The 72,089-nt window shown below is 40.3% G+C and overlaps 3 protein-coding genes across 3 annotated transcripts; 1 reads left to right on the top strand and 2 right to left on the bottom strand.

The window, feature by feature from the left end:
- Positions 1-7,259: 7,259 nt before the first annotated feature.
- On the bottom strand, positions 7,260-15,790 carry insig1 (insulin induced gene 1). Its single transcript, XM_080050213.1, has 6 exons — positions 15,616-15,790; positions 15,080-15,431; positions 13,615-13,739; positions 13,161-13,327; positions 12,495-12,594; positions 7,260-9,920 (listed from the first exon to the last, which is right to left on the bottom strand). The coding sequence occupies exons 2-6, from the start codon at positions 15,414-15,416 to the stop codon at positions 9,891-9,893; spliced, it is 759 nt and encodes a 252-aa protein (XP_079906339.1). The 5' UTR covers positions 15,417-15,431; positions 15,616-15,790; the 3' UTR covers positions 7,260-9,890.
- A 28,155-nt stretch (positions 15,791-43,945) lies between these two features.
- htr5ab (5-hydroxytryptamine (serotonin) receptor 5A-b) lies at positions 43,946-56,517 on the bottom strand (the record flags this gene model as incomplete). The annotated part of the gene is made up of 3 exons (XM_080050208.1): positions 56,463-56,517; positions 50,240-51,017; positions 43,946-44,278 (listed from the first exon to the last, which is right to left on the bottom strand). Exons 2-3 carry the CDS (start codon positions 50,945-50,947, stop codon positions 43,946-43,948), a joined length of 1,041 nt encoding a protein of 346 aa, XP_079906334.1. The 5' UTR covers positions 50,948-51,017; positions 56,463-56,517.
- Positions 56,518-57,832: 1,315 nt separating this feature from the next.
- LOC307268038 (uncharacterized protein) lies at positions 57,833-63,013 on the top strand. Its single transcript, XM_080050551.1, has 3 exons — positions 57,833-57,941; positions 58,738-58,806; positions 62,099-63,013. The coding sequence occupies exons 2-3, from the start codon at positions 58,774-58,776 to the stop codon at positions 62,396-62,398; spliced, it is 333 nt and encodes a 110-aa protein (XP_079906677.1). The 5' UTR covers positions 57,833-57,941; positions 58,738-58,773; the 3' UTR covers positions 62,399-63,013.
- The last annotated feature ends 9,076 nt before the right edge of the window (positions 63,014-72,089 follow it).

Genomic DNA, 72,089 nt, shown 5'->3' with positions numbered 1-72,089 from the left:
TCAAAACCTGAAAGCACGTCTCTCCTATGTGATGATCCTGTATGATTTTTTTTGTTGCGCTTTTGTGTGCCTGGAAGCTCGTTGCCCTTTTTTTCCCTCGGGTCAGCCCCGAAAGCATGGCAGTCGAATTAGGAAAGATTAGACGCGGGGCCCTAATTGCGTGACAAAGACAAAAGTCTACACTACAAAAAGTCAACAAGTTTGGAAAATAAAACGTATCTTCAAGTACATTTTCAGATTTTGGTGAGGGAGTTCCGCCTCAGCTTCTCAGCTTTTTATATTATATAGGCTATATATAATGTTGTTGATATATTTTGTTTTGTTTTAGTGAAAACAAATTAGATGGTGCTTCTCAAAGTCTTTTTGCCTGATTCATTTATTTTTGTTTCTATCATTAAATCGCCGCGTAGGCTATTGGCTATTCATTATACCTAACTTTGTAGGCTAGATGATATCTAAATAGTTTAGTGTTGTCGATGTGTTAGCAGACAAATCCTCCGGACTGTAGTATAGGCCTCATGAATCTCCCGGACCGGTCTCAGCCCTTTATAGGTTTTAATAACTCTTAATCCGTCTGATCGCTCTGGCGTAGATAAATCTCATTTGAATTGGGATTGTTCTTAAGGAGCGGCTTGCATTTCTCCACAGCAGTCTCAAACAGAAGCTTAGCAACACACAACTGCACCACCCCGAGCGCAATTAAGGCTTCAGCTAAATTAGACAGACGGTTAATTGAATGCAACTCAGTAAACTCTTGAATGATTCACTAACATGAGAACAACGATGCATGGGCGGATAGTTGATTTAAGGGGGAGGGGGGGGACGTTTTAAAAAGTAAATATTGCTTAATGTGTCCAAAAAAGTCCTTACGTCCGAATTTAGGCTACATCAGAAGAAAAAATAAATAGCCTACATTAAAATGAGAGTTTCTAACTGTGGTTTAATGACTTGTTTTGGATACAGATCGAGTGATAGGAAACTTGTATAAAACTCACTGAAAATAATAGTTTATACTGTTGCAAGTTAAATGAGAGAGAATGCGGATGTTGCCCAAGTCTCGCAGTGGAAAATACAGTTTGAACAAAGCATGGCAGAAAACCAGACGAAGAATGAGAGGAGTTTGTTCATTTTCTCAATATTTTATTGACAAATCAGGAAGTCTAAATTGAACTCCAAGGATTGACCAGGCTAAAAAAAAGTTGGCATAATAAAAAATTAAATAATACTAGCTTACATAAACAAACCTACTCAAACATAATTAGTAAAAAGTAGCCTAAGCCCAGCAAGCAGTAAACGAAACGCAAGGAAAAAAAGTTGGGAAAGAGAATTAAATAAAAGGTGACAGCTCTGGTAATACATTAGAAATGTTGTGGCAAACGTGGATTGCTAAAATTTAAATTGAATATCACTGTCGAACATATTCCTCTTATTTTGAAAGTATTTAAAGGCACGGGAGAAACTAGTTTTTTGAATCAGCCCATTCTTCTTTGACGTTAGTATAGCCAAGACAAAGGAAATATAAGGTTGAAAAAATTACGTATTTTCATATGTTCACTCTCTGACTATAATGTAGCCTACTTTTGCAAAACTTCAAAACGTGTTTTACGACGATTATTATTCATTGTTATTATTTATCTTTTAATCACTATTAAAAGTCATTGGGATTTGTTTTCTCACTGCATCAGAGTCCACTGCATCAGGTAGATAGGCCTACAGTTTTATCTGAGTCCACAGTAGGCTACACTAGGCCTAGCGTTCTTCATGTAGCCGAGGCTATAGTTTTCCAGCTGGACTTATAACATGTCGGGACGTCTTACTTGTGACAGCAAAGAATTAGCTACATGAGGTGGCTATTTCCGTGAGGTTAATGGGTTTACATTCTTAGTCATCATACAGAACAAATAGGCTACCATGCAACTGGGGGTTTGGGGGGCTGAACACATCTCAAAGAAAAGCCAATGTAATGTAAAACGAGCACCAAAGCAGCAGCAGCAGCGGGTCTACCTGATGTTCAATGACCCCCACCCACTATACTCTAAAGTGTTTAGGTCATCGATGCTCCCGTGCGCCCAGGATGCTTTACGAGCTTTGGATCGTCCACATGCCTCGCGCACCTGTCCTACGTTTACGAGGAGGGAGGAACAAGTGGCAGAGAGACAGGTGGAAAGCACCTGCTGCAGAATGAACTCTTTTTGATTTGTTCTCTGATAGCAGGTTCACCATACAAGAATGTAGACCATAAGACTTTTTAAATGTTTTTGTTTTATTTGTTTTTCAGTAAAACCTTAACATAGCCTATATATCCTGCAAATCAAAAGAGAAGTTTGCCAAGGAGAGGTTAGGTGCAGCAATGCACACATGCACTTTTTCCCCAAATGGTGTTCATCTTCAGTTTAAGCGAATAAATTCAAGCTGCAACCGAAACCTTTTTGTACATGTCTGCACAGTTAAAAAGGCCAAAACCAACAAGCCAAATGTGATCGTAAACCAGAGTGGACTTTTGAAGTTACACGCTTAAGGCAAGTGTTCACAAAAAAAACAGCATGCATGATTTTTTTTTATTTCGGCTTTCAGATAGAAGTCCATTGTAAACGGGAGAAACAATTCGTGTTATGTCTTGCTACTTTAATTATGGAAGGAGGTCAGTCATACGCGGTCATTCGACCCCTCTCCTTGTGTGGCATTGCGCCCTGTGCTCTCTAACTCGCCAAAATAGTGCTGGACTCCCCTGAAAGCACCATGTGCGACGGAGCTCCTTTCACCCCTTGCGCACCTGAGTTGTTTTTATCCCCCAGCCGCGGATATGTTGTGAATTTGTCACTTATCAGGGGGCGGGCTGTCGGAGGCCATTTTGGGCGCAATAACTTTCCCAGATGGATTTAGCCTGCCAACTTTGTGCATCTCTCAGCACTGCCAGATGAATAGGCCGCATGCCTGTTGCTTCCTAGAAAATGCCTCTTTCGCCTACTAATGAAGACTAATTAAAACATGACAAACATCGACCTTTAGTGCATTCTAAACAGGGCTTCAAGCATGATTTGGATTATGCAAATTAAGCCTCCATCCTCTAACGATGTTCGAGTTGGTGACATCATATGGAACATTTTCCTTCATATCTGCGTCCATAATCTGATATGTTAGTCTCAATTTCATTTCTGCCACACAACAGGTGTCTGGGCTTTCCATATAGGAAACTGAATGATTGAACAGCTGATTTTCATGTTTAATATTTTAATACATTTGTCATCCTCACAATCCACAATCCCATATACCCAGGCCAACAAACAAGGCATTTGTTGAATCCAGACTGATAGAGCATCACCTCTTATTTCATTATTCCATTATTTATACCAAAACTAGAGAGTGCTTATGGCTACTGACCTGTGGTGTAAAGATGTAGCCACAAGCATGCAGAGATTTTTGCTGTCTGCCTCCTCGAATAGATCATGCAATGGAAAAAGGCTGTCCTTGATTTATTCCATTACCTCAGTTATTATTGTTATCATTATTATTATTATTACCCAGCACGGTTTGCAGAGTCTGATCTGGGCTGTGAGATGCACTGGGTGTGTTTAATTTACACTGGGAGGAGGATTTGTTTGGATGGTGTGCATAATGTGCCATCACCTGAGGTCTTACTGTCATTTTTTATGATTGTCTTGCGGATGGAAGAAGGGGATTCAACAGGAATGGCACACAAGGCTGAGCAGCATGGTGACTGAACTGATAAACCCCAGCCAGACGTGAACTGTTGTTTACAGCGTTGCAGATGAGGCTGCATAGTCTTTATGTTTTTGTGTGTGTTGATGCTTTACTTTTATTAATTTTCTGATCCTGTAATCTAACCAAAAAGAACCAGAGGAATGACTACACACACAAACACACATACACATAAACCTAAATAATAATAATAATGAGTTAACAAATGAAAAAGGTGTGATTATTTCCAACCCAGACAGGGATACTTAAAGGGGGCCAGTGAGCAGCCTCACACTGCCATTTGAATGGGATCTGAGACGTAATTTGAGCTAAAATGGAGTCCACTTCTGAGCCACTCACTCAGCCCCCCATGGCATCCACTGTAATTCATTATTCCTGGCCAGCAGTGGGAGAGGCAATGAGAGAGGGCAGAGGACAGTGTCCGTGTGTGTGTGTGTGTGTGTGTGTGTGTGTGTGTGTGTGTGTGTGTGTGTGCGCGCACCCAGCTCTGGTGTAATGAAGACTCAGTAGACCTAAACGACCCACACACATACACACACACACACACACACACACACACACAATCTTTCATTATATATCAGAGAGAGCAGGACATTAATGCCACAGAAGACCTTTTGGCAGAGAAAATAAGAGTGTGCAATGATATTTTTTTTTCTCCACACTCAAATCCATTTCATTGACCTTTTCTATCATGCATGCTCTGCCCCGCTCACTGCAGTGTGAGATAAATATTCCAAGAATAATATTCCAGCCACTGTTTAATGCATTATCTTTTCTGAATCTGATTTTTTTTTATGTTTATCAGTGAGTTTGAGAGGCTTTAAGGAAAAAATATATATCTATATATATTTTTTAACATTTACTGATGGTATTTTCTCAAGTATTCTGACTCCTTATTGATGCAAAATGTACACAAAGGGCCATTCACAGAGCGTGTTATCTCAGCTGAATCAAATACACTCCATCTGTGCTTTGCATAAAGGCTCAAGTCATATGTGCTCGATTAAAATGTATGTCTGTCTTCCTAAAAGTAAGTTGGCTTAATAGTATTGTGATATCAGGCCCCTGCAAGACACGGTTGTTCCCTCTCCCTCCACTAGAGGTCCACAGATGTCATGGCAGTGATGTCCAGACAAGCTGAGAGGATAAATACTGTCATCTGGTGGAAAACAAAAGCAATCACTTTTTGAGTAGACAGCACTGTAATCTCACGGTTTACCTACTTCAGAATATGTTGCCTCTTAATATCCTCCCGTTCCTCTGCTTGCCAACATGTCTTTTTTTACCACCTTGATGCACGCCTTTACTTTTTAAAAAGAAGAGCATGAGGCAAAGCAAAGTACTTGTCAAGATGACTATATGAGAGCACATGAGAGGACTTTACATGTGTGTGTGTGTGCAGGTAGGATGAGGTTTACAGCTGAGACTTACTTCTGTTCAGAGGGAGTGAGGCCACCTGTATCCTAAGGGTCTCGGTGAGAAGAGACCGAAGGCCAGAAGAAAATTATCATCCAAAAGTCAAGTTTATAAGCTCATATGAATGTATGTTAATGGTCTGGTCCATTTTATTTGTTATTTCTGAATGTGGGGCATTCAAGGTGATGTGATTTTATTATTTTACCCAAATCACTGAATTTGTATGTATCTTTTTTTTCATACATGATTTATTCTTACACAAAATAAAGCTTTCCTACGTCTGTGCAGAAATACTGATTTTGTATTGATGACATGATGTTTTGAGTGATTGTCGACCCAGCTAATCAATAATTTGAAAAAAGCTGAAATCCACGTACTCCAAGAAAAAAATTGTAAAATGTGTCTACAAGTAGCACACACACATATCCAGACACTCCCTTCACTAAAGGTATATAACATCAGAACTAATATTTCACATTTTCTGTACCCTCAAATTGAAATATCAATTGTATACACATTTCCCCTAAATTAACCCTGACAAATATGGTACTTTTGTCTTTGTTGTACAAGAATATCACATTATATGTCAGATTTGAACAAAATTGTGCTGCACAGCCTGAGTTTGTAGCCTACTGACTGACCCACTGATTTAAGTGACTTTCATAGTGGGTTGCTATACTGTATACCATGTTTGTTAAATGGTAACATCCCTGCCTTCATGTGCTGGCAGCTGACTTGCTGCAGCAAATTATAGAGTGCCCAATAACAGGCATTTCAACGACGCAATCCAAACACAAAGGAGCTGCGAGGAGATGAGATTGAACAGTCCAGCAGGAGAACTTATATACACGGCCTCAAATCAATAGATCAGATGGACCATGGGGCCTGTCTCCTCCGCCTTGTGGAAGGCAAGGACAAACAGCATGAGTGAGAGATAGAGGAAGAGAGCGAAGGAGGGAGGGGGGGTTCTTTTGGCAATAAGGAGGCCCTCTAATGGAGTCTTTCAGTTTGCTGTGGCTGGAAATGAAAGGAGGTTGAAGCTCGGCCAATTATTCTGCCCGAAAGGAGGAGGGGACTGGAGGAGGAGGGAGAGAGAAAAGTGGCGTGTGGCGCTGGATCGTTGGCCCGATGGATGGATGTATGTATGTATAGATAGATAGATAGATAGATAGATAGATAGATAGATAGATAGATAGATAGATAGATAGATAGATAGATAGATGGAAAAAATGTACAATAAAGCTGAATTTGACATGGATGGATTGATGGATGGTGGAGATAGATAGATAGATAGATAGATAGATAGATAGATAGATAGATAGATAGAGTAGCCTACAGATACAACATAGATGTATAGAGAGCCTCCCAGAACGAGGGGTTCATTCAGAATAGCCCACAGAAATTGGCCCCACTCCCAGAAATATCCTCCCCAGTGCAAAAGGTTAACTGTCAGTCCCCCGCTAGGTATAAATAGAAGTCTGCCCTCCAGAAAGGCGTGTTCAGAGAGGGGGTAGACAGAGGAGGGAGGGGGGGGGGGGGGGGGGGGGGCAGTTCCTCCTGATCCCAGTGACACACAGGGGGTGCGTAGGGGGTAGTTTCTGAGGGGGTTTTTTCTACAGGGGAGAGAGAGGGAAGATGCAGCCGAAGACATTTTATAATGGCTCCGGAGACTGACAGCGACCCCCGGACAAAAGGGCGTCCTCATCTATTCAACTTGGCCGTGACAGCAGACACAACAAATGCCACCATTGGCATCCCCCCCTCGCCCCCACCTACTCACCCACCCCTCCCAAAAAAGGAAAAAAAAATCTGGTGCAATTGAGCTGCGGCTGCACTTGACACCCAAAAAACAAAATCAGAAGGGCTATTGTATTACTGAGGCTGTTGAGACGTGTTACTAAAGGGCGAGTGTCTATAATCAAAGGCAGAATGGACAGCTGCCTGACGCTTAGTTGTATTATGTATTTTCGTATCAGGTGAGTAATGAAGCTAGATTTTTGTTTTGTTTTTCTTTCTGCTTTTAAAGGATAGTTTTAATGTGTCACGATCACACTAGTTTTGTATCCCCTTTAACCACTATAGGGTATAGTGAAGATTTTAAGCACAAAAATATCCTTGGTCAGGTGTTTATTTTTTTCACTTAAATTCATGGTAGCAAAAATTATACACAGCTGAAATATCAGACACACAAGGGTACTCTAATAACACGTCAAAAACAAAAGGTGCTTCACCACCTCAGAAAAATAAAGCTTTCTTGTCAGTGTAGCACACCTGAATGTTGGCAGACTCAACCCGAAATGATCTGCGATAAAGTATCAAAACAAAAACCATTATCAGGTTTCCTTCCATAATGCTACCAAATGAGATTTTTTTTTTCTTTTACAAAATGTTTGACACAATAGTTTTTTTCTCTCTGGTGAGATTCATTGGTATTGACTCTAAAGGCATGTAGTCTCTGATGAAAATATTGTTCACAAAAACAAAAAACAAAGCTGTTATTGCTTTTTTTTTTTTTTTTTAAGTATCAACACTGCATATACTTACAAATTTTTTTTTAAGCCAGTCAAAAATAATAATAATAAATAAAGGAAGAATAATCGGCTCATGTATACTCTGATTGCACTTAATCCTCTAGACCCCCAAACACTAACATACTTTCGGTCTAGTAAGGTAATAATACCAGTCTGATTACATAGACAAGCCATTTAACATACAAGCAGTAATGTCATTATGTTTGTACAAATGATAAAAACTTAACTGTTATAGTGACAAAAGCACTACATTCTATAATACACAGGCAATCACAGATTGCAAATCTTAATAAGTCATAATGTCCTGCCCTCTCCTTCCACAGGTGTATGTTCCCAAAACTGCTATAGCTGGTTTGGAGATACAATTTGAAGTGGGAAACGTGTTTGATCACACGGTCAAATGTTTGGTCTTGATGGGAATCACTGGGCCGTTCTAATAAGACATTTAACACATGGCCACAGAGTGGAGAGAAAAATAAATCACTGTCTTAACTGTAACCACATATGCTGGTTAAAGTAATTGCAGTTATACCTCAGGTACATTCATTCCAAACACGTTACACCTTGGGGTCGTTCCTCTGTCTGCTAATAAAAAAATAAAATAAAAATCGCCTTGGCATTTCTTTTACTCCCGACTACGTTTCGATGCCTTACTTTCTCCTTCCTCGCTAAAACAATCCTCTGTCTGTCTGTCTGTCTGTCTGTCTGAAACAAAGCACTGAAGGTCTCAAGAGTATGTCTTCTAAAAAAATCATATGTACTGAAAGAGATGTGTGAATATGATACTATTCACAGGTAAATACCAGGGTAATTTTCATTGATGAAGTTTGCATTTCTGTTTTTAAATACACACATAAATGAATATCAGCCAGTAAAAACTACTTGGCACTCCAGTAAATATCCTTATTTCCTGTCCATCTGCTATCCTTTAAACATATGTTTCATAGGATTAGTTTAACTTAGAAGATCAAGCCACTTTCTGTACCTTAAATGTAGCTAGACCCAGCAGCTGCTCAACTTAGCCTTTTAAGTTGAAATGAAATAAACACAAGGCTTAACATAACCATTAGCTAGATAGAAAAGTGCTGGTACATGGGTTTTGTTAACCTCAGCAGAGGCTATGTGCTAAGTTAAGCTAAACGAGCCGCTGAATCTAGACACATAATTTCAGTTCACACAATAAATACTATCAAACTTCTTTTTCATAGCCACTGGAATAGTTCGACTTAAGATGAAAAGATTGATACAACTTTCATGCCTGTAAAGTGAAGATGTAGCAAGCACCAGCAGCCAGTTAGATTAGCTTTTAAAAGTTAGACTATTAACTAACATGATATAACGTGTTGAGCTTTAGAGATGCTGGTAGTTTGATTTTTTTTACCCTCAGCAGAGCCAGGCTAGCCGTTTCAGTCTTTGCACTACAAGCTACACATTTACCGTACAGACATGAGTTCTCACATCCAACCCTCATCAAGAAAGCAATTTCTCAACCTATTTCCCAATGTTCAAACAATTCCTTTCAAAATGGGAAGCATCATTCATTATGATACAGTACATTTGGTATGGGGTCATTCAAAAGGTACTAAATAAATACTTAATTTGGTTTTGACTGGGAACATACATCCCACCCTGTGCCTCGGTGAAGCAACTGAGGCCGCTGAAAATATCTCTATTCAGGAGTTAAGACATTTTTTCTTTTCACCCACTCATACAACATTTCCCTTTTTATGATCATATAATATTGAGGCTATGAAAAAAGAAACATTAGAGAAACCCCTCTCATGTCACGTCTCCTCTGGACACATCCACTCTAAAAGCACACACACACGCGCGCGCGCACACACACACACACACACACACGATTCCACTCCATAAACTAGGGAAGATACGCACTTCCGGCATGAAAATAAAAGTAGAAGTTCACTTCAAAAAAATAAAAGGCCAACACTGTCCTCCCATGTCTTTTAAAAAAGGAAGTCTTAATGCTATTGGAGTTCAACAGAAGTGGAAGGGAAAGCTGGTTTGGCCACAAGGAGGTGCAGAGGACATGGCACGTTAGATGAGGGGCTTTTCCTGACCCGCACTTTGTTATGAGAACAAAGGATGACGTAGAAACAAATGAGTCTATTTTTCTCCTGTTATTGTTCCTGTTCTTCACATAACATGTCCTTTTTTTTTTAAACCTCTGCTATCCTTCGCATGGTTTTCCTGCGTTGCTGCTTCTCAGTCCATGTGAGGTTTCTCGGCACCACCCTGAGGGGAGACAGAAGAATCCAGGTGTTAACAACATATATCGATCAACCGATAATGGAGTTTAAAAAAAAAAAAACTGTTGGAAAATGTAAGTTATAAAGTCACAGTAGCTGTATAGTGCCTTGGGTGGTGTCTTAAATACCGTAATTTTCGGACTATAAGCCACGCCTTTTTCGACCCTGCGGCTTATGTAACGGTGCGGCTAATAATATAATAATTACACAGCACAGTATATGTTCTGTAGCTAGTCTACTATTGCACTAAATGGTAACACTTGAATACGTTGTGCAAATATGCAACTTGTTTGTTGAAATGTTAATAAATGGGAGCTTCCTCAAGCAGCCATCTCTTTTCCGACAATCCCCTCTGTGCACAAACTCTTACATATGGTAATTAAACATTAAAACACCTGCGGTTTATAGTCCAGTGCGGCTTATAGTGCGAAAAATGCGGTACATTTTATGTAAGAACTTAAGTAATTATGTGATCCTTACAATAAGGGAAGTCATTTAGGGAAATGTATCTGATGAATGGCTCAATCCATTTATGTTCTGATGACTATGAAAAAAACTTTTTACAGCCTAAGGTGACTCATTTTCAGGACATGACTCCCACAAGAACACAGTTTCAGTTTCCTGTAACCTAAGACCTCCAAACTGCAGCTGACACTGTGTGTGGACAATTTTTTTTAATGTAGGACTACTTCTAGAGTCAAGGTTATGTTTAACGAATGTAACATTTGTCTCTCAGTTCCCATTTTTTTGTGGGAAGATTTGTTTTTCAAAAGGGTAACTGAACATTTTGTACGATAAGGGAAGAGAGTACTGCTTGCTCAGCACGGCAAAACTGCTTACAGCTTGTTCTCATTGACATGAAAAGTTAAACAGTTCGTGTAGTTGGGAATATTTATACTCTCGGATTAAGATAATATTAACCTCACTGTAATTTTAAATGAGCGAGTAGAATTATCAGCTATGAAGCAAGAGCTGGATAGAGAAAAGCTTTTTTTTTATGATTATTCTGCATGCTAAATGCTGCCAACAGATTTGTTTCACTGTACCCATATTTAATCAAAGACTAAATGAAAAAACAACAACAAAAACAAGAGTCTCATGTTCTCCCTGATCCTCCTCATAAACCATTCACTGGAGCGAAAGGGAGGGAGAGAAAGACAAACAACAAAACGCCGAGTGCGGACTTGTGCCAACATTCCTCCGGCCCCATCGCAAAACAAAAAACAACAAGTAGCAAATGACCCTCTGGTCAGCCGAGTCCTGACTGGGCTCTGTGTCTCGGCACGACTGTGAAAAACAACAGCCCTTAATCTGCTTTCACGCTCTCACTGAGTCAAACTGAGGGAGTGACGGGGACTCCTTACTTTACAGACAGAATGAGGTGAGGCTTCTGGGCACATGCTTAATGAAGACATCAAAGCCCACTTGATGGGATAATTATGAAGGAAAGGAGTGCAGAAGGGGGGCGTCCGAAGCACTTTGAGCGACTTAAAAACCATTTGACAGTGTTATCGGCTGCTGGGGTTTTCGTCTTAATACTTGAGGACAAAAGCATGTACGCTGCAGAGTGGTCATCTGAAGTCATCATTTTCACATTACACAGAGAAGTTTGATATGTGCAGATATTGAACCGTCGGATGCAGATGAATGTGTAGGGATATTTTGCATGAATATACGACGGGCCAAACATTTTCAAGACATCACAGAATTGCTGATATTTTACCCCTTTCACTATTATCTTGTCAATTTGAAAAAAAGAGGCCTCTGGATCAAGATCACAAGTATCATGTGGCTGTAAAATGCCCCACTGAAACTTAAAGCAGTTTTTAGGAACAGGTCACATGTAAATGAAGTGAAGATACCAAAAAGAGACTGGAATTTTTTACATGGAGGGCGACACCATTTTGAACCATAAGGTCTGTCAAACTTTGTGTCTTGTTAAATATAAGACAAGTGCTATTCATGACTTTCAGATGTCTTAGTTATTGTTAAACCCGCAGACCCAAAAGCCAGAGTGTTGTCTTTAGAACACGTGGGCTGTGCTGCATTAATCATTCCTCAACTTTGTTCCCATTCTTGGAACTGACGGCAAACTGCTTCTGGTTATTTCTGTTGTTCTTGAGAATCACATTTACTCACAAAGTAGACCAATGATGCAAGTGTCTGAGGTCGACTATACACTAAAGCCTGACACAAACTGGATACTGGACAACATTTTCTTTGTAAGGAACTCCTAAAATGTGGTTATAAAGGTCACTTTGTGACAAAGATAGGCACAAAGTGAGAAATTTACAGTTGAAAAATGAAATTGTCTTTAAGGTTTTTGTTGGAAAAACTATGTAATAGAGACACTGTGTGACAATTTATTGGTTACTTACTTAATTTTTAGGGTTATTCATTTAATGCAGGGTGAGTCAAGATTTATTTTAAGGTTACAGAAATATTACTGAAGCCGATTTCTGTTTTTGTACTCGGAGGAATGGAATCAGCTGTATGTTAATATATATCTTTGACTCCTAAAGTTATAGGATGACATGTTATAAATGATTGCAGATTTTACCATGGCAAGTTGTCTTCCGATGTTTCCCACAGTGACACCGCCTGAGAAGAATATACACGGGAGCCAGGAGCGTACATACAAGAAGTCTGGAGACGTATACCTGAAAGAAGGGAAAAGAAAATAATCTCATTACATAATGTTTCATAATGCAGAGCGGGTTGAGTGATGCTGTTCTGACTCTTAAAAGTCAACGCCGAACACAAATGTCAGATACAACATACTAAAACCTGTCATGCCAGAGACTATAATCCTCCCCCCCTCTGTTCCCACCTTATAAAGTCAGCATGAGCTCCAGTCCCTTTTCTCAGCTGTGTGTTTTTGATGATGTGCCACTGAAGCCGGTAGGGGGGCCAGTTAATTGGGCTCCCAGAGACAAGGGGACTTCCCAAAATATAACTCTGCACTTCAAGCATCTTTTTTTTTTATTGGAATCATTCAGGTGGGAGTACTTCCACATACTTTAGTCACACCAGATCGGGGTTTTTCTCTCTCATCGCTATTTAATAATCAGAAGCAACATGGCATTTGCTGCGGGTGTAATATGAAACCATAGCCATTAATCATCGTAGACAGCATCGTCGGTTTTGTTTCCTCCAAACTTTAAAAAACCTGGCCCAACTTTTGACGAAGTGTTATGAAAGAAAACGAGAGGCTAATTAAACTTACTGGTAGACACCGTTGTAGACCAGCAGCTGTGTGAACACAGTAGCTAGGAAGGCAGTGGTGATTCCCAGACCGAAGCCGCTCCTGGACCGGTCGAACGTCCACCACAGGCCCAAGGACAGGGCGGCCAGTGTTAGGGAGAGCTGCACGTTGTTGTCGAAGTCTAGTTTCTGTGTTACAAGCCAGTTAAGGAAACAGTCAAACAGTGGGATGGCTGGCATGGGATTAACTCGCCTCTTACTCAAATATTTGTACAACCTAACCTTACAAGCAGCTGGTTCCATAACATCTTAAGGGTAAAGAAGGACACCCGGTGGCTTTATTACTGTCCAAACAGGAGATGGAAGAGTGTATTTCCCTCAAATGTTCACTATAACAAACCAGCTTAAAATGAAAAAAAAAAAACACAGAAAAAATCTTTGTGGATCTAAAAAGCAGGCTCTATGTGAAAGGATACAACGCTGGCGTGGTTGATGCCGACGAACACAGCGATGCACCTCATGACGCTGGCCCACTCCCTCTTGAACTTGTGCGGCTCTCCCAGGTGGCTGTCGAGGCAGGGGTAGAGCAGGCCTACAACAGCTGTGGAAAATAAAAAGAGGGAACAAACAGTTAGCAGAAATACCTCAAGATGCCAGAGGGCATATCCGGCCTCAGAGCTGATCTGTTTTTTGTTTTGTTTTTTAAAGTATTTTAAAAGGATATTCTTTCATAATTAGTGATGCGTTCAGACACCTGTGCATATCCTTAAACAAGGCCTAACATATATTTCATTAAATGTGGGCTCTTGTTTGCATTTGACTGTTCTTTTGATGTAGCATGGTTTAATGTAGTGTTGATTTGCTGATTTTGTACACTCTCTTCTATATTGACAAATAAAATAATAAAAAGCACCTGTCACAATTTCCTTAGGCGCCAGTTGATGTTTCGTTCAACCACCAATCCAAAACCCAAATATATTCAGTTTACCATCAGGACAACGTCACCAAGCAAGACATCCTCACAAATTAAAAACCGGGGCTATGTATTCTGACGATCAACCATTTGAATATTGACTGAAGTTGTTCATAACATGCCAAATAAATGACATTAAGTCCACTGCACAATAGGCATAAAGCACTTAGATCACATAGTTTACACTATGAATACCTTAAACAAGATAATGAGCGAAATTAACATCAACAGATTAATGTCAACAGACAGTTCAGGCATGAAGCTACAACTCTCCTTTCATTTGTTTTCTGCCCTGCAGGCTGCAGCACATGGGAGGACGAGGAAGCTATTTTTTATTATTTATTTTTTTCCCTCCTTCTCCCGCTTCCTGGTTCCTGGCCGCAAAGGTACCGCCCCCATCAGCTCACCCGTTATGACACTAACCAATGAGCGCGCAGCTCACCTCCTGTTCGGCTGTTGCGGCCAATCACAGCTCGAGAAGGCACTGAGTCAGTCTTTTTTCCTTTTTTATAATTTGAACGCCAGACAAAACCCATGAACACTAGTGTACACCAGTGAGGAAGGCTTGCATAACAGCTAACATAAACACAGCAGAATAATGATTCATAATCACCTGATGCTACAGTTGCTGAGAGCAAAGGCAATAAAAGAACATGATGGTTTTTCTGCTGAAAATAGTTTAAAATTGCACTCTTTCACTGGTGTAAACCAAGCTAAATGCGATTTCCAGACTAAAGGCGCCCACATATGATTGGAAATGTGATCTTTAATGGCTTTCTCCCCCCCCCCTCCATCAATCTGTCTTTATAAGGAAAAGACACATGCACTGTAACCCCTCCCCTTGCTCTCTGCATTCCTTTGTCCCAAACTTGGCAGGAAACTACCGATAACCTGCGTCCAAACTGCTCTAAACAACTATTTATAAACACACACACACACACACACACGCCAGATTGCTGTCTACTCACCGGCCCCAGTGCCGCAGCATGGTGGGATCCACCAGGCGGACGAGAACAAAGTTGTCATCACCTCCTCGGGAAACAGAGTGACGTTTCTTTGTATCTGCAGCAAGTTGAGCACCAGGGCGAGGAACGCTCCCACGGTGAAGAGCACGAGACCCCGGCGGATCAGGTTGGCCGTCCGGATGTCGTGCAGCGAGCCGTACGCATTGCTGAGCACCGTGGTGATGATTGACATCATTTCTTCGGCTTTAGATGCCAACCAGTTTGCCCCGGATGAGTGTTTGTTGGTCTCGACCCTTGATGCACACGAGCAGCTCCAGCAGTGGTTCTCTAGTCTGGGCATTTGGCACTGTTGGGGCTGGAGGAGGCGGAAATAGGATTGTCATACAAATGGACAAAATAGGCTGGCGACATATCTTACATGGTTGCAAGATGAAAGATAGGCTACATTCAGTAGGCTAATTGCTTCCCCCGATTCTGCCACAAGTGAATAAGTTAGGACAAGACAAGAGTGAGAAAGGAATGAGCTCAATGGTCCTTACCTTGATCCACAGACTTCTCCAGTGTCTGCTGTTCCAACAATAAAAGAACTAGGCTACTCCTCTTTCTTTCTTGTCTTTCGCGCCTTGGAAGAAAAAACGATACGAGGACTGCAATCAAGCTGTAAGTTCACATTGTCGTTAGCAGACACACGGTGCTGCTCAATTCCACTGCACAGAGCTCATACCGGGGGCTAGAGAGCTTCCTCTGCAGAAAACAATCACAGCTGTGTCGGGTGAGAATCGGCAGCCAATCAGAGCGCGGCGGCTGATATGACGTAGCGGCCACCCCACACGCCCCCTCGTCCGGAACAGACGTGCAGAGAAACCAGGCGGGCTGAAGAGAACTGAAGTGAAAGTGGAAACAGGGAACTCATTTAAATGGCAGCAAAAAAAACACCATTCTATTTTTATGCATTTGAAGAGCTGCAGTTTAACGAGCACGGATACAGCCTATGTTGCAGGCTACAAGGTTGTTATAAGAGCAAGCATGATATGCAGATGTGCAAAATACAACAAAAGTGGACAAACAAGTCACTATAATCAAATGTAATATGTGTTTACCAGGTTGAAAGCAGCACTTGAGCGTGATTCGTCTTTTATAAATGCTAAAACCTTTACAGATCTTGTCCAAAAAAGCAAACTCTCCCTCTCTTGCACCTCCTCTGTTATGGTTCCAACTAGCTCATGCACAAATGCCTATATAGGCCAGCGGGTACATGATAGGAACAGTAGCATACTACTGTTGTTGTTGAAAGTTGCTGAACTTCAGGTCAGGAAAGAAGGCGTGGCTTTGTGAGGAGGTGTGTTCAGAGAAGGCATGTAGGCCTCCTGCACGTCAGTCCCAGATAATGTGAATGGTAAAGGTTCAGTGCCCAGATTACATAGTCCTTCAAGGACCAACAACAACATGGGAACATGTTTTGCAAGAGCCAGCGTGACCAAGCTGATGGGGCGTATGTAGGGCAATGTGATAAACAGCCGCCCACCATCCTATGCATATTATGCAGTAAAATAACAGACATCTATCAGTGATTCTTGAGAAGTGGGACAAAACAGGGTGCAATGTTGAAAAACTACAAACCATATGTTTCAGCAAATTAAATTACATGTATGTATCCAACATCCAACATATACTAAGCTACTGAGCTAAGCTTTGACACAACCTCCCAGCTTTTTTTTTTTTTTTGGCCTATCACCACCGTCAGATGTCAACTCCATCAGATTTCCTGTCTGACGGTGTTGACATATTTTACGTTTCTTAAACATAACAAATGGAATTTATCTAGTAGCCATTTGGTTTTTCTGTTGATGTTAGGTGTTAGTATGTACTACTTCAGGAAAATAAAATGATCAAAAAAGTTCAAATAACCTCTTCAGAAATTGTAAGTCAGTGTTGACACAGGACTTTCAAGATTCGGAATGTAAAATATTCTAAAACTACAACACTTATCAGAGCCTGTCTGACTCTAATGTACTCTGCAGAGGTAGAATTTGACAAGAGGTCCTTCAAAGTGGCAGCTGCCCCTTATGTCGCCTGTTTTTAATACATTTTACATAATGAAATGTCTGACGGTGTTGACTTACAGTAAAGTGGTCCCACCACTTAGAATCCTAAAACATGAATGTGTTGTAGAAAAACAGTTTTTATTGATATGAGAGATTATTTAGTGTTGCTATTGATGATTTTTAATCATTATACCTAGGGGGCAAAGTGATTTTATGGACATGGAGCGTTGTAAAAGGTTGTTCACCAAAAATGACATCTAGGACCTTCCACGATCACAACCTGGGTGGACAACCTTGTCGACAAGCTGCTGGAAAGCTACAGCGGGCCGACATAGCAAATCAGAACCACTGTTTAAGTGAATGGGGGTGAATGGGGATGGGCTAATGGGGAATTTTTTGAACTTATAGAAATCATTATGAAACTTTGCCAGTTGATTACTGACATTAAAACAAAAACTTTTTGTATTACAGTATTTTCGAAAATGTTTAAATAAATATGAAAAACCATCAATATCTTACTAATGATGCGTACATTTGCATATCTGCAAAGCCCCAAAATCTAGATGTTGGAAGAAAACAAAGTCATTTTGTTTTTAAATTTTGAAAACAAAACAAGTGTCCAACTGCCTGAAGCCTTTCCTAATCACAGTTCAAATTTGATCAAGATATTGATGATTTTTCATATTTATTCAAACTTTTTGGAAAATGCTGTAATACAAAAAGTTGTTGTTTTAATGTCAGTAATCAACTTGCAAAGTTTCATAATGATATCTATAAGTTTAAAACATTCTTTATTAGCCCATCCCCATTCACTTAAACAGTGGTTCTGATTTGCTCTATGTCAGCCCCCTGTAGCTTTCCAGCAGCTAGTTGACCAGGTTGTCCACCCAGGTTGGGATCCTGGAAGGTCCTGGATATCATTTCTGGTGAACAACCTTTTACAACGCTCCATGTCTGTTTTTCCAAAAAAAGGGGTTTTGCCCTATAGGTATTATAGTACATTTTTAATAGGTTTTATTGCATATGAAAGATTGAAACCTTCTCTGAGGACACACTGTTTTGGACATTGTGAGAAGATAACAAGTGTCATATATTTGACATAATAATGATGAAATTAAATTTAAGGAGACAATTGTGCTCCATACATTCTATTCTTAATCCCTAATAACATCTAAAATTTTAAATATTTTTAGTTTTAAATATAACAGCAGTTACATATGCAAGACGGCCTTTTGTCCCGGTTCTCAAGAATCACTGCTATAGGTTCTTGTAATGCTTTTTCCCTTTGCCTGAGGACATGCATTGGGAAACACATTAGAAAACATCAATCCAGCCTATTGAGGAAAATATGCACTTATTTCAAATGAACTGTCGCAAAGTAAGTCGGATCCACTTAATTGTTGCTGCTGGCACTGTAGAAAATAATAATACCATGGGTGAATCATTTTTCCATGCAAATTGTCTTGCGAAATTGAGCGATGCTTCATGACCAACAGCAAATTTGGTAAACAAAAACCGAGAGCATATCAATCAGATAGCATTTCTTTTCAATGAAGTTTAATTAAAATGTTTTTTTTTTGTCGTAATTGGCTGTGGCACTGATGGAGTCTTGGCATTGAATTTATTTTTGTGATAATTATGCGTTGCTAAAATCCAGAACCAAAAAATTATAATAATAATTTTGCACCAAATGAGGGTGTGATGCAAGGACTGGTTTCCGGTTTGGCAGCTTCAAGCCTGAACCCATCTACTGATTTTTTTTTGAACATCTCTTCTTTTATGAATGATTTGCTTTGCCATGTGGAGGAAAACAATGACCCAATTACTGTGAATATTGAAATGAAAAAACATCCAAAAACTATATTTATGAAAAAAGACATGTAAGCCCGTACAGGTGCTCCGAGGAACTTTCAGTTTTTGTTCATTCTTGCACCCCCTTTAGTCAAAAGGGGTAGTGTTTTTACTACGCAAGCTGTAGTTGCTGGGTGAGCATAGCATACCCATGACAAAGGCATCTAGAAAAACTATATTAAAATAGCATTCTTTGCACTGATAGTTTTGTTTGCTGTTACATGTAATTTATGATCATCAGAGGAAAAATTTGACTGTTTCAGAAATATTTAAAATTAGCACCTTTAAGATGGCAATGTCAGTGTAGGCCTACTGTCGGTCCACCACTTTTGTCCGGACTGGAATGTCTCAACTATTTGTTGGCTTGAGATTACATTTTTTAAAGACATTCAAGTTCCCCAGAGGATGAGTTTTGATGACTTTGGGCGATCCCCTGACTTTTCTTCTATTACCACAAGCAGGCCAAAGGTTACATTTCGATTATCTAGTGAAATATCTAATTTTTGACCGAGTTAATTGGCACAAAGGTTTGCAATGTTATTTATAGTCCACATGATCTCCCCTCATGACTTTAAAGTTTGGTAAACACATTACTAGAATTGTGAACAAAATCATTATACCTGCTTAACATTAGCATGTTAGCATTTTCATTCTGAGCACATTCTCTCGAAGCACTGCTCTGTCTATGCAGTCTGACAGAGCCAGCGGCATGCCTTTAGCCTTGTATACCTACAAACAGAGATTGCAAATGCAGTGGATTATTCGAACGCCTTTCATATCATAAGCTACTGACCATGTCATCACACAATTTCAAGGTTAAAAAAAAATAGTGTTTTCTCGGTCCCACTAGAGCAACTCCAGAATGAGTTTTTGAATGTTGGTCTTACAAATGGATATACAATAAGTCATCTTGTAGGTATTACAGTTTCCAGACTACAGATTCAAATTGACAGAGTTCAAATTGGTTCCGCAAGAACAGAATGGGAAAATGCCATGTCTAAAATGGCAGGGATAACTGAATGGTTTAATAAAAATGTCACAGCTGCACTCCACTGGAGCTGTTTCACTATTTTGTACCAAACAAGTTGAGCATGAAAGTAAATTGAGGGCTGTTGTGAAGTTTGCATGTGCACCCCCCCCCACACACACACACACACACACACACTCCTCATTTCTGAGCGCTAAGAGCTAGTTGTGCTGGTCTACACGGAAGGCTTGAACAAATACAGCATGTCTTATCGGATGAGAAGACTAATAAAAAGGAAACTAAGCTTTTATTGTAACCACCAGAACAGGTTTTTACTTTATTTCCTTCTTCAGCACTCATTTCATAGCTTCTTTAAAGAACACATTGATAAAATGGCACGCATCCTCGCTTGTGACCTTTCAACAAAAAAGGCAGTCATTCACTCTGCTGCAATCCATAGATAATGCCATCAGTCACATTTAGTCCATCCTAATTTCAGTGGGCAATGTGGTAAACACTGATAAATCGCCATGAGCCTCACAGTATCAAAAAAGGGGAGGGAGGTGGTCATATCGAAAAAGGGTGCACCTACAGCGATTTTCCCAAGGCCTCAAACTTACTACACCAACTTATTTATCCAGCAATAGTATTCTTCACTGCCTCAGGACCAAGTGTAAAGCAGGTACGGTGACGCCTTTACCTGGGAAGGAGTGTGTGCACGTTCCCCAAATAAATACGTTTATCTGTGTATAATTCTCAGCAATCTAGGTGCCCGGAGGATAAAAGCCTGTAGCAGTGTGTGTAAATCTCTGTCTTTCCTTGAGTGTGAAGGCTATGGGTATAAGGAAAAGTGTATAGATGGAAAAATGTGACCTAAGATGGCTACCCACACATTAAGACAACATTCAATATCTTTAATTATATCTTTAAAAGAAGGAAAACTAGTTTAATGGCGAAATTATAGTAAGATCCAGTGAGAATTGAGAGCATATTTAGCTTCCACTGCTTATACTGACAGTAACACGTGTATTAATGTGGAGGCTGAAATCACAAGTCTTAATAACCATGAAAATTACATATAGCAAATAGCTCCTAGCAACCCAGCAGAGCGAGCGCTGGCGTCGAGGAGGTCTCAGCCACATCAGAAGATAAAGCAGGATGCTACGACACTTCAAATGAATAGCAGATCAAGCGTGTCATAGATTATGCTGTTAGCCTGGGAGGGATTGAATTATAGCTAAAGGAAAAAAGCCTGCTGGAACAGCTGGTAAATTGATCTATCAAACTTCAGCTTGACAATTTTCTTTCCTCAGTCCTGTGTAAAATTATGAAGGGAAACATCCTAATCCGTTGATTATGAAGAAAACGGCTTCAGCCTCATCCTGTCTATTTTCTCCGGGTGTCAAAATCCTAAAATGCCGCACATTTGGAGAACTTTTGACATTATTTATCCCATTAATAGATGTTATTTTCAAGTTAATCGACCATAGGTAATTATTGCATCCATCAATCCATTTTGTAAGGCCACTAGGTTAATTATCCACTGTTTGCTCGAACTTCTCCAACCCTACCTTGTTCTTCACTACAATACCACTGAATCAATGCATCATAGGTACTGTTGATACACACATACCTTTTCAGTAGCTCTCTCTCTCTCTCTGTCTGTCTGTCTCTCTGTCTGTCTGTCTGTCTCTCTCTCTCTCTCTCTCTCTCTCTGTGCCATGAAAGATGAAAGGGGATCCTGGGTTATCGAGTGTATCAAGCATCTTAACAAAGGGTGCCATAAAGGCCCTGACTCTAGAGCCCGAGGGCATGGCACCAGGATGCAATCTCCCAGCGCCTTTGTTTTTTAGCGTTCTGGATCCAAAGTTGTTTTAAAGCGGCTCACCCTTTTCTTAATTATTTTTTGTAGCCACCTCCTTTGCAGCATGCTTATAATGCCAAAACAGAGAATGTGTTGGTTTTTAAGGGACGATAAGCATATCCCGAATTAGAGCCTAACTAACTCTGATAAACGTTTTGGGAAATACGCAAATTCACTATTCTTGGAAAGAACAATACCCCTGTCATCAGTAGTTCATAGATGTGTGGCCTAGAGGTAGCCGCTGGTTAGCTTAGAACAGTGGAAACAGATAGGCCTACTTTCCACTTTCCAACAAAAATCATAAATTAAAGAATACAATTGAATCCATACATTTCAGTAGGTGGGTTTGAACTGATTGTAACTTTATTTAATGGACAGATTTTAGAGTGGTGTCAATCTACTCTCACACTCTCAAAAAAGTGTATTTCTGAAAATGTTGAACTGTTCCTTTAAGCCTTCTTTGTTTCTGTTATGATCAACCTCCTGTGGCTCTTATCATCTGTACGTTTCCCAGTGCAAAGCTTATTGCTGCTGTTGACCTTTCAATAGCCATGTCACTTGGGAAACACTTGACACAAGTGAGTTGAATATTTCCTTTTAGAAAATTGCACACAGACGATAAGAGCTTTATCTACAGCGGTGGCTGGTACCTGTATCTCTGATTACTTAAGATGTTTTGCACAGTCTAGTTAACAGATACGTCAATGCCACAGACAGAAACATTAGCACAATGTTGAATCAACACGTTTTGCTGAATAAAGATGCTTATTCAAGATACCTATAACCATCACATAAATACTGATTCAGATAAGGCTTAACCACCTTTGAATGACCTTTGTTGACATAAAAATGTCGGTAACATCCACATGATATTCTGATTTACACTTAGATTCCTGTGGTGTAATTCAAAACAAATTCAAGTTGTAGTAATTTAATAGGCGTTGTAAGTTAATTAAAGACACGTTTCCTCCCCTTTCTACTCTACATGCTGGGAGAAAATCAAAATACTGAAAAAATGTAATTGGAACAACTTTATATTTTAAATTGTGTGCAACTTAAAAACAATATTATTGCGGTAACATTTAATTTTAAAAAGTAATGTGGGAAAACTAGTATTGTTATGAGTTATCATCAGCTTAATAACCTGTGTTTATGTTATCAATTATTAAGTAATTGATAATTAAATATGTCTGTTTTAGAGGAAAAGCTAATTCCATTTAGTCAAATTGGTTGTTTGGATTAGAAGTTGTCATACTCATAACCCAAACAAACTAGTAAATTAAAGCTGATTTTAAAATTAAAATTGTGTATATACTGTATATTTCTTTACTTTTAAGCCATAATATTTGTTTTTAGAATGTACTGTGTTACACAGCTATTGTAATGGAATGCTTTAGATTTCTGCATGGGTGTTGGTGATATACTGTGCCCCCTGCCTGTCTGTATATTTGGCATATTTACACAAAAGCTATTCAACTCACTACACTAGAAGTGCCCATGAACAGCACATTGCCAACACCCAATGAGCATTCTAAATGATCCCTGGCTGTCTACTCAGGTGTCATTCCAGACCAATCACAGCCGCTCCATCAGTAGGTGCATTCATTGGTATGTGTCTGTGTGTGTCTGTGTGTGTGTGTGTGTGTGTGTGTGTGTGTGTGTGTGTGTGTGTGTGTGTGTGTGTGTGTGTGTGTGTGTGTGTGTGTGTGTGTGTGTGTGTGTGTGTGTGTGTGAGAGAGAGAGAGAGAGAGAGAGAGAGAGAAAGAGAGACAGAGAGTTGGACAATGCTCTTCAAATACACCTTTTTTTCTGCAGCGTTGTGTTTAATTTGGTAAGTTTCAAGCGTCTCCCTCAAACTGAACAGCACAGAGACAAAACATAAAATATGATGTAATCTATTGACAAATCCTGGAGCTGCTTCACAGACAGTGAGTAATAGGACAGTTGACTATGACAGCACCTGTCAATGGTGACTTACTGTGATTTGGCCACATATCATAACATGAGTAATAGCTAGGAGGAGTAAATTGGTTGAAATGGCGTCAACAGAAACTCTGCCACTCAATAACTCTGCTTTTATCATCGCTGAATCAAGGGATACACATGTTGTTGACATTGACTTTTCAATATATTCAAGTCATCAGTTGAAGCTGTTAAGCAAGTCTTGTTAAAATGAGCATTGTATGTTTACGGCCGTTCTGTCATGCCTTGCACCTTTTTGAAAAGACTGTTGCTTTAGTTCACACAACCTTTACCCAACGCAACCTCTTCCCATAGCTTAATGTTTAACATCGTCTTCTCATATCAGTGGAAGTGCTGAACTCCCTGTTGCCAAAGAGGATTAGTGTGTGAAAAAAAGAGTACGTACACGTTGAAAAGTAAACTCAATTTGTTTACTGTTCTTGGACGTTTTCCACTTGACCCTTTTTCTTTACAGGAAAAACCAACACAATTCCTACAATGTGACATACTTTTGAAAAGGAGGTTACGTTAGGTTAAGTTCGGATGAAAACATTATAGAAGACCTGCATAGATTTCGTACGTTCAACTGAAAGACTAACAAAATATGAAAACTACAATTTGTGTAAGTTGTACAGTGGGGAGAAAATAGTTGAACACAAAGATCAACAGAGAAAAATGAATTCAAACCGAGCAACTCCAGCTGTTTTCCTCTGTTTGATTATGACATATCTAACAGCCTCGCTCACACCATGTGAAAGTCACAGGATTGGCTGGTGATTTGAACAGTGTGTCCCCTGCACCACTGTCCTACCATTGTCCTTGGTGCTGGCCTGCCCATGTGCTTGTCACAGATGAAGCCTTGATGCATCGTAAGCATGTGACATTCTTTTGTCTTAAAAGATTGTTTTCTTGAGTCTTGCATCATGACACTCTTCCGGGCCAAACTGGGGGAGGTTTAAGGTTTATAATAAAGCATAAAATATATTCCCTAATCATAGGATCCCTTTGACATACTGTATTTTCAGAAGGTCATGAAGCTGTCTCGATTAAAAGTAACTTAATTATTAAGTAGTATTATTATGGCATGTTCATAGAACCAGTCATGATATGCTTCTTGCCTCACTTTTATTCAGGAATTTATTGCATTTATAGGTTTGAATCAACACTCCACCCATTTAGAGGGACCTTTTAATTGCGCATGAGCTAGATATCACTTGTTCCTATCCAGGTTGTTATTGTACTTTATCACTGATAAAGGGGGCAGCAGTTACAACAGGGTCACTATAGGACACAGGGCACAGGCAGGCATCCTGAATGGCTGATCCGTTATCTCTGATAAGTTAATAGTGATAGTGGCTGTATTTGTGAAATGATAATACAAACAACATAACAAGATGTTACTTTCTTCTAATCAAGTAATGGTATTTTCTGTCATAGAAATTGTTCAGAGCCCCCAAACTGCTTTGTTTGAGACTATTTGAGACTGTACATTCAGGAGCGCAAATGTCCCCCTAGTGGTACAATCAAGTAAAGCATAGTTTTTACTGTGCACAAGAATAGCCAGCAGATGGCATCCACATGACAGTAAATAAAGTACTGTTTGGAAACCAGATTTCCACTCTTTCTCATTCTTAAATGTTTTCAGTACTCTTTTGACTAATTTTATCAAATTTTAGGATGCATGATCATACATTGACACCTGTTCCAGGCCGGGGGCATATTAGTTTCTCACTGGAGAATTAAGTCAGGTGACATACATCCTTTCAGTCATTTTCACAATAGATTTACGACGATGTTGCTATGGCACCAGCCTGGGGCCACCAGGACAAAAAATAATGAATGTCTTACTTTGTCTCAGGCATTCAAAAAAAGGAAATTTAAACTTTGACTGCAATTTAAATTGACCCTGCAAATGCAAACGTTCAGACATCTAATACGCAGGCTAATTAAACATCTGCATGCTCGCTGCTGCACCGTAAATTAGAAATAGGAGGGCCAAGTGTTTTCACATTGCCCAAAAAATATATTTTTCAGTGTGAGCGGAAGCTGACATTTTCAATTTCTCTCCCTCAGCTCCACTTTTTAAAGATACAAGCAGTGCTCAGCGATGCGGCAGGCACATTCTTTGATAACAGCTGGTCTGGTGGCCAGAGGGGTCAGAGAAAAGTGACTCTCCATTCCCCTGCTGGCTCTATAGTGTGTATTACCTGTGAATGAATTTCTCATCACACTCCTACAGTGTACTGTTAATGTTCCAGTCCAACCTTTTACCTTACATGTTGCTTTTTTTAATTGATACGAGTTCATGTTCAGTCACATGAATCCTGTTTGCTAGTATTTACTTTGAGTTCCAAAATCACATGTGTCCCCTTTTCTTCAAGGAACAATGCCGCCACAATTGTGCTGTTGTTGCTGCAGCAGGTAAATTGTTTTCTACTTAGTCTGACATAACCGTAAAGGTAATTGTTCCTCATAGATCTATTACAGATGGCGCTTTACGAGCCACTTTTAAATTATGAAACAAGGAAAATGCTAATGGGCGCCGGCTAGCCAATAATTGCAGGCAATTATTACCAAAGTTCTCTTTTCATTTAATTGCAGATAATGAAATCATGAGATAGTGAGACAAGGATGATAATATCGGTGAATATACATATCAAAAACCCCACTCTGACTGTCAAGTGGCCCTGCTTGACGTCACCACACTTTGAAGAGGGGGGGGGGGGGGGGATTATCCCAGCATGACCAGAATATAATTTTGATTAAGTTAATATCACTTTTTAGCCCCCTATAATGTATGGGATTACTTGTCATTCTGCTCCTTGACGTGACACCTATAGGAAACCCATTTGCATTTCAACGCCGGGGCCAAAGTGAAACATTTCATAACCGAGAGCTTCACATTTTTCCATTTTTCTGTATCATGTTTCATTGATAAGGCAGTGCCAGACTGTGAAAGGGGCACGACACTCATCAACGCCTGAGTGCCTGTGAGTCGAGCCGAGGAGAATCTCTCTCGGTCAGTGAAGCCCCAAAGGTGGAACCGAATGCAACAGGGTCAAATGAAGACTCAAATACGTTACGTTTTGACTCTCACTTTCAGTGAGGCATTCGAAGAAATGTATCAGCCTGCCCTCAAGGGCTTCTTACATTATGTGTGCCTCACAGTCTGTCATTAATCACCTCCGGAGAAAAAAAACGGTAGGAAAAAAATGAGCCGAGAAATGTCATCAATGCTACACAGGGGAGCATTTATAATCCAAAAGTCCTTGATACAGAAGAAAGTTTGAAATGACTGATTTGGCTTTAATAGAATAAAACAGAATAAAGATGATTATAGTCTTTAATCAATTTAGAGGTTATTAAAAGATCTGGGAAATTAAATGTGTTATAGAACAGTAATTGGAAAATGAGAAACTCAAGTTCTGCAGGATTCCAATACTCTACTAATTAAAAATGATGCTGTTATGAGATACCCTTTTTTGGGCTGAAGTGCAGCTATATGCTTTTTCAAACAGCATGTGATCGTGTTGTAACGTGGCAAGGTCAGTTTGTTGAGCAGAGGCATAATTAATAGCACATCTGTTCAGTGTTTGACCTGCTGACCTCTACATTCACAATATGGGTAAACCTGTCCACCCACACAGGTGATATGTTGCCTAATTAGACTTCTTATCCAGTGGTGTGCAGGTACAGCCTGCTCACCTTTTTCTATTTTGTAGCAATGGTTTTGCACTGTAAAGTTTGCCAGCACCACGTTATTCCCAGCATAGCATAGCAGGAGTCTAATCAGCCAGAATAATTCACACTATGATAAAGGAAAGGGAAAGGCAGAGTGGCCGTTATTGTGACCTTCACCCACTAATAGCCTGTAGTCATATTATTTACATAGCCAACATGAAAAATTGGATCCGTCCTGATTTTACTCCTGCCCAAAATGACTGCCATAGTGTCTTTGCTGTCAGTGGTTTGTTCTAACAATTTCCATTTTATAAGTGACCTGAAAAATTCAGACAATAGAAGGAAAAAAAGTAGTGCCCTACTTTCCGTTAACAATCCCACAATGCAGTGTGTTGAATTTGATGGATGGGGGAAATTAGGATCATGGGACACTACACCCACATGTCAATAACACAATGATGATGATTCAAGTGTCTGAAAATCTTAGTTTATTATGTATTGAAAAGGTGATTCATTTTGGACGCAGCACGGTGCACAGTGCATCCATTCTGACATCAATATAGCTTTTTACTGCAGACATTTTGACTTATCTGTGCAGGAAAAGCAATTGTCAAGTGTAATTAAAAACATTAATGCTGGCTCTGTTCGATGTGTGTCCCAGTAGGTAAACCAATATGCAATACCAGGAGCTCCTGGTATATACCAGGAGTGTAATACATCTACAATGAATGTTATCAAAGCTTTCATGAGATATTACATTCACAAGAATGACCAGGACTGACGTACTACCAGAAAACATAATGCCTTGGGCCTTTTGGCAATTTTTCCACAGAGGCATAACAACAGGTGTGGAGGTAACAGACTTGTGTAGAGCCTTAAAATAAAATGTTATGTGTGTTGTGTTGTGAAATGCATCAAATGTCCAGTTATAAGACATTAATAAGTATTTTTTTTATTTTCAGATTCTTTTTAGATTTAGTGTGTTATTGAACAAGATATAGATATATCTCTTTAGTGTCTCTTTAGATTATGAGAGGAATATAACAGAGTAGTACAACATGAGCAGAACGACTAAACGAAAGAGGGCAATCTGTTGAGAGAAAGAAATAATTCAAGGACATGTCAATATCTCCTCTTCAGAAGAAATAGGCCTCATCATACATAGATTTGGCATTTGTGTCTGAAACTCACGAAACCAGGTCAAGATGTCAGGGTTCACATGAGGGGACACTTTCCAATCTTGCCATCTGCACCCGCGTGATTGTGCATTCACCATGCAAGACAGACATCACATCCCTTGGAGTAAACACTTCATCACATTACCTGAGGTAAATCATATGAGTTTTCATTCTCATATGTTGCCCTCTGACGCTTGAAAAAAACAAACAAGATGCTTAAAATAAGACCGGCAGAAATCAGTCTTGACATATGCACAGAGTCATCAATCATGTAGTCTTTGTGCTAGGGGTCCCTTCAGGATAGGAGGTGCAAGTCGTGTTCCTCCCTCCCGCAGTGCCAGCCAAACCCCGACACACACACACACACACACACACACACACACACACACACACACACACACACACACACACACACACACACACACACACACACACACACACACACACACACACACACACACACACAAACACCACACCGACAGTGGCAGGTGCAGAAGCGTTCTACTTTTGATCTCTCCACAGAGTGCCTCACAGTGATTATCTCAAGCTCGCTGCCTTTGATTCATTTGCCACTGTACTGTGTAATCCATCTAGTCCGTCTATTGCCTGGGTTTTCATGTGTTTTTTACAGATGACTGTGGCGGAGAGCAGGCAGCCTGACAGACAGCATGCCAGTGTTAAAGATGAGTACGCCTACACTCTCTCATGCAATATATGTATTGTGGCAACTAAAAATAGCTGTTCATGTTCACACAGCGGCTTACAGTAATGTGAGGGTATTGAACTTTGCAAAAACATCCCTTTGTAGGCACCCTCCCCTTCATAAGTGGACACGTTTGGCTCCATTAAAATCATTTACATAAGAGAGGTGGCACAATAAGATAATCATGATATAGCATTGTAACCTTTCTGCATTGTGGACTTGAAATTATTTTAAGAATACTGCCAATAAAAATATGTATTATTGGTATCAAAACATCATGAAGAATTAACAGATTTTTCCTATGTGAGTCAATGAAGTGTGAAAACATATGGCAATCAATATGTTTTCATTGATTGTGGCGATCAAGAGGCAGATACAGAGGGGGGGAGGGGGGATATACTAGAATTAAAGATAGCAGATAGTCAGCTTTGGCAACTGAATATGGGGTAGAGGCAAATAAACCTTTGGATGCCAACTTGGATCATTTTCTGGAGAAGAAGTAGCCAGAACCAAAAACAGCCAGACTTGCAGAGGAGGCCATGTGTTAGTCTCTGAATTTTGTATTTGTGCTGGTGGCAGTGGTGAGTGATGTGTGTGTGTGTGTGTGTGTGTGTGTGTGTGTGTGTGTGTGTGTGTGTGTGTGTGTGTGTGTGTGTGTGTGTGTGTGTGCGCGTGCGTATGTGTGATGTTTGTGTTCTGCCGCTGGGCAAGAAAGCACAGAAGTCGTACCGTCATAGAGATGGGATTTTATTCTCCAGAATGAACACAGATACCTTCCTACAGTACAACATTTTATTTTGACCAATCCCTTTAAAATACATCCTGCCGAATCACTTTCTCAGCAATGTGAAGCTTTATTTTTAATACTTTAAATATATATATAAATGTTTGCAACTCACAAACCTGATTGTACACTGTAAACAATTGCTGTAAATTTACAGCAGGATTTCAACAGCATTAACCTGCTATTTATAAAAACAGCATTTTAACTGTTAATATAAAAGGCAGTCTGTTAAATTACAGTCCTTTGCTGTTATGTTACGGAACGGTAATGTTTTTCAAAAATACTGAACTTTCCTGTTAATTTACCATCAAACTTAGAAGGGACAACTTGACGTGAGCTGCCTGCACATGTGAAGCTTATACAATTTTCTTCATTAATCCTCATCCATCCACATCTTAACTATTAAGTGTTGTTTACTTTATATCCTCTGGTTAAGTTTACTTAAAGTTGAGTTATATTTACTTGGAAATGGAAAGTGCAGTTAACGTAATTAAACCAAGTTAGTCTTACTTAACTGAAGAGTTGTGTTACTCAGTAGAATGAAGGAAACGGATTGCCTTAGATAAATCAAGTAAGCACAACAAAGTGTATTGCAGAGACGCCTCCTTTCCCACAATGACTTGCACTGGACTAAACGTTTGTTATGTTGCTATTTGCACCCTCAGTGAAGGGGATGTTTCATTCCATTACGTCAATATGCATTTTATTTAAATAAAACATTTCTGTGTGAACTAACTGTTATTATATTGGTTATAACAAAACGGTTTGTGGACATCTTAAGCCAGATCCCTAGTTCAACTCAGGAGACAATTTACAATAGAAATCAATCATTCCATTGAACTTGATATATTGTAACAAGTGTCTTGAAGTAACAAACAGAAGCTGCTCTCTGCATTTTAACAAATAGGGGACATATTAAACTTATACTGTATATGGAATGAAACACATCTGCCCAATGAAGTATAACATCCCCTTCGCTCACAGTGCAAACAGCAACATAACAAACATTTCGTCCAGGTTCATCCCTTATTATCATTAACAGTATAATCCTGTCAATTTTAGTGAAAGTAAAATAATGTTAATTTAACATTATTATAAAGGTAAACCTGCTGCCAGTTGATTAATGTTTTTGTACAGAGAAATTTCTAACAGTGTAGGCTACTTCTATTAACTGTGCTTTCATCACTTGTACACAGCAAATACGTCGGTGTTAAATGGTGGGTGTTGGTGTTAAATATAGAGTGTTGGTGTTGTATTAACACCGCTGGGGGACAAAATGACACTGCTTGTAATTTTTTTGAGAAGATTAAGTTGTCAAATCTGGGTGTTGTTTACATCGTCGTTAAATTTGGTCATGACGTAGATACTAGCCACGCCTACAAATCATTCTCCTTCTCTTTGGGGCGGCAGTGGCGAAGTGGGTAGGGCGTTCGCCTCTGGTGTGCAGGGTCGGAGGTTCGATCCCCCGTCTCCCCGCCACATGTCGAAGTGTCCCTGGGCAAGACACTGAACCCCAAATTGCTCCCGATAGTTAGCTTAGTTAGCTTAGTTAGCTTAGCACCCTAGTGCTAAACCTACCCTGCGTGGTAGCTGCTGCTATCGGTGTATGAATGTGTGACTGGGTGAATGTGTACAAAAAACAATGTAAAGCGCTTTGAGTCTGTGATAAACGGAGATATAGCGCTATACAAGTCCATTTACCATACCAACCGCCATTTTCTTTCATATCTGGAGCTGACATTGGAAGATAACTTTGAGAAAGTAAGTAGATTTTTCAATTTTAACAATGAGAAGTGTTAGATTAACAAAAAATGAGTGTTACCTGTTTAACATTTTTAAAAGTGTTACTTTAACACTGTTGAGTGTGGACACATATAGACACTTTGCTGGTGTTAAATTTGACACCCTGGGTGTTAAATTAACACTCACGAATTTGCTGTGTACTGTCATGAGAATATTTGAAGAAAAAAAATGCTTTTGTAGTAGATAAAATCCAAAACATCAGCAGCAGAACATCTATGTGAGTCTGCCATGTCATTATTATTATATCCAGCTTCTTGTAAAGATCAATAATTGCCCCGGAGTTTATAAATTCAAACTGCCTAATTAGAGCTGACACAGATATTGGCTTTTGCTCCAGAGTCAGTCTCTTTGCGTCTTGGGTTTCTCTGTATCCTGAATGTGAAGTAACTAAGGAAATACCTGGACATACTGTATGTCTGTACATGTTTAGCAAAAAGTCTTGTCTATATTTAGGCTTTCGTGGATGTGTTTCAGTAAAATGAAAGAGGGATTTTTCATCTTTTGATCTTTGAATTTTGTCAAATTGTTGGTGGGTGTGTGTTTTTTTGACTGTCTAATAGCAGAGTCCATAGCAGCGTTTTTATTTATTTTTTCATGAGTATATCCTTTCTTTTCATCTGAAAATGTTTAATCTTTTCTCCCGCCGCTCTGATGGCCACGCTAAGGGGCACTTTACACGGTGAAAACGTGAGTTTTCCCGTTTTTGGTTTAAAAAAAAAAACCCCGTTCAGACACAATTTATCTGACATCTTCACCCGTACACAAAGTTTTCAGAGGAAACGGGCCGAAATCGCTGAAGTAGCAGCCATGCCAAGCCAATAGTCAGCGGTGACACAGCCTAGTAGATAGCTCTTCCGGTACAATTTGATGCATAAAACCTTACTGTAACCGAAAATTAATGCCACTAACGTTCATAAAGCGGTTGGTGTAAGCTTGGGGTTACAAATATTGTAAAAGACAAGCTTTCTGTCCTCTTATTTCACCGCATTGAACTCGGAAAAACAGCAGACTTGCTGATAGTGAAGGGGCTTCGTGAGCGGATATTTTCCTGTTAGGCGTACTTCAAAATAAAAGTCAACTCACGTGTGTCCAGCGAAATGCTATGAATGTTTAGCCAGTGAAATGCTTTTACTGTGAAGCCGTAGCCTTAATGCTCCTTTTGTTGAACAGTAGCCTAACTTAACCGCTGCACGCTGATAGTGTTTTTTTAATGTAGAGCCGTGTCCCTGGCATATAGAAGTGACACACGTTTATTTAGCTAGAAAAACAGGCAGAGCACAACTCTTTCCCTATTTGCTTGTAGGAGCGATTGGTGGCACGATAACAAATGCATCAGCAACAGCACAACGTCCATGAGCACAATGAATACAGCTCGGTGATCCGCCATTGTTGTTGTTGTTTTCCAACTGGCACACGTGGACCTACAAAGACGGCGCATGCCTATTTATATCCAAACGCAATGCGCATGTGTGAGGGTGGAGCCGTGACGTCAGCGTTATCAGGGGAAATGGATTCGGTGTTTACAGGAAACCAAAACCGTTAAGTTTTCCAAAAAATCCTCCCTCGGAGGTGATCTCAAAAATCTGCGGTTCATGCCTGCGTTTGCGTTTGCGTTTGCTGTTTTCCTGTAAATGATATAGTGCAACCGCAGAAATTTTTCTGCGTATGCACCGTTTTGCGTGGCCGTGTAAAGTGCCCCTAAGGCCATGGCAGCAAAGTAACAAGTTTCCTCCACAGGCCGAATGAAAGACTTGTTATGTGTGAACAGAAAATAGAAATACACATCCTTTCTATATTTATCTTTTTTTTTACTGTGAATGCAGAATGAAGAAATTCTGCCACGAACAGGGTCAAGTGATTTCTAAATAAAGTATTTTTGAACAAATTCCAATATGAAATGGCCAGCAGTGCCAGATGTTACCCTAAAGCACTGTGATAGTGAACCTCAAATTCAAAACTATATCAAATAACAAAAGCACTATCTATCTATCTATCTATCTATCTATCTATCTATCTATCTATCTATCTATCTATCTATCTATCTATCTATCTATCTATCTATCTATCTATCTATCTATCTATCTATCTATCTATCTATCTATCTATCTATCTATCTATCTATCTGTGTCTGTCTGTCTGTCTGTCTGTCTGTCTGTCTGTCTGTCTGTCTGTCTGTCTGTCTGTCATCTATCTTTCTTTTTCTGACCTGATATCACCTGCTCTCTACATTGTTACCACACAGTGCTCAGTGGGGAATCGAATTTGTCTCGCCACCTCAAAGAAATACGGCTCTGTTAAAGACTTTACATCAATACTGATAAATAATGATGAGATCTACAATCACACACACACATACACACAGAGAAACACACACAGGTGTCGGTGAGTGATAATGCTACTGAGACTGTGGAGACACACACATGAATCCACATATGGTCTAAATGACATGGATGGTGAATCTCAATTAATCCACACAGCTGGGGTTTGAACACCTTAATGGCCTTTTTTTCTGTTACCAATTTTTTTTTCGTGTAGTATTGGAATCGGCTGATGGCAAAGGCCCTGAGAAAGCCAAACTTTTACAGCAACGCATTAACAAGACTGTCATTGAAATTGATTTTCTCCCGGGTTACGTTGGGGGAAGGAGCATTTATAGTTTATTTCTTTGATGTTAATGCTGTCATTAGGAAGGCTTCATTATTACCAACATGCATGAAGAACAGACATCTCTTGGGAATCCCATTTAGGGATTCTGCATGCTGAGGAGCTTATTACGTAATATGGATGGAATATACATGGTGGACGTGGATTATGTTATTATTTTAATCACTGTCAATACCGTCAGTTGTAGCTGTGGCCAAATAGGGCTCGAGTGGGAAAATGCACATTAATGGTCATCATTAGGTTTGTAATGTTGAGAACATCCCATTAATAATACTACATTTATATGCATTTAGTGTTTTATGAGAGAGGTAAGATGGTAATACATTTGTGAGACACTGATAAATTGATAAGTGGGGTTATCTCATCTTCACTCGAATAGCAGATACTATGCTGAAAGCGATAACGTATGTCAGAAGGCTTAGCATACTGTATATATCTTTTGGTCCCTGCCTGATGTGTTGCAAACTCATGGCACACATTGTTGTACACTGATGAAGATCACTTGGCTTTGAAGATTGTCATGTGCTTTTCAATGGGCTGGTGCATCGTGCATAGATTTCCTGTGAATCAGAGTGTGCTGTGATAAAGATTTGATTGGCCTCCGTCTGGCAGCTCCTTCCTGTCTTGATGATGTCAGATCACTCACAAAGAGATAACTGCAACTGGACACACACACACACACACACACACACACACACACACACACACACACACACACACACACACACACACACTGAAACACAGACAACAATGTCCATCCCAGGAAATCACCTCCAGTCAGCCAAAGACATCTGTACTAGTATTATTTATTGAATGTATTCATAAGAATACATTTCTTAAAGTAGTAGTAGATCTATAGCAGGAGTGTCAAACTCTGGCCCGCAGGCCAAATCTGGCCCGTTTCAATATTTAATCTGGCCCGCGAACCAATTCGGCAATTCCATTAAATTTGGCCCGCGAAAAAAAAATAATAATTATCATGATTTTTTTTTTTTTTTTCTCATGTGGAGCCTGTGCCATATTGGCACGTCGCACACGCTCCCAACCGTTAGGACACTCGCATAGCTTACCACTAGGAATGTCTGCTGAAAGTTCCACAGCTCAGGATTTTAAGCCATGAATTGATGAACTTGCATTGAAGAAAAGATGTCAGTTTTCTAATGGCTGTAAATAGGCCAATCTATGTAGCTAAATAGCATGCTAATATGATGATTGATTGTGTCAAGTGTCTAAGGATGAATGCTAACATTATCTGGTTTCTAACTTTTGCCTCAAGTTACAATATAGCTCACTAGCTAACGTTAGATAGCCGCTGATAGCCCACCCCTTTTGTTTCCAATGGTGGCTTTGCATTTCATTACCAATGTAAAGTGTCATAAATAGTTAACACTGGTGCTGGGTCATGATTCCTATAAAAAAATAAAATAAAAAAACGTGATATGTTTTGAATGTGCAGAAAGTTTTGAAAAATCCAAGAGAAAACATTTTGTGGCTCAATCCAGGATGCCTGAGAGCCTTACTGCATTATAGTCCTTTACAATTGTTTCACCAGGAACCTGAATGTTGTCTTTTCCTTTACAAAAATAAAGACATTTCCACAATAAATTGACGCAGAAAAGGCACAGAAAACCAAAACAGAAAAATCCACCAGAATACAGGAAATTAAGTGTTTGACGCACAAAAATTTCTGGGGGAGCACCCCCATACCCCCCACATATAATTTGTCCCCCAAAATATGTAAACAAAATCTAGCCTATGCCTCGTATGTACGCAGGTTATATACCTAGATATGTTGTTTGAGTTTTGGATTAAAAAGACGGCATGTCAGTAAGCGACATGTCTGGCCCTTCGTGTGATTATCATGTCGTAATTCGGCCCTTTGTGAAAATGAGTTTGACACCCCTGATCTATAGGGTTACCGTTCCGTACTGTACCAGCAAGTAAAGACAATGCTTTGAAGGCTCAACAGTACATTGTCCTCTTTACATCTTCCTTCATATTCACACCTGCTTTTATTTTGATACTATTCCCTACTGTTCAGTGCTACACCCACCCACACAACACTTATTTCTGTGATCAGAGTCAACATTAGCTAATGGGACTCAGCTCTCTCTTGAATCTGCCCACTCAGCACATTTCAATCTGTCTGAATGAATAATCAATAATCAAATGAATGCTGACGGCTGAAACTGGAGAAACTATTTTCTCACGTATAAGTAGATAGAAGAAGATCTATGGATAGATTGACCAGCATGGTGTTGAATTATTCAAATTTGAAACCCTCTGGGTGCTAAATGATCAAACCTTTTAAGTGGAATGTTACCTCTTTATAAGAAATAAACGTAATGTAAACAGTGAATTGCTTTAATGTTTCCTGTGAAGAATTTGCAAATGGATTAAGTCCAGCTCTTATCCCTGCCGTAACATAAGTGGTACCGAGTCTTCCTGGGCAGGTGGAGAGAGACATGTTGCTAAGTGCTGCAGCCCAAGAAGACATTTTAAGCGAGAATTGGCCCGTGTTGAGTGGAATTGGCGCGTACCGACTGTGGCTATAAAAAGCCTAGGCTATGGGGCACACAATGGAGCTAAATTAGTACCCCATAGTTTGCCAAACGGTCAAATATTTCCAACTGTTCTGCATTTTTACACCATCAAAGGAAGATGAAAGAAGTTTGTGTTATTTGTGTATCCGAATCATCTTTCATCGTTGTTGCGGGAAGCACACATAATCAGATTTGGGCTTTTGGGTTTATGAAGCTGGAGATTACCGCAACACCACAAATATCCTGATCACATTCAAATCCATTGTTTACAGGTTTTATTGAGCATTAACTGATACGTCATTGTTGGCCAATCTACAATAAGGGAGATTTGCAATTTTGTAATTTTGTTCTTCAACATTTCTTCGAGCGGTTAGAATCTCTCACAAACAGCATATACAGCAGAAGCGGAAACTATCAGGCAATCAGTTGGCCAATAAAGGTTACCATGGCAGGCATTTCAGCCAAGCACAATTTGTTAAAGAACCTCATGAAAATGCTACTCTGGCACATAGAGATGTTTTTTTCATTTTATGGAAAGAAAAGATAAATAAAATGGAGATGAAACTGACTTTTATCTTATTGGGAAAAATAAATATGCCAAAGCCAGAAGTGAGATGAACACGGCATCGTATTTAGTTTGATCAAGTGTTTACTTATGGTAATGCAGCTTGCATAATACACAAAGGATGTACTCCTTCCATAAAATACCATGGAAACAAGCCAGACACAATGTTGCAGTTTTCCACGATGCTCATCATGGGAAAACACCCAAAAATGCATGTAAGGCTGTTTAAATGGGCTGTTTTTTGGCCATGTAGTTGGTTTAAGTGTCTGTCAATGTCTTACAAGTCTCTCCTGAATATGAATAATGTATAATGTGAGCAATGATAAAAATAGGTCCCGACGTGCACATTGTCAGATATCAAAGTGGTCCGTGAAAAACATCCTCTGGGCGTATGGAGGTAGGGGACATGGGCGTGGACTACATCAGCTGATAAAATGGTGTTCCTTTTCCAAAGTACCGCACAGTTCTGCGAAGAAGGACACACCGTCCTTGATGATCCCTCTCTCTGGCTGGCTCGCCTGCCAAGACGAGTGCCTTTCAATCCGACCTGGCGTTGCAGTTCCTGTATACTTTGATGGACACTTGTATTCAAACCGTGCGGAGCATTTCAAACCTGATACAAACCTGAGTAAACTTCAAAAAACAAGTGTTTGTCAAGGTTGAATGGGTCCATCCATGCTACAGAAAGAATGAACTGTAAGGGTAAGGTGAGGAGACTTGTCGAGGAGTTTTCAGGACTCTCTTGGAGGAAGAACTAATTACATCTCCACTTCACGTTGTACACATCCTATATAACCCAAGTGACTGAGAGTCTTAGCAGTCATGTACATAGCTTTCTTTCACTGTCTTGGTGCCATAGCAACAGAGCGTGAGGCTGTGTTGGTTTATCTTTTACACCACCGAGGAAACATTGAGGAGCAGGAGAATCACCTGTTTCGGCTTTGGCTCTCCTGCAGTGGCATAACAATGCTCTCTTTGTGTGTCTGTATGATTGTGTTTGTATGCACGCATGAACTGTATGTCTGTGTGCGTCATCCTGATGAACACATGGCGAGACTTCCCACAGCTTACCATTTACACACTCCGACTAATCACATCCAGAATTAGTTTGCTCGTGGTTTTCCAACAATCTCCATATTACAACGCCACCTGCCTAATCTCGCCGGGAGCCAGCCTGCTTGTTACCGCATTTGAACTCATCTGTCTATGCTTTCTTTCATTCTCTTTTCATTTTAGAAATATCTCAAAGACTCTCTGCTCTGTCTCCATGTTTGCATTGGTGTAACCAAGCCCATTAGGGTGTAAAATTGAAATGCAGACAGCCGCACAACACACGAGACAACAGTTATTTTTCTTTTGTTCACGCTAACACAACCCAGTAAAAAATACAATAATATTTTTGCTCTTAGGATGCATGGACAGAATGTCTTGATCAAATTGTGTGGACAAGTACTGTAGCATGCCACTGTTATCACAGGAGGAAGCATTACTATATATAAAGGCTGCTAGAGGTACTCCAGAGGGCTTCCATTGAGAATGTCGTAGGCTTGTCTTAATTCATTAGTGGGACTGTAGCACGGCAGCATCAGCCGAGTCTGTTTGGGATGCTCCCCACATACATTGTATTAAATATTCATGGCCTGGCAGAGTGAGTTATTATAATGAATGACAGCATGGGGTCAGCAGAGAGAGGAAGCACATCAAATAGCAGAACTAAATGGATCAATGCTTAGAGCAAACAGATGACATAACTTATGTTAACAGATTCCAATAAAAGACTGGCATCCTTTAGCGGTTGTTAAGAATTTAATTGATAGCAATTTCCTGAGGTACAAAAACCTGTTTGTTTTTCCCTTTTAGGCAAAAGGAGAACTTTGTAAGTACGATGTGGGTCACATCCATATGCTTGATGACTCATAAAGAGTAGGGGGCTGCACAGCTGTTCAATTAAATCTTGTTTTTGCTTTTATTGTAAAGCTATATGGGAAACATGGTTGGAAATACTTTCCATGATAGTTTTGGTGTTTGTGCTTTCATCAATTCCTTTCTTTAGCCACTAGCAACTTGACCATGCTGGTCTGTCAGCCGGCCCACTGCTTTGGTCCCACTGGAAATATTTCAACTACTTTTAGATGGATTGCCATGACATTTGCCACAGACATTCATGGTTCCCAGATGAATTACCCTAATCACTTTGTTGATCCGTTGACTTTCCCTCTAGCCGTGCCACAGAGTTGGAAAAAAAAGGTCTTGACAACTATTGGATGGATCACTATGGAGTTTGGAACAGACATTCATGCCTCAGGATGACTTACAACAATGACCAATACCTTCAGAACTAATGATATTTTCTTCTGCTGTTAGTTTTATGTTTAATCTTGCGAGACTGCGATGAAACAGATATAACCTGCAAAAAATATTATTTATTATTCATGTCTATCATTGCAATATTTTGAGCACAGTTTTGAATAGATTATAAACCACTATTTGGAGAAAAGAAGAGCGAATAACTCAATACAATGATACTTTTACAGCTTCAACACAACACATGAGAAGAGTTCATGTTTGAAAGAAACATTGAAATTCCAATAAGCACTGTCCATCCCAGTTGTTGTTTTTTTATCTCGAGGCAAAAAGAAACCAGCTTTAAGAGTTTTACCAGCTCGCATCTCCTCTGGAGGGTTTTTAGAATGTACACATTTCTGTTAGAATCACTTCTTGTTTTGCTCCTAGAACCTGAATTAAAAGCAAGCGAGGGGCCGAGCAGACGGTGAGGAAGTTAGAGTGTGGCGCTCACTCACATCGCACAAACATTAGGTATGCTCACCAGGATCCTCTTCTCCACTCTCTCGCTGTGCAGTTTCTATTTGGATAAAACTGAGCTGTCACGACGTGGCCTCGGACGGGAAGTGACTGAGCCCACTTCAAGGCTCCTCAAGCACTTTACCCATCACGTAAAACCTGCTTTATTATTACCAGAGGCTAGTGGCAAACTAGGTCCAAGTTTGGGTGCTTGCTGTTTCTTTTCTGTAAAACTCAGTCGCTGTAGGACATGTTGGCCTTGCCAGAAGTCCTCTGGTTCTAATCTAAAAGTCAGGTTAGTCAAGCCACATTACCATGCAGGACGTGGTCCTTTGAACAGCAGCAGGCCCCCTCCTGGCTATCAAATATGTGTGCTGGCAGTGACAGCCTCAGGATATTGGACACGCCAATGCCTGTTTATGAAATGACCTCGTGTACTGGTACAATGATCATCTTAAAAAATGACTTGTCAAAACTAAAACACTGAGATTTTTCTCACTTTAACGACCCCTTTCTGTATGTGTGTATGTGAGTGTTTGTGAACAAGTAAGCAAACATCTAGCAGTGTGTGCATCTTGGCTCAACCTGTTCAACTGTTCATTTAAAATGTATTGTCAACATGCCAGGCGTGACGGTGTGTATTAGAAATCCAGTGGTCTTTTATTTTCAATTTGATCATCCAAGCCTTTTGTGGAAGAAAACATGCACACATTTAAGAAAAAAAAGCCTGACACAATTACACGTGACACACTATTCCACTACGTTCATGTTGGTTTTCAACATGAATACAAGTAAGGCTTTCCAACAAGTGCCTCTGGAGGAGGTTATTTGTCTGTACACATTTTTTAAACCTCTTTTGAACACAAACACAAAACACAATAGGTGGATGGTGAACAACACACAGCACAACTTTGCATTTTCCTGAGCTGGCTCATCTCACATAACAAGACATAAGTGAGGCAAAGGGTTACTGTCTTCGGACAATTTCAGCAGCAGCGAAGAGTCATTGGCTCCAGTCAACCAGCAAGTCATGTGATTAATACATGAAAGAATTGCTAAGAGAGGATACACCAGTTTTTACCACTACTGTCATTTATTTGACCAGATCTGAAAGAATGCTATAATAAAATGGTCTTTTTCAATCTACATTCTACATCCATCATATCTACATTTCTTTATTTACCACAAAATATTGACACCATTACAAGTACTATGGCTAAAATATGTGAAACATAAATGTATATTCCATAATATATTTATGTTTACTCACTGGATATATTACTATTTTCTATCAGTATGCTGTCAAACTTTGTTTACAAAGGTGTGTCCACTAAAAGGATAATGACTTATCGCATTTTTTAGTAGTCTTACATTGTTTTAAGCCACATAGCACCGCTGTCCTGTAAAACTCTGTAACTCTACAACATCAACTTTTCATGAGCTAAAACACCCATTTTCTTGGCACTTTTTCTTAGGTTTAATAGCCATGCTCTCACTCTAGGGATATAAGTGTCAGTCGATCAGTCCACCAATTTGGTCCAGACTGCAATTGTTCAACAACTATCAGAAAGATTGCCATGGAATTTGCACTGATATCCATGGAGCCCGGTGGATGAACCCTAAAGACTCTGGTGATCCCTTTCCTTGACATATAGCGCCACCAGAAGGTCAAAGTCTTCACTTTTTTCGTGAAAAATGTATCTTTATGTGTATAGGATTTGAACAAATGTGCAAAGTTCATTATTCCAAGACGATGAATCCAACTGATTTTGCTGATCATCAAGTCTAGCTCCTGCAGGCTGATAACAAAGTGAAATGTCTCAAAGGGAATTCCCATGAAATCGGCACAGACATTAATTTCCCCCTCAGAATGATATATAATAACTCTGATGATCACCTGACTAATTTGAACTAGGCGTTTATGACAACATACAGTCAAATATAATGACATTATCAATGACAATGTACGAAGATTATGAACATGCTCCAACACATCAGCATGTTAGCATCTAGCTCACAGTTATTGTGGCTATTCACTCTTGCTAAATGGTTTATTTAGCTCAAGAATGATATTAAACACACTTATAAAGTCATCCTTCAGTTGATCCACTGGACAGTGAAAACGTATGTGGCTTTCCAACAGGAGCTAAGGCTTACTTAACACTGTGCCACAAATAACATTATATTACACAACTAAATAAAGGTTCACTTACTTTCTCTACAGTGCTTAAGACTTTCAGTATAAATTGGCAATATGTGCAGGTGACAGGGTAGTCATAAAAACCTGACAAAGACCCCTAATTGGAAAAGAACATTAGACCAACTGAAACATAATTTATTTTAGCTGAGCCCCTTAAGGATATTTGTATTGGTTTCATTGGCTTCTCTTCCCCCACCTCCCCCAAACTATAGTATAACAGCAGGAGTCATACTTTTAAAAAACATGCACGCCTCAGCACTTTAGCTTCTCCACACATTGACACAGCACATGTCCCTATTTTATTCTCCAATTTTAATTCCCAATGATGTGTCCGTCTCCAGAATCTATTGTGATTACACTTTGAGCTTTACACCGGTCCACAAAACATATATAGGACGTAGTTTGTATCTGTAATTAGATGTGATCATTCGGAGGCTGCAGTTTTTTTAACAATGCATCTAGTCAAGTCCAATGTATTGGTACAACCCAATATCTCAAATAACAATTTGCCTCCGGGGGATTCTATTCAGAGATCATATTTTCTGCATTCATTAAAGGCATGAGAGTGTGTAGGTGTATGCACAAGGAGAATCCGTGTATAGCTAACCAGCATCTGAGGAGAGCTTGTGCATTGATCTAGAAGTATGTCTGAATAAATTGCATCTGAAGTCAAGGAGTTTATGTTATGTGTTGCTTTTCTATGAAGAGGATGTCACTAAACACTACGCTTTAATTTAAATTCTTTAGCTTGAAATGTAATCACCGATGATGAGAATTACATTTTTCTCATTTTCTCTGTGTTCTTTATGTGTTTCTTTTGGTTCAGTTTTAAAATATTTCTTCCAGCTCTGCTTTGAAACTATTCCCAGCAGCCTCACATACGATGACGATGAAAGTGTTTATGAGAGAGTTATCATGTCTTTCTCTCTAATAAGCCCAAAATGGCTGCAAAATACCGCCTGTGTAGACGGCACTATGTCCCCTACTGCCGCAACACAACCAATTTATTCCTCTCTTTGTAGATACAGTAGCTCAGACACCCATCCCAGTCCAGCTGTGAGGTTACCTCAGCATGGCAATAAACAAAACAAAAGTATGTTTTTTCAGACATAGTTTCTAGTTTTCATCCATCTCAGGGAAGATGGAGCGTCACATCCAGCCAGGTTTGCTCTTTGTCTGTTCTGGAGGAGTAAAACTGTGGAGCGCGCGCCGCGGTGTGGTGTAGTGTCTGCGGCCGAGCGAAGCGGAAGTCTGGACTCAGCGCTGGCGGGAGAACAGGTTCCTCAGGGCGTTGTTGTAGTTCTTATTAAAGGCGGTGTATATGAGCGGGTTGAAGAAGGAGTTGGAGTAGCCCAGCCACAGGAAGATGCTCTTCCAGACGGGCGGGATGTCACAGGAGCACAGCGGCACGATGAGCTCCGTGATGAAGAAGGGGATCCAGCAAAGCACGAACACGCCGATCAGAATGCCCACCATCAGCGCCGCCTTCTTCTCCTTCTGCTCGCGCCACGTGTCCCCGTCGGTCTGGAAGGTCACAGTGGCGTGGCGCACTGTAAACACCATCTGGGGCTGCTGTGTTTCCTCCTTTACCTGGGAGGGCAGCCGAGCAGAGAAATACAATTCAGTTACTCCACCGGTTCATTAATCAATCATCAAAACCTGGTTAGCGTTCGAATCGGGGAAAAAGCAATATCTTTAGCAATATGGGTCAAAGAAAAAGGCAACAACTGCTGATGTGAACATTTCACGGCAGATCTCACAGAAGGGGGATTATACTGCTGCCAAACAGAGGTGTGAATCAACAGGTGGATAGACAAGCCAAAGCTTATTCTTTCATTTCACACACGCACGCACGCATGCACACACACACACACACACATGCACACATGCACACAAACACACACAGTAATCGGCATTTCCTGCGCCCTTTCACAAACACTACTCTGCCGGGAAAAAGGAAATGTCAACATTAATCTGCTGACTTTCTCCGCTCTTATTTGTTGCCTAGCACAGCTCAAGGCTGACTTTATTATTTAAAAATCAGGTGAAGTCGAAGAGGACATTCAGCAACATGAGAAGCTTTTGTAAAGACGAGCCATCCCTCAATTTTTTTTCTCTGAAGTAAAGTGCACAGACGAATGTCCTAAACTAACCTGTTAGACAAGAACACGCACACGGATGGAGAAACCTGTCCACTCTTGATTCAGTTGAGTCAGTCAGGCCTAACCCAATTTTCAGCAGAGGCCAGAGGTTAAAAGCTGTTGGGAGGGTTTTTTAAATTCAATGGATGGTCCAAGACCCCTTAACATTAGATACCAACTTTACTGCACATTTTCCTGAATCATGTCGGCACACAAAAAGTGCCAGGAAATAAGACTTCAAGTACTTATCAGCTCAAAAAAGAGATAGTTGCTGCATGTAAAACCATATTATGCAGGGGCACCTTGGGGTAGTGGTTAGAGCGTCCCCCTACAGGCTCAGTCCTCAGTTGCAGCAGACCCGGTTCAAATCCGACCTGTGGTTTTTCTCTGCATGTCTTCCCCTTTTTGCCCCATTTCATCTCTGTCTCTCCAAATCTGTCTAATACAGTGAAATACGCCCAAAAATTATCTTAAAAAATAAAAATCTGATCAAACAACATTATGTGAATTCCAAATATTACAGCTTCAGCTCAGGAAGATAGATTGTTCTGATTTGTAATAAAATCTAAAATGTAGAGGTATAGAGAATTTTAACATCTGTCAGTTTTCCTGTTTGCAATGAAATGAACCGTTTACAGAGAAGATACATTTGCTATACATGCTATAGTGTTGAGTTATTTGTGCACCTTAGAAGGAACAGTCAACTCCTGGTGGCATGTGTATCTGTGTCTATGTCTTAATGTCTCTGAGTGGGTGTTGTTGATGATTGTGTGCAGGAGGTTTATTAACTTGAAGGTTGATCCCTCACATCACAACTCCGTGCATGCACGGTGCAGGGCTCAGCGCCTTTCCCTTCCACGCACGCCGGGAAATGATTATAAAACACTTTGGCTGGGTAATGAGACACGTATCATACAAGCATAAGATGTGGGTATATCTGCTAAAAGCAAAATAACTAATAAAACACCTTCCGTTTAATTGCCATGGCTGCAAGACTGATTGCTTGCGTAATGAAGCTCGACATAAAAGTTGGTCAATAAAAGCAATAAAAGACAAGCATCGTTTAGTTCATAATTGGTCCCCCTTGACCGCAAGCTCCTTATTTCGGGCCAATTAAAGTCACACTTCCATAACAAAAAGCTATCTCCAGGATTTAGGGAAAAGCTCCAAGTACATTCATACTTAGATTTCATTTTAAAAGCTTTTTTGTTCGTATTTTCTGTAAAAACAATTCCCCCTTCTCTGGATATTTGCTATATGTTATCACAATGTTCAAACATTGTGCGATTTTCACAAGAAGCCTTTCATGGGTCTGCACTCTGCACCATCACACTAGGCGTTATCTCCATCAATGAGATGTTTGCTGTTCCCACCATAAAGGCAGGTGAAAAGTGGGTGCCCACTCAATTTTCATGTAGAAGATTTGTCTGATTAAATGTTTGGTAATGCGTGCAGAATTCTCCTAGACCATTGTGTCGGCTGATTAGAGAAACGCCACAGCCAGGAAGGTGCGGTGGCCCATTAAAGATGCTGGAGGTGGTATTTATAACCTTCTACTGACGCACATTAACAAGCTGGTGGTGATGAGCAGGATTGCTTCAATTATTTGTCAGTATGCTCATACATCTGATTCTTATGTCTCCCTGATTAGAGTTGGAAAGCTTGTCAGACAGAATAGCAGGGCAGGGCATTAGACATTTGCAGGAGGAGAAATTTTCATAACTTGATACACAGGGGTGTCAGATAAGCTGGGGGCTAGTGTCTTATTTGTATGCAGAACATGTTTAATGAAATACACAACAGCGGACATGCGCGGTACATAAATTGCTGTAAAACCAACATTGTTTACTCACACACTGCTCAATCACAAGTGGTCTCAAGGAGTGACCATTTACATGTAGGCTATTAACCAATACTTTGACATTTCCCCCTAAAATAATCGTAATACCTTAATGCATCATACACATAACATAAACATAGCTTAAAGGTGGAGTCAGTGATTCTGTAGAAGATTTGTGTCAACACTGGCAACAAGATTTATCACAACGAAATTAGAGGAAGTATGTGTTTGTATTAGTACTGTAGCAAGTATTGAAGCAATATATAAGCCGATCAGCAGCTTAGACTGTATCGATACATTGTTGCTAGTCAAAGTGGGTCTAACTGGACCGTTTCCAGAGCCTAGAATGTCTATTAACACCAGATTTTTCCCCGGTGCAAACACAGTAGGCAACGGACAGGTACCAGATTGTGAGGATATATTTATTGATTTTGACAAAAAGTGATTCTGATAACAAACATTCTCTAGAATTGTTGACTTCTCCTTTAACTGTATTCCGTGTCAAGTTAAACAAATAAATCTAATTATTAACTTTTTCATTTTATTCAGGACAAATTATATCAGAATCTCCAATTTACCTTCTTAGCTGAATATTACATTGCCTTCTCCTATCAGGTCTAGTCACAGGTTTACACATTGTACCAGACCTTGAATCTGTTCCTCTGGTGAGTTCCTATTAGGTCGAGTGCTCGCACTCTGTACACTACCAGAGCCCTTATTCCTCCTGGCTCTGAGCCAGCTTTCAATGTGTCTGTGTTCCCAGTTGCAGCTCTCCTGGATGATTGATTCTTGTCCTCTCGGTGTCTTGTCCTCGTCCAACTTTAACAGGACAGGAAGTCCTTTACTTCATGCTTGTTTTTGTTAAGCATCTGTATGGGGCTATATCAGGCCACTAAATATTTTTTAGGGAATGTGGCTATTTCGTCCCATGAGCCCTTTGCTTGGCTAACATCAGTAGATGTCGTTGGTGGCTCTGTAGCACATTGATGCAAGCAGTGGGTCATACTGTCTACTGTAGTTTGAAGATTGGTTTTGCTGTTTTAACAGCTCACTCTGCATGTCTTTTTCCCCAACGGTTGTCTGCAATGGTCCTTCTAAAGCTCACTTGGAGGACATATAGGCCTACTGGACCAGTATTTTTAACTATCTGTTTAGGACTGCCAAATCTTGAAAGTGTGGATTTCAGTGATCTAAAAACCTAGTCTGTTGTGTTAGTAGGGCAGCTGCAAGATTATCATGTTTATCAGTCGCAATGTGATTGTGCCTGGTCTATAGTATACTCACCTATGTGTGGAGCAATCTGTTGCAATGCTCAGGGAGGTTTGGGTTGTATGTGGTTCTAAGTGCTTGGTGCTCTTTGTATATGCTTATTTTCTTGGAAGAGTTGTTAGGCTTCCATAATGAATTTAATATCAGCATATATTTGAGGCAATCACACAATTTTCTTCGCCAGTTCTCGATATCTTTGACTGTGGAATAACAATGCAACAGCCTAGTGCGATGTCCTAACCTAACATGCTGACAATAAGTCACTGACGTAATAGCCTTGTGCACTTTTATAATTTTGTCTCAATGCGACAGGGCATTCATCTTTGATCACCTGCACTACCCTATGCAATTGTTCATCCCTCTGGGTACCAGACTAAAGTCTGTATGAGGCTATATCAGGCCACTAAAAAATGTTTAGGGAATGTGGCTATTTCGTCCCATGAGCCCTTTGCTTGGCTAACATCAGTAGAATGTCTTCTACGATATTGGCAAAGTAACGTCCAATTCTGTGTAATTTAATGGGCTTCGAAATGCATCTGCCATTTTTTTCCTGGAGAATTTTCTGTTTTGGAAAACAGAACATTCTCCACATCAGGAGTCTCCGAAATTGCATTGGTTCATTGGCGTTGCCTAAGTTGGTATTAAACCAAAACGTGTTAAGTAAAATGTACCTATTTGAGTCGCTGGAGCACATGTCTCTTTCTGATGCCATGTTTAGGCACTTTCCCCATCATACAGGGAACATGCTTTAAACAGTCGGATCTGTATTTGCTCATGCAATTAATCCCAAGGTTCCCACACTGCTGATGGCCAAATGTGCATTGCAGGTGTTTGTCCTTTGTAGTCAAGTCTTTTCCATGGGCAATGAAATCATCCATATCTATGGCTACTCCAGCTAGTCCTTCCAGTAGTTCATTCATTTTGCGCTGGGATATCTGTGCTGCAATACCTTCCTAAATGCTTGATAAACGTTGTAAGGGGGCCACTCCTCATAGAACAGTATATGCCCAAAAGTTTAATCTTACCTGGGTCTGTTTTAAATTTACCCCTCTGGCTACTAGCTACACTAAACTGCTCTACTGTACTGTACTATACTTTTGTATCTCTCCCTAACATTTCACTGGCTATAGACTCTTTTGCTATGTATCTAGAAAATGTACGTTTACTGCCTCTGTTTCATTACAGTAATAGCTCCTATATTTTGAATTTTTGATTTTATTTCAATTCATAACGAAACTGAATTGGGTCCAATATATACTGTATGTGAGTATTGTTTCTGTTCAATTCTCTGCACTGTCCAGACTTTATGGATACCCACTACTTCTACGGAAAACTTTTATTCAGTCTCATTACTAGTCCTCTTGCTGTTTTGAAGAAACATTTGACCTCCCAAAGGACCTTTCCCCCCATTTAATACACTTTGATTCTAATGCTGGGCTTGCTTCCGCCCGTAACTTCTCTCCTTATCCGGCTGTGCCCTGAGTCACCTTTCACACTATGAGGGCTCCCTGTCGGCTTACCTGCTGTGCTATGCCCTCTGCCAGTGGTACCAATTGGCAAAGCAGTTTCCAATGCCTGGAGAGCACTTTGTCGAGGATGACAACCAATCTGTCTCTGATATGCCCGCTCTTTTTATCTCCAAAGTCACAGTTCTCCCACAACTCATAGAGTGCTCTGATGGAAGACCCAGCATTTGGCAACAAGCTCTCTCATGTGTCGTATTTTTTTTTTGGGTGTGAAGTATTCATTACATTTAGCCAACACTAGGTCTTAGATGCCTCTATTTCCCTCCTTTCAAAGAGGAACACCTTGCTCTTGGCTTTCGTAGCCAATTGTGTTAAAGTGTTCTTCTAACCTGGATCTTTGCAGCCAGCCTGTACCCGGTTAATCTCTGTCTCCTGGTAGGCCATAGCGTTGTCTCTTTGTTCTCAAGATTTTAAATAAAAACATTTGAGGAATGCTGCATCTGTTGCATTTATTGAATTAGTATAGCCTCACTGTTTAACTTTTCTCATAATTTTCTGTAGTTTAAATTGGTATTGATAGATTTTCACATTTCTAGCCTGTTTTCCTCTTAATTTCTAACAGATTGATGCATCTCCATGGATCATCATGATCTAAAAGGGTTTGAAATCCACTCATCATAGTTTGATAATTTAGGGGCCACCAAAAAAGCATCTTGCATAGGGCCCCAAAAAAACTAAGTCAATTACACACTACCTTGAAAAGGTGCAAGATAATAAGGACTAATAAGAATAGAAAGAAAACTGATTTAAAAAAGTTAAGTTAATAATTAGTTACCTCAGCCATGGGTGTTATTGTGTTGGTCTTTCGGGAGCCAATCCGAAACTTGGCAGCCTTGTAGATCTTCCAGTAAACAAAAAGCACCACACAAAGAGGCAGGTAAAACGCTCCGAAGGTGGAGAAGATGGTGTAGGATGGCTCCTGGCTCACCTGGCACTTCATCCCCTCTGAGTACGTCTCTCCCCAGCCGAAGAGAGGTGACAGGGAAATGATGGAGGACAGCAGCCACGTGAGCGCAATCATCACGTTGGAGATGGTTTTGCGTGTCTTGAGGGTGTACTGAAGGTGCCTGGTGATGGACCAGTAGCGGTCCAGAGCGATGGCCGTCACGTTCCAGATGCTGGCCGTGCAGCAGAGCACGTCGAAGGAGATCCACACCTGGCACAGCACGCGGCCCAATTTCCACAGCCTGCCGTTCAGCTCGTGGACGAGGCTGAGCGGCATGACCAGGGCGGCCACCATCACGTCGGAGATGGCCATGGAGGCCACCAGGTTGTGGGGCACCCTGTGGAATGTCCTCACCCTTAGGATGGTCACGAGCACCAGCAGGTTCCACATAAAGGTGGCCACCACCAGCATTGCCAGTAACGTGAGAGTGAGAACGCTGAAAACGGAAAAAGGCCGATAGATGTTCCCCCCAGGGTCATGGCCACTCAAAGCGCCGCTGAAGTTGGCAGTCAGTATGCTGCTGTTGGGATACGTCATGGCAGCAGCTCACGGCCCCGCAGCCAAGGGCCAAGACAATTCAGTGACAGTTAAAGGCAGTTGATGCATTCTGCGGTGGGGAGAGAGACAAAGATCAATGTTTTGCAATGTAAATATTATACGTACAAGTCATCTAAGAACCTTACGTATCAATAAAAATTCTGTGAAATTCAACCACATATGCTGACGAATAACGATGCAACACTAACAAAAAACTGTAGCTTTTACTGCTGGCTTTGCAACATTGTCTGAATGCACCAGTGCACAACACTGTGTTGTTCACAAGAGAGATACTTTACTGATTTTGCCACAATACTAAAAAGCACTCACAGCTGTCAAGCAACCTGCCCACAAATTTCAAGTGCGATTTCATCGCCTGTTAAAAAAGGCTGAAAAGTACTCCAGGACATCTCTGCATCTGGAAAAGACCCATTAATATTCAGTTTCATCATCCCGCTGCTTCTACTTGATTTGCATTGAAGACTGGCTCCTGTCGCAAAACGAACAGTTTTGAGTGGGATCTTTGTTGTACACTCATTCTGGAAGGTCTCACTTTCACATCGAACACGAGAGACCCCTCTGGAGTTGTGTGTGTTTTAAGAGGTTGCGGAGAGCATCATATATTTTTCACTTGAAATGAGAAAGCCTGTTGGAGGGATACACATGAATGTCTCCATTTCCGATTCACAAAAGAAAAGATTTGATATGCCTGTGCTATCAAAACATTCACAGGAGAGGACCAGCTTGGTGAGTTTGCAAGGTTTACAATACACAATGTTCAACAGTGCAGAAAAAAAACAATTTAATACCACCATCTGGTCATACTGCCCGTAAGCTGGGTGTAGGTGTGTTATTGATTTACTTTACAACGTACAAATGCTATATACAATATAATTAATATAACAATATGATAATAATAATAATAATAATAATAAGAAGAAGAAGAAGAAGAAGAAGAAGAAGAAGAAGAAGAAGAAGAAGAAGAAGAAGAAGAAGAAGAAGAAGAAGAAGAAGAAGAAGAAGAAGAAGAACAAGAAGAAGAAGAACAAGAAGAAGAAGAACAAGAAGAAGAAGAAGAAGAAGTACATACTTACATGACTCAACAACAGTATGATTTCAGTGAATATTTGATTTGTTTGAAGGATTCGTCTAACATTAGAAATCCATTATTTTTGCCACAGAATGCATTAAGGTCACTTCAGATTCCCAGAAGCCTAATATTTCACATTATCACTGGAGGGAATAATGATTTAATTTATCATATTTTGGAGAAAAAAATATTCAGATAGGCCTGATTAAACCATCTCAGAAAGTGTTAATTTTAATCACTAATCATAATTGAAAGTCTGAAAACTACTCACCCTGCTTTAACCTTTTGCCATGACATACTCTTGCCTCTAATTACGCAAGCTTTTACAACAACAAAAATACAGATCACAGTTTCTTACCTTGACCCAATGTACCAACCATGCCAGAGTGTTAGAAGTGGCGCTGTACCCGTAATTTTGAATATTAAATATAATCATTCACTTTGCATGCCTCCCCTTGTGACATTGTAATGAAGGGATCTGGATGACTTGCTCAGGTTTTCCCCAGGCCTCTTATCTGGGCACACTGGCAGTGTCCATAATGAGTGGAGCTAATGCATATAATGCAGTTGAAATAAATGCCTCTAATTGAGTTTGACTTAAATTGCAAGATTTATTCAATAGGATGACATTCTTGAGACTGTCTGAACAGATAATGAAATTTAAATACACCAGAGATCCTCATAAAAATGCTTTTTTCAAATAGTTTTTTTTTTTACACCAATTGGGTTGTGTCCGGGCGATCATCAATAAGGCCCAGTGGGTTGCAACAATACGAGCTGTGTCCCTGTCAGCCGGTGTATTTATGTGGCATGTGACACTGTCTCTTAGCATCACAAACAGTGCTTTCTAATCAAAGGTACCAACAAGGCACACCGACAGGCCCTCTGCTCTCTCTTCTCCCCGCTCCTATTAACAAGCCCTAATAGCCATGAAATTGGACAACCATTATGGAGGAAACAGGCAATCAAACATGCCAGTTCCCTCCCTCAAGCTGGATGCTGCCACTCATTGTGAAAGACTGGGGCAAAACACGAGGAGAAAGACAAATTCAAACTGGACGTATGTGTGTTTGTAAGCCGAGTAAGGAGGGGAGAGACTGATTGCTGTGGCGATCACTTTGGCTGACCCAGATCTGATAGGAAGTTGGCCACGTTCATCAACATGGGGAAAACTCTGGTCAATCAATGATAGTCAATTTGCTGATATAGGGTCAGTTTGACATTTCCAACTCCTATAGTGATGGTAGGACTGAGGCCTTAAGAACTGATCTGTAGTCAGCGTACGTTTGAAAAAAGAAAAAGGCTTGAACATATAGGGGAGAGTGGCCTAAGTTGTGCATTTTGGAAGTTGTGCCACCCCTTGTTTCTAGAAAACCGTGGAAGAAATTGGAAATGTGACCACATATTTAAGAAGAGCCATCCATTTGACTCATCCTGTAAAGAAGGGAGACACAAGGAATAAGATATAAACACATTTAAGCTAAAAAAACTGTGTTTTGCCTTTCAAAGTTAAATTTCCATGATCAAGGTTTTTTGATTATTGTGTCTGAACAATTATAGACAAGTTTGAAAACATTTGACACATGTTTTGGTGCTTTGGTATGCTACATTTTGAGTCTATACAGTTAGCACGATGTCAGCCCTAAATTGCTGCATCATGCTTATTATCCAAATTTCTGGGATTGGGGTGATTTGTGCCAAAGGGCCTGGGTGAGTTATAAGTAAGTAAGTAAGTAAAATGTATTTATAAAAGCACATTTATGACAGTTTGCACCGTCCAAAGTGCTGTACATAGTGCATTCAGTAGGTAAACAATGAAGGTAAAATAACAATAACCAAAATAAAAGACGTAAAGCCCATACATCCACATAAACACAGATAGTAGTGCAGAGGTAAGATAGTTAATGGGGAGGAAACACCAGGGTGTACATATGGGTTTTGAGCCTTGATTTAAAGGCAGAAATGTAGGGGAATCACATTTGTCAGGTGGCAGTTGGTTCCACAAGCACGGAGCAACTAGTGCAAAGTACATTTCTGAGAGTTGTGCCAGTGGCATGGCTGTATACGCTGGTCACCAAAAGAAAGTGATTGTCTACAGTAGCTCAGAAGAGAGTGACATCTCAATTCCACTTAACGACACCACTGATGAGAGTTCAGATGGCCAGAAAGATGATGATGGTGACTTTGTCATTGTGAGCTTTGCAGATAAAACCATTAGATCTGCTAGGCCTTGTTTAAGAAAATTGTCCTTCAATCTTTGTCAACTATTTACTTTATTTACTTTAAATACACCTTAAATAAGTAATTGTCTTATGGATTTGTCTTGCATTACAGTTTATGAGATATATATCAATGGCACAATTTACCCCATGGTATTCTCTCCAACCGCACAACTTACACCACACCGGGGGCAAGTTGTGCATCAAGACAACTTTTTTTCCGAAAGCTATATTTCTTCAACAGTTTATTCCAGATCCAACGTTTTTATTGGCAGGGATGCACAACACCCTGAAATATATGTACATATTTGAGTTGGAGACTTTACTGTCTAGGCCTTACTTTAAAGTCACTTTGAGTGAAAAGTTGCACAACTTAGGCCACTCTCCCCTACTCTATGACATGGCCACCCCACAGTATCTCTGTGTCCCACCTTGGGCACCCCAGGCAAAATGTCCTGGAAACGCCACTTACTGATAGACAGGGGGACAGGAATCCCGTTCACTGACGTCAAAGGATGACAAGTGAACACATCTGAGTCTGTATTTTGGAGTGTCCCTTTCCTGACAGCTGTGTGGGTAAAGAGTCAATTCGGGTCAGCTGCTGTCTTGAGACCTGCGAGTGCCAGCTGGTTCACGGGGTGTTTTGCTTGAGAGCCTTGTGGGGCTTTACGGTTAACTGTGAAGAATTAAACAGGGACAGAGGGCGATTTACATCTCATTACCTACCATGCAGTAGGTGTGCTTCTACTCTTTAATGCCAGCGGTGAAAGAGATAGTTATAACATGTTCCCCGACAGAGCTGCAGCCGGGAGATAATTTGGGGCTGCATATATTTCATCATCATTTTAACAAATTCAGCAAAATTATTTACCAGCAACTTAAATCCCTTTCGCAGGAGAGCCACTCTGCAACAAGCAGATGCTGCGGAGATCAAGTCATTGCACACAAACTTAGATTAATGTGCTGTTCTCCTATTATACTACTTTTCTGGTCTTAATTTCTAGTTAATGACTCCTATAGAGCAATGTCGATTTTCGGGAAACTCTTCCTCTCATCTGGGCGCTTTCAGCATTCTCTGTCAACACTCGGCTTCGTACTTCTCCACCCCCTCGCCCCCCTCCTACCAACCCCACTTCGTTGTAATTGGTTACCTTCCTTCTGGAAGACTTTCAGCGGCGCACGGGCAGATTTGAGCAGGCAGGTGGGGGCATGGCCTGAGCGTGAGCACGTTGCAGCATTACCATAAATGGAAAATCCGGATTGATCTACGTAGATAAATCCCGGAAATTTGAACAAGTGAATCGCGACCGGCGTCCCTAGTGTTTAGCACTCTGCACAGCCACCTCAGACGGTCAGCAGGGAATATGTCTAAATGCATGTACGTCATTATTTGACTATAAATCATTATAACAACATTTATAGGTCATTAAAGTTGAAAAAGCATAAAAGGTGCTCTTTAAACAAAGTTCTCTTTTGCTGCAATAATTGTTCCAGGTCTTGACAAATGTGGGAGTAATTTTCTCAGCAACAGAGCAGTCCTTTTTTGAGGTCCTAAACCTATTTTCCATTTGTATGATGCATATGATTTTTGTTGATGTTGTTGCCCCATCGATGCAATCAGCCTGCTGATAAATACTAACTTCCCCCAAGGCATTGAAGGCTGACAGCTGCAGATCCAGCTTATACATTTTAATTACCCAAACACACTTGTCAGGACTACTCGTGATCACAACAGCAATAGTGTGAATGTCATTCTCTTTGTGTGAAGCTCTTCACTGTGAAACAATTGTGCATTCTCTCATTTGTTACACAATCTAACAGGGTTTTCTCCCTCTGCGGGGCTGACATTTGCAGTTCAATCGAGGGTCGCTAAGTAGATTGTGTGATACTCAAAATAACTAAGCAGCATAAAGCAATATTTTTAGGACATTTTCATATTTTCTGAGAGATGTAACAAAAGTCTCTCCACATTTACAACTTCAACTCTCCAATATTCATGGTTCTCTGTTGGGGCTCACAAATGTCCCACGAGATTTCCTGCCTATTGACTTGGTTCTAGATTATTGTCAACCCAGACACTTCTTTCATCATATCAACAGCACAGCCTAATCTGTATGAGTCCTAATCTTAACAAACAAATAAACAAACAAAATGTATTTCTTGTTGGTAAAGACAAAACATATTCATGAGTCCGGAAATAACTCACCCCATTAAAAGCTGGGCGTAAAGCAATCCTGCACGAGACGATCACTTGCTCGGTGTAAACATCTCACCGTCGAAAATTCACTTTTCTGCTCTTGTCAGCGGAATGAATGAACCGCCGGGGCTCTGTGTTGATGAGATACAGAGGCGCTGGAATGAACCACGCGGCGGTGGGAAAGGGGGAACTGAGTCCACTTCGAGGGATACACACTGCGTTTTCTGGGCATGCGAGGGACTTGCATGCGTGTGTGAGTGTGTGCGTGACGTGTGTGTGTGTGAATTGTGCGTGCACTTCACATGAGCGACCGCTTCCCTTTTACAGGGGGCACGCAGATGTGCGCGAAGCCGATGCCGCTTGTCTCTCTGGACCGCTCAGGAAGCAGTCCCTCTTCCTAATGACTCTTGTTCTGCAGTGATCAGAGGTTGCTGGAGGAGACGCGGACCCTGCTGCTTTTACGATGGATGATAGCTCTGCCTTTATGCGACCACCCTCGCAACTCCTGTCAATTCCCCCTCCATCTCCAGCAGTGGAAATTAATCTGGTATTTCGCGTCTTTGTCTCAATTTGTCGCCGAAACTAATTCGTTGGCAGCCCTTTGCAACTTGTAGGCTATTGTAATCGAGTCCTATGCCGATGGAGCTGTGTGGTTTGGAACATCCAGTGGTGCCCCTATACTTCATCCCATGCATGTCCTGAGACAACCTCTCAGGATGATTTATTTAATTAAATCATCATAGTTTGCACTTCCTGCAAGGACAATGAGATGTGTTCAGCAACTAATTTATCAATTAAAACGGGTGTCTTTTAGATGTAAATTACCTTTAACAGCAACACCCCTGTGCTATAAAAAGAACAGGAGTCTGATCCCTATCACACTGTGTTGAATGTCAGGCTGCTGCTGTAATGGTAACTGACATTCATCTGTCCTTTGAAAGAATACAGCAGCAGCACATGCGAAGCCCTGACTATGAGCAGTTTATTATCATAGACACACCATGGATCCCTATTAACCATCATAAACAAAACCAAAATACATAAATGTTGTTTCAGTTAGGCCATCGTCAGCGCCATGGGAGGCTTGTTCATCACCACAGTACACTGTAAAAACTGTTTCAAGGGTAAAGTCCGTATTACTCTTTTTTTTTAAGTAAATTTCTTCCACTAAATTAGTTTCCTTTTGTATGTGGTTTTAATTAAGTTGCACGAAGGTAAAAACAGCAACACTTTTTAACAACTCAATAATTTCTTAAGATAAATTTACTTTCATTAAACTTGATGACAAATTGATTTCATAAAACCCAATAAAAGTGCTTATGTGAACCTCTACGTCATTACGCCGACTTACGCAGCGAGGGAAGAACCAGTCTGGGCATGCTAGGGCATGCTAGGGCAAGTCCACCTCTACAGCGTGCTTTCTGCTTTGGCTGCGACTGCTATACATTACCCTGTTTACGGATTTCAACGAGCTCCTGCGCAAGAGAAGTAAGTGTACACATTTTGTATTTGTTCATTTATAGTCGGATATGATAACTAAAGTGGCTATGCCTTTTTTTGTCTTCTGCTTCAACCTGGTCGAGTTTTCTGTATGTGTCGCGCTGAAAGCTCTGGCGCCATTGTCCGTTAGAAACATTCAAACCTTGCACCTAAAATTTAGCACCCTATGTTGGAGTGTACTATGTACAAATAAATACTTATTTATTCTTACAGTCTGGGAAAAAATGTGCCTTTGGCTGGGATGTGTAGCCACATTCTACCGTGTTAAATGTGGATTTGGTTGGGGGAGGGGGGGCGCCAGACAACATGCAGACATATGTTGTCTTAGCTTGTTTAAGCTGTTAGCTGCCGAGCTACGTGCTAATATTGCGTATCAGTTATGTGCTCAGTGGACAGATTGAGCGTTTATGCATGTTGAACAGGTGTGTTAAGATCCAGCCGCCTATTCTCTCCGCGTGCATGTGTTCATAAAAAAAAACGGAGCGTGGAGGCGGCGATTTGCCGCGCAGCGGTGGGAAAGGGCCTTTACTGTGTTTTGGTAGCCTACAGCAGGTACGCGAACTAGTCAAAGTCGGCTAAATTCGCCATTTTGTAAACATAATTGGCCACCTATGTGATTAATGGAGATCCGCTGATACATTTTCTCTGGGGGGGGGGGGGGGGGGGGGAGGATTTTGCACGTGTGTGTGTGTGTGTGCGCGCGCACTTGTGAGTGTGTGTGATCACAATAGAAAATATGGGTGACTAGAGATTGATGGTTGAATCTGATGTTGACTGTTTACAGTTTTTCATCCTGCTGTGCATCCTGGTGGAGCTGTCCATGACCTGTGTGTTCCTGATCTACAGCAGAGAGGTAGGAGATGTAGCCTTTACAATTATAGATGTTTATTTAGTATGTATTTATAGTTGTGGAGGTGCACACACAATGGGACCCTTGCTAAAACATACTTCATATTTTGAACAGCAAATATCCACCTTTTCAAAAAAAAAATTGTCCTGTGAGCACTCAACTCTGGCTTGCTTAACCCTTTAACTCCCGCACCAAGAAAAAAGCAATGAAAAAATTATTTTTTTGCATTTTGTTTCCCCTTGGGTAAATAATAAACACAATCAAATATTTTTTTTTGCTTGGACCCCATAGTTTTTTAAATATTAACCTCTACCAAACGGTTGAGATGGCGATTCATGGTTAAAGTACCAAAATTCCTAAAAATACCAAAAACAGTAGAAAAGTAAAATATAACGCCAAGGTATAATGAAATAAACAACAACATATGTTTTGTGGGCATTGGATCAAGTTTGTTTCTTGTAGTATGCCACAAAAAATTGCTGTTTTTTTATTTCAACAGACGAAAATGTTGAATCGAGCAAGAAAACTTTGCATTTCCAACTTTCATCGTGACCTCATCTGTGTTGAGGTGTAACAGCCCAATATACTCAACTTGAATTCACTTTTGATTGTATGCTAGCTGTCTTGTCGTCAAAATACTGCAGTATAGCGACTGCCATAGTGCCACGGCTACTCCGATTCTCCAGTCTCATGTTCCATTGCCCGCTCACTTGCAAACAAGGCCCAGAGGTTCTTGAATTCCTGACTTATTCTAATACTTAAAAAAAACATTGCATAACACAGGAAAAAATTGCATCAATGACCAACATTAGTCATTTGGTTGAAATCGGATTATGTTTGATAGTTATGATTTCCACATATTTAGTTACAATTTCCACATATTAATTTAAGATATTTACCAAATTCAATCGGAAAACATCCTGTTTATTATATTCTTGGACAGGATATCAAGGCGTAGTCATGGTGGGGAGGGGTTGCAGTTCAGTGGGCTGAGGATCTCATCTCTGCTGTTTGCAGATGATGTGGTAATGATGGCATCATCGGTCTTTGACCTTCAGCTCTCACTGGATCGGTTCGCAGCTGAGTGAAGCGGTTGGCATGAGGATCAGCACCTCTAAATCTGAGGCCATGGTGCTCAGTAGGAACCTGATGGATCAACTCCAGATATGGAATGAGTCCTTACCCCATTGTGAAGGAGTTCAAGTAGCCTACTTTTGGGTCTTGTTTGCGAGTGAGGGAACAATGAGAGTGAGATGGCCAGAGAATCGGAGCAGCAGGGGCGGTTTTGCACTCACTTTACCGCAACATTGTGACGAAAAGAGAGCTGAGTCAGAAGGCAAAGCTCTTGATCTACCGATCGATCGTCATTCCTATTCTCGCCTGGTCATAAAGGCTGGGTAATGACCGAAAGAACGAGATACGAGTGCCCAAAATGGGTTTCTTCAGGAGTGTGGCTGGTTGCTCCCTTAGAGATAGGGGGAAAAGCTCAGTCACCCTGAGAGATTTGGAGTAGAGATGCTGCTCCTTTTGCAAAGAAAGTACTAGTTGAGATGGTTGGGGCATTTGGTAAGGATGTCCCCTGGGCGCCTCCCTAGGGAGATGTTCCAGGCACGACCAAGACCCAGGACTAGATTGCGAGATTACATCTCTAAGCTTGTCTCTGAACACCTCAGGATCCCCCAGTTAGAACTGGTTAATGTGGCTAAGGAAAGGGAAATTTGAGGTCCGATGGAGCCGTTGGCCCACCGACCCAACCCTGGATAAGTGGATGGGCAACGTATAAATGGCTGAATTTTGAAAAAATCTCAGAAAGTGACAAAAACGACGTAAATAAGAAATTATTTTAGCATATTTATGATGAAATAGCATTACATGTTTCATATTTACAGCAATGAATGATCAGAAGTATTGATTTGTATTGCACGTATTAAATTATAATGGCATTAGATGCACTTTGCTACATTAACCATGAAGTGCTAAATCAACCGTTTGGTTGAGGTAGTTTTCAAAAAATTATTACACGTTTATTTAAGTCTTTTTTGTGGTATCAATTTACATAATTCTGTTCATTAGGGCGTTGGACAATATGACTTGTTGAAAAAATATACTTACCTTTAAAAATTTCACCCAAAAACTGTCAACATGTTTGGAGTGATTTTCCTGTTTACGATTTTCAGATTTTAGGGTACCTAAGAGGCATACCATTTGAAGACACAGTGACATCTAGTGGTTTTTTTTAGGATAACATACGTTAGCCGAATGGTAGAGATGGCCCAATCAGGTTTAATTAAATTGAGCACCCCCCTCAATAAAATATAGTGACTCAAAATGTGCTCTACCAAACGGTTGAGCAGGCAGTTAAAGGGTTAATCTCTGCTCCCAAGCATTTGTGCAGTGTCTCTTGTGTCATCTCATGTGCACTAAAACATGATCAAAACAGACATTGTGTATGATTTGTACCTGCTCAGCCATTGTAGCTGGGTAAAGATTCACCTCTCTGCACATACTTGCCATCCCATAGAGCAATGATTGAGCAAGTGTAGGCAGAGGTGGGCGCACAGGACAATTTTGTTTGCTCAGATTATTTTTTTCTGTTCAATATATATAGTATGTGCTTATTAGAGTCTCACTGCGTGCTCACTAATGAGGAACATACATAAAGTTGTGCTGATACACACACACACACACTGAGCGGGGAGACAGATTCTGCAGATGAGCTTTTATCATCTCTAAATAGTATGTGTTATTTTTGATTAAATGGCAGTAAATTATATCCCATATCTATTATGTTACAGATTAAGTTAAACCTGCAGTGTGTAGAATTTTGGGTTTTATTTTTATTCTGTGACTATTGGATTATCTTTGTGTGCTTTGCAGTTAACAGAACCTTAATGCTGCTCTTTGATTGTTTAATGTTTTAATTAAGGCATCTTCCTTGAATCATTTCATAATAAAGGATACCACAAAATAGAAAATTGATTTTCTTTGCTATAAAATGACAGTGCATTTAAAAAAATATATTTTTCCCTTTTTAAACTTTATTGAAGCTGTAGAATTCCTCTCAATCTTCCCATTTCTGAGCACTGCTCTGTTATTTGTTTGTGCAATAATTGGTGGTATCAGGCTAAAAAAATCAAAGTGGTGTATTCACCATGTTTTGTTGTGGACTAGAAACAATGTTGAAACTACACACTAAATGTAAAACCATCTGCACATTAACTATCAATTTATTTAGAGCTTGACTAGATGCACGTTTCATTGTCTCATTATTGTGTTCTGTCTGTGTTTTGTACAGGGAAAAGAGGAGGTTGACGTGCAGCAAGATCTGAAGATGGAAAGCATGAAGATCTATGTGTGCCGGGAGCCAGATGCAGTGGGCATCATCATTGAGGGTGTCCCAGTTCTTACCAATGTCGGCAACGTGGCCAGAGCATGCTGCCTTCTTCTAGGACTGGCATATGCCCTGAACCTCGAGTATCCTCCAAAACTTGGAAAAACCTTTGAAGTGTTTCAAAGACTCCTTGTGAAACTGGACACACTGGCGCCCAAGCCAACTTCAAGGTTCACTACCCTAAAAAACAGGTTGATGACCTAGACAGCTCTTGGCATCACACTCAGATCTTGCTGCATGTTGACCTCTTCTTTTCCCTAGTTTCGCAGTTCTCAGACAATTGTTCAGTGTGTTTTGTATGTTTTGAGTCATTGTTAAGTCTCCACACCATGTTGTAAGGTCAACAAAAGCAGCTTACTTTGTGACATACTAATCTCACACACACACACACACACACACACACACACACACACACGATAAAAGTACACAGATCTTGGTTTCATATATTAAGGAGAAATGCAGCCATGTCAGAGGCAATGAGTATGTTTTGGTTAACTAGTGATTGTGAACTATAAGTCCATGGCAAAGCAGTCAAATAGTCCGAAACCGGACCAAGCCACTTTCCTTTCTGCTTGACATTTTAGACTAGACAGCTCTTGGCATCACACTCAGATCTTGCTGTATGTTTTTCCTAGTTTCGCAGTTCTCAGACAATCTTTCAGTTCTGTTTCTGTCAAAGCTAAATGAGTCTTTAAGAGCCTGATGTATGTGTTGTTGAGTCATTGTTAAGTCTCCGCAGCTTACTTTGTGATATACTAATTACACACACACACACACACACACACACACACACTTGTTCTAAAATGATGTCCCATTGAATGGCAGTGTTAACTTTAAATAAATCTATTGACATGCTGTTAAAATTCCCTTTTCCATTCTTGTTTTTGTTTAATACATGATGGGTCAACACTTTTAACCATTTCAAGGATTAAAATTAAAACGGAAAGGAGTGAGTTAAAGTGTTAAGTTAGTGTTAAGGTTCATGCAAGTCAAACACTCATTTTAATTCAATCAAATCCAAACTGACTTTTTTGACATTTGTTTCACTCAATTTCTTTACTGTTTCTTTTAGGCTGTACTAAATTTTTGTGAACAGTAAAATATGTATTAATAAGTTGAACCAACTCAAATTTTGCAAAAGTTCACAGAACACCTAGAAAATGCTTGGAAAATGTTGTCTCAATTTTTTTAAGTTTTATCAAAGCAATATTTTATTTTGTAATATTGAGTTGTCCGAACTCAAATTTTTAAGTTTTCTCAAAGTAATTTTTTATTTAGTATTATTGAGTTATCCGAACTCAATTTTGTAAAAAAAAATTGGTAGGCTGTACTCTTTTTTTTCAAGTACAGAGAAAGACACATAATTAGGTTTCACCAACTCAAAATCGGCAGAGGTTCACATTACTACTAAAAAATGCTTGGAAAATGTTGTCTCAATTTTTTTAATTTTTCCCAAAGAGATAGTTTTTACAGTGTAGTGAGAAAGCCTGTTAGACATGTGTCAAGTCCTGCCTTGAAAACATTGCCTGTACTTGGTTTGACAGCTGCCTGCCACCACAGTGTAATGGCGCTTTTCCACCGCACATGTAGCTCTACTCAACCCAACTCGACTCAACTTAACTCGGTTTTGGTAGCAGCACGGGTCGTTTTCCACTGCAAATATAATAGTACCTCCTGAACGTGGGCGGGGTCGTCATGGGGCCGAAAGCCGACTCCGGAGCAAATTATGAGCAGTTGTTGTGCTATTAACTGAACCAACCGCCAAAAATATGAATGGAAAATGTTTAAGAAATACCCCCCTTGTATCTGTAGAAGTAAAAGAAGTAGAAGATTATTGCAACGGGTCATTAAAAGGGAGGATTGGTGTCCCGATGTGTGACTCTGCCACTCACTCAGCTGTAGATGCGTCATGTAGCCTACATAAGCAAACACGGGCATCATACAGTTGACTGTTTTGTGCTTGTTTCAGGATACATGTTTTCAAATGCAAGCCATGTCTCAGCCTGAATAATTTATTGAGGTAGGCCTAATCAGTGCAGTCCGAGGCTTACAAGTAATGTAATCGGTCCCTATCATTTCTGTCTCATAGCTGCAAGCTGCCCTACATGTCTCCTCTCGTGTCATGTACAGTATGTTGAAAGTTACACCCCTAAAAACCAACACAACTTGGTGAGCATTACGAATATATGGACATTTCATTAAGTTTTTTCGGATCTGTGATCCAAATCAAATGAAAGAGAGCCAGAGAAGGCTGCACGCGGCGAGACAAAATACACTCGAAACGTCCGGCTCAGCTCGCTTGGAACCTATGAGCGAGGTGATATCAAAACAGCAGCCGCTACCAGGTAGGCCTACCAGGTACCATGTTTTGAAACGCCAAAAATGCGATTTGAGTCTAGTCAAGTTGAGCTGATACCACACAGTGGAAAAGTGCCATAAGTGTCACTTGTCACACCTTGCACCTGGTTTTCTCAGAGCAGCCTTGGAACATTTATCTCACTATTGCTGGTGCTACCACTCACTCCACTTCCCCCAAATCCATGGGTTTTGTGTGAAGCATCTGTTCAAGAAGGGCAAGTGCACTTCCATAACTTACCATGAAATATGCATATGCACAGGCAGATTCCCCCTCCCTTATACGTACAGGTGAAGTAGCTACCACATCAAATCAGCTCAGCTGCTGGATAACTTGATTTGTGATAGTGGGCCTTGCTAAATATAGGGCTGTGCAGACATTAATGCAACCCGCTTAAAGTGTTAATGTGCAAAGTGGTCCTTATTAAAACAGATGACATACTTATGCTTCCAGCTGCTTGAAAATACACAGCTACATGTAAACACCAGCTGGACCCATTTCATGCAATTGTGTTTTTCCAAAAACCAAGAAAAGAAAAGAAAAAGGAGCGCACTAATCAAGATTAATTTTACTCCAATTTCCACAGTGTTTTATTTTGAGCACCAGTGACTCACCTCACTCAGTAAATGCAAACATCACACGTTCTCCATTCTGTTCAGTCAGTTCAAAAAAAGAATATTTCTCTCTCATGGTCTATGGGCCCATTATTTCTAAATCACATTTAGCCATACTGCGTTCATCCCCATACATATCCAGCCATCAATTACACCCACTACTACCAGAATATGACACTGTCAGCAACTATTACTTTACGTCGTATATGTCCTGGAAAATGACCAGAGCAGAAAAAATATGTTGCGGGCTTGGAACGGTCTTCTATTCGCTGGTACACCTACCACACAAATTCAACTGTGTCGTGCCTGTGTGACTGGCCTGTAGTAATTGCGCAAAGAGTGATAGATGTCAAACAAAGAGAAACATGGGATTTCATATTAGATTGTCCCACAAGGTCACACTATTCAAACCTGAACCTCGTTGAAGCAGTGTCATGATTCTTCCACGTTCCTAAATTTCAAGCGCCACTCCAAACATATGCACTGCGGTGGGAAAGCCAATGTGTGAAGGTTTATTTATTTTTTTTACTGGGTGGGATTTTATCCAAACCACAAATTTCTCAAGTATACAATAAATAAAGTGACTAGATGGCCAAATGTGCTGTATAAGATAAAACCTGTTCAACTTGAAGCACAATTTCTTCCTCTCTCTTCTTTCGACAAGGTTGATAATGTCAAGGATTTACTGTCTTTGGTCCCTGGAAGTCATATCTGCCTGCGCTGTGCAACCCACACCTAATTACAGCATCAGTATGCGTCAGTATAGCTGGCGGGGGGGAAGTAGGTTCACACAGGCAAGGTGTTAGGCAGTGATGTGCTGAGGCAAGCAGCACTGGCCCCGGTCGATGGAGAAGAAGGGATTCAGTAAATTGTGAAGATGAAGCTGTGTACATCCTCTTTGACTTTCTGCCGGCAGAGTAAACAGAAACTCAAGCACATGAACATGCATCGAATTGTGCCATGTGCTTGAGAAAATATTTTTCTAGGTTAAGTTGCTGTGTGGATGTGACCTTAGGTACAGTGTGCAGGGACGTGCAGAGGATGTTGGAGGGGACAGGGAGGGGGGGGGGGGGGGGTGTAAATGAGCAATTAAACAAAAAAATATATATACATAAATAAATATAGGCCTATATGGAAAGTCTACGGGTAAACGGATATCAAAGTATATGTATTGAAAACTAACCAATCATGACTGAGATTGGCTCAAACGCTGCTACAGTTAATTAATGATACCTCTCTATAATAGGCCAAATGGCAGATGCCCAAGAACCCCTGTTGAGGTCTATGTCTGCACGTGCCAGGAATGCACTGCAGCATATATTGTGTGTACTGCTTTTGAACAAAAAAAGAGGAACTCTTGACGAAATAATGAAGTCTGATGCAATAGAACTAGAACAAGTATATCGTGGTAATTGTGTTTATTGAGGCTGCAGGGTAACAGTGTTATTTAATTGAATTGTGTTTCTGTCAATGTTTCCTTCCCAAACAGAAAACCCACCATTGTTTATTTATGAAGGAGGATTTTAAATTGGTCAATTTTTAATTTTCTGGCACTCTAAGATGCTCCTACAGTGGGGGAATTGAAGGGTTTTGGATAGGTTTCACCCTGGATACATCAGAAACTTTTTGAGCGCTGGTGCCCCACACTGCAAGTAATTTTTTTTCCTGCACATTTCCCCTCAGTCAACCCTATAGTCCGCCAGGGATTGCTCCTTTGTGATTTTTATCGGTAACACCCCTTTCAGTTGAAAAAATGTTCCTCTTTATTTCTTCCCTTAAGTTGTTATTGACACACACAGAGGGCTTCGATTCCACCTCTGCGATCTTTCCTGAAACATTTGGCTGGTTTTTAAGGCGTTGCACATAATACGAGGGACAGAGGTTTCCTTATTGTACCGCACTCATCTTGATAAATTACTCTGACCCCGTGTGGTGCTGTGAACCCTGCCAAGGCTGGAAATACTTTTGCAGACGGCTATGTTACAAGAGCTTTCCGAGCTGCTGTAAATGACAGTATGAGGCTCTTATTTTTCTCATCTCAGAAGACACTTTTCGGGGGGGTAATTTAAAGAAGAATGGTCAGTTTGTTACTGCAAAGCCATACAATGTGTTGCTGTCAACATCACTGTCAGTAGACAGCGCTTTTTCTTCCAGCTCTCATTTATTTACAGATATGACACATCTCACACAAACTGATTGGGTGAAGTTTCTTCTATCTCTGAAATTCTTTTTATGGTATAAATACGTCTTTAAATCACAGTTTTTCCTTTCTGGTTCCTATACTAATATCTGTCATTAAGTATTTGGATTTGTAAAGATAATATTTGACCAAAACACACACATTGCATGTCAGTCAGGAGAGGATTTTCTGACCTCTTTCTCCTGTCCTTTTGGATTACCACTAAGGAGGTTATGTTCAGTCTTATTCATGCCTTGCCCATGATGTCACATTGAGTGCAATGGATTTCAAAACCCAATGAGTTGGTGCATAAATAGTGAATGTTTGGACCTGCAGTGAAAGGCATTATAGACGGTCTATCAAACAACGTGGATCCACACGTCTCTTTCTCCTCAAATACACCCGTTCCTAATTTGCAATCTCCGGGGAGAATCTAATTGTTCATTTTCAGTTTATATCCCCTTCATAAATGTGGCTTTGATTTCAACGGCTTGAATGCCAGTTAGTGTGGAGCACTTTTCAAAGCATGTTGACTTCAGCGTAGGGATTATTCCGCATGCTCTCATCATTTTATAAGTGCTGTCTTTGTCACTAGGCATTACATTCGAAAACATAAATAATAACTAATAGCAGAGTCCAGGAAATGCGGTTTTGCTATTTTATTTTAGAACAATTCTGACATGATTCAATATTAGACTCCTGTCATTGTATACCTTAAATAATTACGACCCTTTGAATAATTGAAAAGAGCAGCTCACACTAATTTAATTATTCTTCAACAAGAACTTTTTTTTTTACGTTTTTTTAATTGAAGCAATTAATGAACTGTTTTTAACTTGAAATTGTCTAATTTCAGATCAAACGCCTCCAGTGATAAGTGATCCCCTGACTCATCTTTTAGGTGGATAGCCTGAGGTATTGCCCTAAAAAAAGGGGAAAAAATGAATAAAGAACTCAAGGTCATGTGCCAGGGAAACTCTGAGAGGAGCCATCCATCTAGCGCTCCCAGGGATGGGCCAAGGGAAAGCAGGCCGAGGCTTCATGTTTCTTTCAAACAACATTAAAATGTTCCAAGAGCAACAATGAAAAAGTGCAGCTTTCGAATTACAGTCACTCGCTCGAAAATATTGCTCCCCTGCAGCCGGAGCTGCCCTTTCAATTGACACCTCGAGGTTGTATCGTCTTTTAAAATCTGCTTGAACACCCATGGAAGAAATATAAAAGCTTGTTGCCACACACACATTCCTACACAAACAAGCCAACACACGGCCCCAACACACAATCACATCTCACGTCATCTCAGACACCAGCCAGTGTGTGGGGAGCACTTGTGTGACAGTATGAAGGGCCCTTTAATCTGTAATTTGCTGCAATCAGAGTCCCTGGACCTTGGGGGTACAATGAGTCACTCACTTGAAATCAATCCTTTTGTCAGATGCCAAACAATTCAGATATACTGTCCTATTTTCAGTGTTGAACTCCTTGCTTTGACCTGTTGGTATGTGCCTAAAGGAAGTCAGTTGTGAGTGACACGTGTAATTGAGGAAGGTGACTCTTCTTCCTGGTGGACTCGAGTGGACAATTTGACCTGGGAAATGATTAGAAGTCAGTCGTTGCATCACCTTAGTCTGTCCCTGATCATCCTCATCTGGTATGACATATGAATGTAGAATTCAAATGAACCACCTTGCCCCACACTGACACAGCTTGTGAAACCCATTTAAAAATAAAATCTTCTCACACGGGGCGTGATTTAACATATTTCCTAAGCTCATACATATTCCAACAGATTCACACTTCCCTCCAGCCGTGGGATAATATTTCCCCTGATGTTTACATTTCTTCTCTTTTTCAAACACATGAAAACATATCGATCGTTTACTAGAAATGCGCCGCAGCTGTGATAACAGTGAATTTGAGTCATACATTTGGCAAACTTGTGAAGATTTGATTTACAATCCATGCCTGTGAGCTATTTCAGGCAAACAACTCAAGTTGCAGTGCTATTGACACTCCATTCGCACAGTATATCCAAAACCCAATTAGCACAAGAAAAAAAGATGGTCACCTTATGTTTGGGCCATTTGGATCAACATCCCTTCATAGACTAGATGGGATATTAGCAAGCAGCGGCTTATTTACACATATGGCAGAAAGGGAAAAACAACATTAGCATTCATTTGGAGTTATGTTCCTTCCCACCCCGGGAACGTGTGTCCAATATTCACTCTCTTTTCAGTTTGGGGCTTGGTCCATCAACTCCTGAGGGAAATATCAGGCTCTTTAGCTGCCAAATCCTCCCCATTATATTCACCTGCTATAGTTGCTAACAGCAAAGAGTGTCTTTGTCTGTCCTTAGTATGAATTTTGAGGGAATAAATACACATTTTATAGTGTTTTTTTCTCTTCCAGTTGTATCTGTTGATTTATATTTGGATTTTAAGAAGATATGAAAGCAATACAATAACTGTATAACTGTCAGGAAAGGGGGATTGATGGCCTCTTTTCTTCTTTCATTTTGGATGACTACGACGCAGATGATGTATTCAGTCATTAACGAGGCGATCCAGGTGTGGGTAGTTATGGGGAAGCAATGCTAAAAAAGCCCCAATAGAAATGACTGATTGTTGTTATAAAAGCATTGAGTAGAGCAGTCCCTCCCTTCCCCACCCACCCCTTTCTCTTTGCCATGCTTCTGCTGCTCCTGCTAAACCCGTTTGCTAACTCTGCTGCAAAAATCTGTGACAGCACGATGCCTTTTAGCTGCTAATGCTGCTAATGTTTATTTTCTGAAGCCTTGATTGTAACCTTACCTGGCCCTTTGAAGACCCACTTCCTGTTTCCCTGTCCCTGCTGTTGCAGTTTGGTACCACTGAGAGGCAATTACTGTTTTACAAGGTTAGTCTTATATAAAATAATTGCGGGTGACTTTGCTGCATTTTCAAGAGGTTCCTACAGGTTTACTGCAAGCTGCCTGCAGTCTCCAGTATATAGGCTTGTATTATGTATTGGCTTGAGAGGGGTAAACACGGCGGCTATGCTCACACAGCCAATTATGATAACTATAATATTTCCCTGTAATAATGGCCTCTTAATGAGAACTCTGCAATGCATAGCTTCACAGTTTCCTCACACACTTTCTATATTATATTACAATTAATTTATATCATAATTACAGAGGAACTGCTGAGTGCCTGTTTTGTGGTTTATGCTGCTGATACACTCAGCAAAATGTACTCATTCTCCTCTGCCTATAACATTTCATTGGAAGAGAAGGCTTTCTACAAACCATGTGGGTCTGTGACTTTTAATAGTTAAATACCATTTTAATTTCATTTTAAGATGTAAGATTATTTGCTTTCTTCCTGGGAATGAGTTGGGAAGACTGATATCAACTAGCAGCTCTAAAGCCCAATGATAAACCCTATATCCTGTGTGTTCAATCTGTTCAAAAACAATGTGTAAAAATGTTGAATTATGCTTTTTCGGGGAGGTTATTTTCTGAACTACGTCTTTGCTCTTGTTTTCACAGTACAGTTGCCAAACTCTGTAACTTTGGTCACGGATGTGCTACTTCTATGACAGACCAATGAATCAGAAGTCACAGAAGAAGTTTAAATGTATCTTACAAAGTGGCGTCAAATCTATACGTGGCAGCTTCAATATTACGGATATTTTCAGGTCTGTTTGTTTCCATCCTTATGAAATCAAGTCGAGGTTATGCTGATTAATCACACACACACACACACACACACACACACACACACACACACACACACACACACACACACACACACACACACACACACACACACACACACACACACACACAGGCACTTGTTGGAGTTGTACAGGCATAGTCCTTGTTTTTTTATGTGTTATTTTAATATTTCAGATTTGAAGTGTGAAACTTGGCCACACTCTCAAAATGTGACTTTTGTTATTCTATTGTGTAAAATTTTAAGCACAAGCTATCTTCAATTTTTTTTTTCATTTTCTTCAGGCACTTCTGTTTATAAATTCATCTTGTTGACTTGCCTCTCAAATCCCTGGACATGCGTGTTGTTTCTTTGAATACAATACATAATCAGAATGACTTTGTTCATTGTGTCGCTACGATGGCAGTAATGTGAAACAGCCTTGATTCATCAGTGTTGACACAGCACCAGACAGTAAGACAATGCAGGAGTGCACACATGTCACACTAAATGCAGGGAAGGCTGACATTAACATGCTACAAGTGTAGTCAAAATATTCTTCCAGAATTATTCATCAGCGAAGCAGTGGGTGTAGAAAATCACAGATGTGGGAAACATCTGTGCACAAATGACAGCTTCTTTATAGTTCTGAAGACTTCTCGCCAACCATCAGCTGTTCAGCTCTTCAGACTGGTTCTAAACAGCTTTCTTATATCTTTTTAAAAATCACTTACAGAGTGCCACGCTCACTGTAATTATTACTCCCATAATCACCGCTGTGAATTAAAATCTGTATCTCTTGATTAACATCAACAAGTTCCTTGTTGGTTTGCCTGTGTCCTGGAAGACTACATCCGCCAATGCTCATGACACAAGAAAGCACCACCACTAATTAGTCGCACATCTAGTTTAAAAAATCATCAACTTAAAGTAATAATTAGTAGTGTACAGACTTCACTCTTTCATGCTGCTTGTCCCCAAATCTGGACTGAAGAGGGTTTGTTTTAAATATGGAGCGATAGGAGTCAGGGACTAGCAGCTAATTAGT

Source organism: Ammodytes marinus (assembly GCF_949987685.1).
Source record: "Ammodytes marinus genome assembly, chromosome: 21".
Classification (NCBI taxonomy): domain Eukaryota; kingdom Metazoa; phylum Chordata; class Actinopteri; order Uranoscopiformes; family Ammodytidae; genus Ammodytes; species Ammodytes marinus.
This window is presented reverse-complemented; position numbering and strand designations above follow the sequence as displayed.

What these genes read in the sequence shown, in the direction of transcription:
- insig1 (XM_080050213.1), bottom strand. Translation starts at nt 15,416, where the DNA reads ATGCCCAGACTAGAGAACCACTGCTGGAGCTGCTCGTGTGCATCAAGG. An exon ending in ATGCTGCGGCACTGGGGCCG is followed by an intron (nt 13,740 to 15,079) that starts GTGAGTAGACAG and finishes TATTTTCCACAG; the next exon opens with CTGTTGTAGGCCTGCTCTAC. An exon ending in GTCTACAACGGTGTCTACCA is followed by an intron (nt 12,595 to 13,160) that starts GTAAGTTTAATT and finishes CCCTTCTTTCAG; the next exon opens with GTATACGTCTCCAGACTTCT.
- LOC307268038 (XM_080050551.1), top strand. Translation starts at nt 58,774, where the DNA reads ATGACCTGTGTGTTCCTGATCTACAGCAGAGAG. An exon ending in TCCTGATCTACAGCAGAGAG is followed by an intron (nt 58,807 to 62,098) that starts GTAGGAGATGTA and finishes TGTTTTGTACAG; the next exon opens with GGAAAAGAGGAGGTTGACGT.